The following is a 61,525-nucleotide window of genomic DNA, read 5'->3' as shown; positions in this document are numbered from 1 at the left end:
TCACGTGATCATGGTTTTACAAAACATTGCACCACGCATGATTTGAATATAAAGAACACGGCTAGACGGCGAGATTTGTGAATAGTGTACGTGTAAGCCTATTGAAATCATGTGAGATAAAAACCCAAATTTGGAATACAGAGAAAAAGAAAACAAAACATAACTAGTTTTCAATGTCAGCTAGGCTATAACTTAGGTCACTAAAGTTGACGGTGAGTTCGTGTTGTTTTTGTAAATCATGCATCTACCTATCTTTTTTGTCTTCAATTTTTTTTTAAAGTAAAAAAAAAAAAAAAAATAAGCTTTTCTCTTTTCTTTCGATAACATGCGTGACACTCCAAGAAACACCCCCACCTCACTTTAAGTACCTTATCAAGTGACACTGTGAATAGAATTCTGAATAATAGAATGTGCTAGAAAACTATAGAATATCAGCTTGCGTACAACTTGTATTTCGTACACCCAATGCTGTGACACGATGTGTTCCCAATGTTCTGTTACACAACATGACAGCACGGCTTAAAATATAGGGAACATTAAAAATTTGTAATGAAGCAGGAGGATTTATAACAGTTACAATAACATGGGATTTCACAGTTATTTCGTATTATTGTTGTGAAATTAATTATGTGAAATATTTAACGTCTTGTTATGTTTGGCAACCGTATGTTATTATTATTATTTATATATAAGTTCGTATAGTAATACCAGTATATTTAGATTGCATGATGGTGAAAGTATTTGTATTTAGTTTTTGTATTTTTCATATCATTCAATGACTTAATCGCTGAAGCACAGGTTCTGTCTATATTCGTAGACTGAAATTATAAGGTTTTGATTATCATATGTATACATAGTAGCTATAGATTGGTTAAGATATTTTAATACAGCTTTTTACATTGGCGTTCGAATATATTTAACAAAAAAATCAATGGGTGGTTATTTGAATAAAATATCTATGAACACATGCGAGAATCAACATGATATAAAATGTGTACAAATAGAAATAAATTGCACTTTATGGAGTTAAAGGCCATGTTTTGTGGAGAAAAAGGCAAACTTTTTAGGGCCGTCTGAGGGATTAGTAGCGTCAGTACGTGGGTCGGCTAGGGGTCAGTACGTGGGTCGGCTAGGGGTCAGTACGTGGGTTGGCTAGGGGTCAGTACGCGGGTTGGCTAGGGGTCAGTACGTGGGTCAGGAGGGGTCAGATTATGGGTCGGCTAGGGGTCACTACTTGGGTCGGCTAGGGGTCACTACGTGGGTCAGGTGGGGCCATAACGTGGGTCGGCTGAGGTCAGTACTTGGGTCAGGTGGGGTCAGAACGTGGGTCGGCTAGGGGTCAGTACGTGGGTCGACTGGGTCAGTACGTGGGTCAGGTGGGGCCAGAACGTGGGTCGGCTAGGGGTCAGTACGTGGGTCGGCTAGGGGTCAGTACGTGGGTCGGCTAGGGGTCAATACTTGGGTCGGCTAGGGGTCAATACTTGGGTCGGCTAGGGGTCAATACTTGGATCGGCTAGGGGTCAGTGCGTGGTCAGGTGGGTCAGTATGGAAGAGATGGTATTGGAAGAAGTTTTGATCAAGGGTGGATAAGGATGATCATAGTTTGGGGTAGGCATAATAAGGGAGGTGGGACGCAGGGGGACTGGGAATAGGAATTAGTGCAATAGAGAAAGGCAATACATTACATCACAATGTCATTTCAATGTAGTAAAATAATAAAAGAATTTTAAATTTTAAAATATTGCTGTATTTAAAATGTTACTGGAGTTAAGTTGAGCATGGTGTATTATATTTTCTTACAATATGCAAGTAGTACAATATTTTAGATAATGTAGGACGAACGGTAGAGAAATACTTTTCATTATACTATAAATAACAAGGTTTTGCAAGAATACTTCATCTTGTTACCAATGGTAGTTGATCCAAGTGAACTCGTGTTTTATACTCAATTGAAGATCGAAATAGAATACATTTGTAAACACTAAAGCGAGCTATTAAAACAAACATGACAAAACATTTAAAAACCTTTTTATTTAATATAGGTCTGAGTCGAAATCTTTTTCAAGATGTGCAAATGACAAAATCAAAAATTTCTTTTATAAAGTGACTAACACCGATATTATTGTTCATTCTGTTCATTCGTCAATTCAGAAATAATAAAAAATATAGTTCGATAAACTTAATGGCAACACACTCACCCAATCATCCTACTTGGTTGTAAACACTGCTCTTTACATTTTCTGTTGCTCTGGAAATAAAAGAAAGGTGTTTACAAAAACATTGACAGTAAGGCCTAGCGATGGTTAGCAGGAGGGAAAGTGGAGAAGGGGGTCACTTTAATATTATAGATGGGTGGGGCCAGTTCCACGTCTTTGAAGAGTTGAGGAGTCAGCACAACATTTACGTCAGTTTGTTACGACTCCCTATGCTGCAGAACAAGCTCTATCGAGGACTTACCAGGTCACCCATTGGTTCTCATACTTTAAAGCATGAACATCTCACAAGTATACAACATGCTTCCCATACTTTAAAGCATGACACTCAAGTACTCAAGTACTTACCAGTGGATCCGTTGGTCCCCGTGCTCTGCTCAGTCATGGCAGGGTTCTCAAGGCCCTGCAACTTTTTTTTGGGGAAACTGTCCAGCGGAACCAAGGACTCGTCGAACAGCATCCTGCAGATTATCAGACAGATTATCAGATTGTCAGACAGATTATTAGATTATCAGACAGATTATCAGACAGATTATCAGACAGACTATCAGATTATCAGACAGATTATCAGACAGATTATCAGACAGATTATCAGACAAATTATCAGACAGATTATCAGATTATCAGACAGATTATCAGACAGACCATCAGACAGATTATCAGACAGATTATCAGACAGATTATCAGACAGATTATCAGATTATCACACACATTATCAGACAGATTATCAGACAGATTATCAGACAGATTATCAGACAGATTATCAGACAGATTATCAGACAGATTATCAGACAGATTATCAGACAGATTATCAGGCAGATTATCAGACAGATTATCAGACAGATTATCAGACAGATTATCAGACAGATTATCAGACAGACTATCAGACAGATTATCAGACAGATTATCAGGCAGATAATCAGACAGATTATCAGACAGATTATCAGACAGATTATCAGACAGATTATCAGACAGATTATCAGGCAGATAATCCGACAGATTATCAGGCAGATAAGCAGACAGATTATCAGGCAGATAATCAGATAGATTATCAGACAGTTTATAAGACAGTTTGTCAGACAGGTTATCAGACAGATTACCAGACAGGTTATCAAAATGACTATCAGACAGATTATCAGACAGATTATCAGGCAGATTATCAGACAGATTATCAGACAGATTATCAGACAGATTATCAGACAGATTATCAGACAGATTATCAGACAGATTATCAGACAGATTATCAGACAGACTATCAGACAGATTATCAGACAGATTATCAGGCAGATAATTTGACAGATTATCAGACAGATTATCAGACAGATTATCAGACAGATTATCAGACAGATTATCAGACAGATTATCAGGCAGATAATCAGACAGATTATCAGACAGATTATCAGACAGATTATCAGACAGATTATCAGACAGATTATCAGACAGATTATCAGGCAGATAATCAGACAGATTATCAGGCAGATAATCCGACAGATTATCAGGCAGATAATCAGATAGATTATCAGACAGGTTATCAGACAGATTACCAGACAGATTATCAGACAGATTATCAGACAGATTATAAGACAGGTTATCAGACAGATTATCAGACAGATTATCAGACAGATTATCAGACAGATTATCAGGCAGATTATCAGACAGATTATCAGACAGATTATCAGACAGATTATCAGACAGATTATCAGACAGACTATCAGACAGATTATCAGACAGATTATCAGGCAGATTATCAGGCAGATAATCAGACAGACTATCAGACAGATTATCAGACAGATTATCAGACAGATTAGCAGACAGATTATCAGACAGATTATCAGACAGATTATCAGACAGATTATCAGACAGATTATCAGGCAGATAATCCGACAGATTATCAGGCAGATAATCAGACAGATTATCAGGCAGATAATCAGATAGATTATCAGACAGTTTATCAGACAGTTTGTCAGACAGTTTGTCAGACAGGTTATCAGACAGATTACCAGACAGGTTATCAAAATGACTATCAGACAGATTATCAGACAGATAATCAGACAGATTATCAGACAGATTATCAGACAGATTATAAGACAGGTTATCAGACAGATTATCAGACAGATTATCAGACAGATTAGATGATATTTAACAGATCATGGATTATCGTTTAGGGGACTACTTCATGAGATATATTGAAAAGTTCTTTAAAATGAACACGATATCATATCACGTGATCTTACACGTCATTGAAGTCTGTAGTCTTGACCTTCCTCCTCTGTTTGACGAAGGTGTAGATGAGGGCGGCAATGATGACACACAGGAACCAGTAGAGCAAGAGACCCACAGGGAGGCCGATCAGCAGGCCTTGTTTGTCTGGGGAGAATGGATGTTTACCGTGAGAGGATCACAGTGCTCGGAGTACTCCAGACAGAACAGGCAATAGTGCTCACATTAGTGGTTATATAACTCTGAATGGTGTACACGAATCACAATTTTTAACTAATATTTTAAGATAAATTTGGACAACTTGTAGATTATCAAAATTATTTAACTCTACGATGTTGATATGTAGTGACACTAGTACTATTAATTTCCATTTTCTTATCGAAGAGAAAACTACTAATTAATTTTATAATTAACAAGCACTAATTAGTTAAGACGCCTTACTTTTTGAGTGCGGTTCAGAACTGAAACAAAAAAAGAAGAAAAATTATGATCCAATTTAAATGTGCTATGAGTAGTGAGGGCAGCATACTGTTGTGTGGGGGGGGGGGGGGAAGGGGGGGGGTTCTGATTGATGTTTGTCAATCTTATGTGTCTGGCCTAGAAATTATCGGAACAATAAATACAGACCTCCACATAGAATACCATGGCAAACATCAAACAATATGATAGAAACTCTGTGTTTTAAAAATGGTTTTTTATCATGAAATGCAGTTAAACGCAGATCCTCTTCACGTTCCAATAAACTTCTATCAAGTCCCCAACGGGGTTAGGGGGGGGGGGGTAGGGTCTACCAGGTAAGGGAGCGACCGATTTAGGAGATTTCACTCCTACCACTCCCAAATATAGCAACATGCCCTGACCGATATGTATAAGACTACAACAATATCACACACTTAACTAGAGATTACAACATCCAACCAACAAATCTTAGTTTCATATTCAAACAAAAAACAATTGACTAGTTAGATTTATGTGACTGTGGGTGTGTGTGTGTGGGGGGGGGGGGGTTCTTTCAGTCTACTCAGCTGTGATAGGTACCACCAGACTTACGTGTTAGGGAAGGTAAAGGTTGCTGGGCTTAGTGCTGACCACACCTACCCTTCATATGAAGAAGTAAAAAAAGATATGAACTACTTCGTCAGCCCAATGGATCTCTAGGTCTAAAGAGGAATGTTCTTTTACATAGGTTTATCTCCCCTTCCCACTTGATAGATTCAGACGTGCCATCTACCAGACTACCCCCCCCCCCGCCTGTTCACGTACCCGCATGTGGTGGTGATGTTGTCATCTACCAGACTACAACCACCCCCCCACCTGTTCACCTACCCGCATGTGGTGGTGATGTTGTCATCTACCAGACTACAACCACCCCCCCACCTGTTCACCTACCCGCATGTGGTGGTGATGTTGCCATCTACCAGACTACAACCACCCCACCACCTGTTCACCTACCCGCATGTGGTGGTGATGTTGTCATCTACCAGACTACAACCACCCCACCACCTGTTCACCTACCCGCATGTGGTGGTGATGTTGTCATCTACCAGACTACAACCACCCCCCCACCTGTTCACCTACCCGCATGTGGTGGTGATGTTGCCATCTACCAGACTACAACCACCCCACCACCTGTTCACCTACCCGCATGTGGTGGTGATGTTGTCATCTACCAGACTACAACCACCCCCCCACCTGTTCACCTACCCGCATGTGGTGGTGATGTTGCCATCTACCAGACTACAACCACCCCCCCACCTGTTCACCTACCCGCATGTGGTGGTGATGTTGTCATCTACCAGACTACAACCACCCCCCCACCTGTTCACCTACCCGCATGTGGTGGTGATGTTGTCATCTACCAGACTACAACCACCCCCCCACCTGTTCACCTACCCGCATGTGGTGGTGATGTTGCCATCTACCAGACTACAACCACCCCACCACCTGTTCACCTACCCGCATGTGGTGGTGATGTTGTCATCTACCAGACTACAACCACCCCACCACCTGTTCACCTACCCGCATGTGGTGGTGATGTTGTCATCTACCAGACTACAACCACCCCCCCACCTGTTCACCTACCCGCATGTGGTGGTGATGTTGCCATCTACCAGACTACAACCACCCCCCCACCTGTTCACCTACCCGCATGTGGTGGTGATGTTGTCATCTACCAGACTACAACCACCCCCCCACCTGTTCACCTACCCGCATGTGGTGGTGATGTTGCCATCTACCAGACTACAACCACCCCCACCTGTTCACCTACCCGCATGTGGTGGTGATGTTGCCATCTACCAGACTACAACCCCACCCCACCTGTTCACATACCCGCATGTGGTGGTGATGTTGTCATCTACCAGACTACAACCACCCCCCCACCTGTTCACATACCCGCATGTGGTGGTGATGTTGTCATCTACCAGACTACAACCACCCCCACCCCCGCCTGTTCACCTACCCGCATATAGTGGTGATGTTGCCATCTACCAGACTACAACCACCCCCCCACCTGTTCACCTACCCGCATGTGGTGGTGATGTTGCCATCTACCAGACTACAACCACCCCCACCTGTTCACCTACCCGCATATAGTGGTGATGTTGCCATCTACCAGACTACAACCACCCCCCCCCCCCCCACCTACCCGCATGTGGTGGTGATGTTGTCAGCCAGTACCACACACACCAGTGGGTACTGACACGCTTGAATGAGCGCAGCTTGTACACAGGGGCTGGCCTGGGCATCAACTGATCCGTGGATGATGGGGGGGGGGGGGGGGGGGGCAAAGAGAAACACATGCATCAAAATATGTACGGTAACAAGACTAGGTAAATACATAACACATGTGACAAGACTAGGTACATACATAAAACATGAAGGATCAAAACATGCACGGTACCAAAACTAGGTAAATACATAAAACATGTACGATAACAAGATAAGGTAAATACTAAGTCTTTAACCCTTAAAGCGCTCAGCTGGTATTCAGGAAGTGCATTAAAAAATGGGATCAAAATGGCAATGTTTACAAATTTTGATACCCCCTTTTAATTTTACCATTTTAAAGTGTGATCTATACATTATAGACCTATGAACCCATACATTAATGGAAAGCTTAAATAATAAAGAATATGAAAACACATTAACTATTAACAGAAAAACACAATAGTAAAAATTTAAGAAAAATGAAATACAAACCATTTTTTTTACCTTCGCAAATAATTTTAATTCCTTGAATAAAGTACACATAAATTTTCAAAAACAAACACCACAATCTAAAAAACAAAGTACCAAAACCAGCACATATATATCCTTGATAAGAAATCACACACTAGTAGTAACTATAGGGTCCTATGGTATTTGGCAAAGCATTCCGGACACAGTCCAACATTGCAACCAGAACACTCCCACCCACTTCTGACTCTTGCAGAATGACCTGCAACACACTGTCTTTTTTTGCACACTTGTAGTTTCACTAAGTCATGGCCATCTAGTGGATAACTGTAAGCAGAAGGCACTGGGGACTCAACACCATTTCTGGTGGTTGATATTTCCTCCCTTGTCCGTTTGCGACGAACAATTTTTTCTGGTGTGAATTTAGAGGACAGGCTCTCCAAAACAGAAATGATAAAATTGCACCTAAAAAGCACAGGCTTGTCTGAAGTGTTCAGCTTGTATAAGATATAGCTGTTTAGCACAGCTCTACCTAACAAAGAGAAGAATACTTTATTTGTCCATTTGAGGGTTTGACGTTAAGCCAGGTACATACAGTTTTTTTTAAATGTGCAGGGAACCATGGTGTTTCTTGGCTATGGTGGCAGGAGTCCCAATAAGCATTGGAATTGGGCTTTTGGTTTAAGCCCATGTTCAGGACCACAGCAAGAAAGGCCCTAAATTCAGCTAGGGTGAATGGAGTCAATTTGTGGACTCTTGATCGGGGAATGATGCCATAACTTCTCTTTGTTGCTCTCGATGAACTCGCTAGCGTAGCAGTTGGTCTCAGCTATGATAACATTGGTAAGCTCTGCTGTTAAAAACAGATCCAAGTATTCAACAGGCTTAGCATTAGCAGCTGGTTTATGCTTGGGTCCTGGATTTGCTGTAAACAGGATAGGTCTAGGGCCACAATCCTCTCCAACAATAGGCTGCCAATGTCCATCAGCTGTAAGAGATTCCCTGTCCTCTGAATCTGAAAAATAGATTAAATTTATAATTAGAGCCTATTATTTTATTTTTTAATAATTATATTGACTTCATTTACATTTGTTTACCTAAATAGTTGATATATTTAATATAGAGATCTAGATATTCATTCATAAATTTTTAAACAGTATCTACCTAAAGAGGTGGGCGTGGCACTTCAAGCACCCACACCCTTACAGTAAAAATAAAATAATGTAATAATTTTTCTGACACTAGATCTACTTTCACTTTATTTTTAAAATTCATCACCAAGCTGAAGAGAAAGTATTTGTATTTATTAAATTCGAACACTTACCATACAAATCATCTAAAACGCTGCTATCAAAGTCATCATCAGTCTCAATTATGTTCTTGAGTCACCTTCACTGTCTCTTGAGTCGCTGTCCAATTTTATTTGTAAAAAATTTAGCTTTCACAGTACAAACACTAAACCACGATGTTTGAAATCGGAAATGGCGGAAGTATTCGTGTATTTACGGTTACTGGTCTAATTGCCGAGTATTTACGAAAAATACGGCCGCAAACACACGAAACCACGATCGTGGCCTTACGCGTTATACGTTCTGTTATAGCAAAGCCACGATCGTGGCCATGCGCGCTTTAAGGGTTAAGAACATGTACTAAAACATGATTAGAAAATATATAAACCGTGTATATTTACGATAATAATACTAGCAAAGTAAGTAAACAAATGTAGGCCTTAAACAGCTTAAATACCTTGTTAAATTACTGCACACAGCTAGTTACCTCCATAAAGTTACCCAGATGTTTTTATGGTTAAACTCCACCCCTTCACCCCCCCCCTCACCCCCGACTCCCCCAACTCCACCCAACAGATCGTATCGTCTGTCGCTGGCCACCATTCCCTTCTAGGTGACGCTCCTACTTTCTCCAAATTGTAACAGGAATTCAATTAGCATAAGGTAGATCTGGTCGCAATGGTTGATAAGTATGATAATGTGAATAGATTCAGAGTCTTTTCAGACATTTTTCTCAGGTAGAGGATGGGGGATGGGCACTTGAAACTTCAGGGGAGAGGAGAGGGTGGTATTTAAAATTTCCGGAGTGGGGTGGGGTGGGGGTGGGGTGGGGGAAGAGACACTAGATGTTGTATATATTCTTGTTTAATGTATATTTTTTCTATTTCTTCCATGGGGTGAGGAGGGGGCGGGGGATGTTTGCAAGAAACTAACTAAATTCAAGTGATCATCAGAAAAGAATCCACCGTTAACAAAACGTTACATCACCTTACATTTGACCATAGATAAACGTTACGACATCTTACATTTGGCCCATAGATAAACGTTACGACATCTTACATTTGGCCCCATAGATAAACGTTATGACATCTTACATTTGGCCCCATAGATAAACGTTACGACATCTTACGTTTGGCCCCATAGATAAACGTTACGACATCTTACATTTGGCCCCATAGATAAAAGTTACGACATCTTACATTTGGCCCCATTTGATAAATGTTACGACATCTTACATTTGGCCCATAGATAAACGTTACGACATCTTACATTTGGCCCCATAGATAAACGTTACGACATCTTACATTTGACTCCATAGATAAACGTTACGACATCTTACATTTGGCCCCATTGATAAACGTTACATCTTACATTTGGCCCCATAGATAAATGTTACGACATCTTACATTTGACTCCATTGATAAAGACTTGCGTGGCTGTTGCAGGCAAGTTATCGAATGTCACATTCTGTTGTCCTGTTTGTATCGATCTCGTGAGGGCCGCGATACTATTCTGGTTATCGGAAATTTCCTTTGCTGTACCGGTTATTTTTAGAACTACGGCGAGACTTCCGTTACTGAAAAAAAATTAAACAAGAATTTCAAATACCAATCTGTAGTTGGATTTAACAATCATACGTACATTAACATTAAGTACATGAAACAGATTGTGAATCCAATGATAGGGTGAGTTAATTGACCTTGATTTTTTATTTTTAGGGAGTTCGTGGGGCGCCCTGGGTTCTACACTGCTCTGATGTGTATAGGACCAGTGTTTCTTCCAGACTCTTTTCTCCGGGGGGCACTTGAAATTTTCGGGGGGGGGGGGGGGTAGACTTTCTTCGGGGGGGGGGGGGCGGACACTGTTAAAAGTATATATTTTGTATATAAATTATATAAATTTCAATTCGTTCGGGGGGGGGGGGGTGCGGTAAAAAAATTTCGGGGGTTGGGGGGCGAAGCATCCCCGAAGAGATGCCTAGAAGAAACTCTGTATAGGACTCTAATAAGAAATACATAAAGGCGGCTTGAAATACATCTAGTGCTGACCACACATTTCATTTATATGTAAGAGTCACAAAACAGATATGCTCTACTTCCCCAGCCCTAAGTGGACCATAAGACCTCTCTAAAGATTATAATTCATTGTTCAGAATTCCTTTGTCATTAATTCTAGACTAATAAAAAGTAGACCCTAAATGAAACTGAGCATCAACATTAGCTAGCAAGCCGGAGTAAAACAGTTACTAAAGGTGTGTACACTCAATGAAGTGCACCTATTGTGTATCAGTTCTTGTTTCGCTTGCTCTCATTTAAATCCTGGTACCATAAACTGAGTTACGCAGCAGTTTTAGAATGACAGACATGCGCCTACCTTATTGTTAGATTTGTAATATCCATTGGTAAAGTCAAGTTATAGATGGAGGCAAGCTGGAAAAGAAAGTCACATGGCCAAATTTTATTTTAAAACAAATTTTTCAGAACTTTAATTTTAATACAGCAGAACAGGATTTAAAACCTAAATGCAAGTCAATAACGAGTAGTTCAATTATAATATTTAATGCTTTTTTTTCAGATAGTACGAACTCTATGCTATTGTAATGAAGAAATATTGCTCATAATAAATACCATTATATAAGACTAGTTGTTCAAAATCAGATGTTAAACAGAAGCCTGACAGCCCAACTTAAGAATTACAGACAAACGTCCCAAGGATGAACCAACATTACAAAGATGGACCAACATCAGACAGATGGACCAACATAAGACAAACGGACCAACATCAGACAGATAGACCAACAGATGGACCAACAGATGGACCAACAGATGGACCAACAGATGGACCAACAGATGGACCAACAGATGGACCAACAGATGGACCAACAGATGGACCAACAGATGGACCAACAGATGGACCAACAGATGGACCAACAGATGGACCAACAGATGGACCAACAGATGGACCAACAGATGGACCAACAGATGAGACAGATGGACCCTCATCAGACAAAAGTGCACATAACTTACTGCTTGCAGTGTCCTATTCCTGAACTGCTGGTACTCCACACTGCTAGTGTTGAGACCTTCAACAGCCGAGGTGTTGTAGCTAAACACAAAGGCTAGGCTGATATCTTTCAGAGCTTTAGGGGGAACAACGAAGAAAAAGTTTATTAAGGAGGAGAAAAAGTTTATTAGGGAGAGAAACAAAATGCTCAATTCAACGCGAAGAATACATTTTTAAAGAGGTTTTAGGTGAGAAACCCCACAAAAAGAGGTGCAAATATTTATATATTTTTTACAATGAAGTATTTGTATTAAGAAATTGATTAAAATGTAATCAATACAAACTCGCTAAATGTAAGGGAAACATTGATGGGATAGTCTTAGAGAGTCTAGTTGGGATAACTGATTGTGTGTGTGGGGGGGGGGGGGTGAGGCGGGTGTGGTATGGGGAACATTGATGGGATAGTGTTAGAGAGTCTAGGTGGGATAATTGATTGTGTGTGGGTGGGGTGATGTGAGGGTGGTATGGGGAACATTGATGGGATAGTCTTAGAGAGTCTAGGTGGGATAATTGATTGTGTGTGTGTGGGGGGTGATGTGAGGGTGGTATGGGGAACATTGATGGGATAGTGTTAGAGAGTCTAGGTGGGATAATTGATTGTGTGTGGGTGGGGGGTGATGTGAGGGTGGTATGGGGAACATTGATGGGATAGTCTTAGAGAGTCTAGGTGGGATAATTGATTGTGTGTGTGGGGGGGGGTGATGTGAGGGTGGTATGGGGAACATTGATGGGATAGTGTTAGAGAGTCTAGGTGGGATCATTGATTGTGTGTGTGTGTGGGGGGGTGATGTGAGGGTGGTATGGGGAACATTGATGGGATAGTCTTAGAGAGTCTAGGTGGGATAATTGATTGTGTGTGGGGGGGGTGTGTGAGGGTGGTATGGGGAACATTGGTGTGATAGTCTTAGAGAGTCTAGGTGGGATAATTGATTGTGTGTGGGGGGGGGTGATGTTAGGGTGGTATGGGGAACATTGATGGGATAGTCTTAGAGAGTCTAGGTGGGATAATTGATTGTGTGTGTGGGGTGATGTGGGTTTGGTATGGGGAACATTGATGGGATAGTCTTAGAGAGTCTAGGTGGGATAATTGATTGTGTGTGTGGGGAAGGGATGATGTGAGGGTGGTATGGGGAACATTGATGGGATAGTCTTAGAGAGTCTAGGTGGGATAATTGATTGTGTGTGTGTGTGGGGGGGGGGTGATGTGAGGGTGGTATGGGAAACATTGATGGGATAGTCTTAGAGAGTCTAGGTGGGATAATTGATTGTGTGTGTGTGTGGGGGGGGGGGGTGAGGGTGGTATGGGAAACATTGATGGGATAGTCTTAGCGAGGATCTACGTGGGACAGTTGTGTGTGTGTGTAGAAGGTGTGGTGGGGGGGGGGTGGTAGATCAGAAACACTTTTGGGGCTATAAATGGACAAAGTATTGTTGGAAAGGGAATTCTAGGGCACATAGATGTAAAAAGGGGAATTGTGTAAGAGTAGAAATAGGAGTGAATTGGCTATATAGATTCACAGATGTGGTACCAAACTTACGTGGTGGGGTTGTGGTTGTGGGTGGTGTTGTGGTTGGTGTCGTCACAGTGACGGTGGGCGTGGCTGTTATAATGGGGGTGCTCGTGTCTGTTGTCATGTCTGATGACGCCATGAGCTGGTTCGTGGAGGGCAGTGACATATAACCGGTGGTCGATGACATCTGTGTTGTCATTGGCATGGTCGATGCAAGTTCTGTCCCGTTTATCAATGGCGTCATGGTGGACATTAGGTCACTGTGTGATGATGACGTAGTTGACGTTTGCTCTGAAGAATTGGCGGTTGGTGACGTGGTTGTGGAGCTGAAGGTGCTGCCTGACGATGATGGCGACACAACGTCAGTCGTGGGAGTTACAGATGACGTCATATCTGTAACGCTCACAGCGCCACTGGCTGAGGAGCTTATGCTAGAAGCGCTACTGTATAAAGCGCTACTGGCTGAGGAGCTAATGCTAGAAGCGCCACTGTCTAAAGCGCCACTGGCTGAGGAGCTTATGCTAGAAGCGCTACTGTATAAAGCGCTACTGGCTGAGGAGCTAATGCTAGAAGCGCCACTGTCTAAAGCGCCACTGGCTGAGGAGCTAATGCTAGAAGCGCTACTGTCTAAAGCGCTACTGGCTGAGGAGCTAATGCTAGAAGCGCTACTGTCTAAAGCGCCACTGGCTGAGGAGCTAAAGCTTAAAGAGCTAGAGCTAGAATCTAGCAGACTGGAGCTCGCGGCTGACACCGATGTTGATGAGCTAGGGGAGATCTCTGGGAAGGCACTAGACGATGCCGCTGTGGGAAGGGTGGAGCTGATGTCTGGAGATGGCGTTGCTGTTTGTGACGTCACGGAATCTGGGGAGACAAAACAACAAGAGTTACTGTCCTGTTTTGATCGTGTCTAAGTGGGCTGGTACGTCAAAATGTCTGTTAGGTTTACAAATTGTGAATGTAAATAAATTCCAGACGTACGTGGATATTGTGTCATTAGAAACAGTGCCAGTAGCCTTACAACTCTGGGTTCCATCTTAGATTGAGGCTTGTGTCCAGCTCGAAGAAATCGATATCAGTTGTTTGGTGTGATATTTACCTGCACAGGTACGAGATTATAAATTTCCTGAAAGGTTAGATATCATTTTTAAATTTAGGCTGCAGAGTTTTAGTAAAAACACAATATAACGTGTGTAAGTACAACACAATGTAACATAAGATTGTTAAATCGATATTCGTGCATTGGCATCGAAGACGAATTCGTATGAACAGTGAAAATAACCACTGCGTTAGAAGTGTGTCAAATAGAGTTGCAAGCATTCACCACAAACCCACCAACAGCCATCACAGTGTGAGCCATGTAAAAGCTTGTTGGGACGGAGTTCGAATCCGGGTCTTGAGTCCACCCAGCTCTAATGCGTACCTAACTCGCGTTAGGGCGTTAGGGAGAGTAAAGGCGACTGGGCATAGTGCTGACCACATTATCCCTTCATATGCCGAGGTCACAGAAACTCTACTTCCCTTGCCCCATAGACCGTCAGGTTTAGAAGGGAACTTTACTACTTACTTAAAAGCTTGTCGTGTAGTCCTACACACCTTACACACAATGTGAACAAACACACCATAATGGAAATAAAAAAACCCACTGAGCAATATGTTCTGTGACATGTCACCACAAAAAAAAGGAGCTACGATGTAAATTAAAGAAAAACTATATTAAAAAACTATAGTTCGATTTGAAAACACCACCATGTAACAACAAAAAACCTCGAAATGTAACAAAAAGACCCCATTCAAGTTTTTAAAACAGTGAAAACTAAACTAAGATTTTGAAGTAAAAACACGCCAACTTTATAACAAACACAGTGTAGGCGGATAATAAACACAAGCACACAAACTTGATAAAAAGAACAGTTGAATTTTAAACTAATATTACCTAATAAAAGCACACCAACTATATAAAAACCACAGTTGTATTCTAAACTCAGATTACGTAGTAAAAGCACAACAAAAAACACGCAGGATCTGTTATTAAAAAAATGTACATTAACCCACTGGTATTCAAACACACCTGTACGCCCTGAGAAAGTCGGAGAGAAAACTTACCTGCACGCTGTTGAGGGTGGGGGGGGGGGGGAGAACCTGAGTAGATGTGTCTCCACGGTCGGTAGGCCCGGGCCACACCCGTGTCACACAATACCACCGTCCCGCACATTCCCCACACACTCCCCACACCGTACCACACATTCCCAACCAAAGCCGCCCTACATCAAGCATTCCATTTATTTATTGTCGGGTGGAGTGTAAGCGAGGGCGGGGGGGGGGGGGGGTGTTAGTGGGAGGGGGAAGGGGGTGTAAGCGGGGGTAGGGGAGGGTAGGGTTAGCTGTGTGTTGCTTACCCTTAGCTTGTCAACATTTTAAACCGTGTTAGTATTTTCCATCTCTGTATGAGGAAGTAGGATGGTATAGTCCCGCACTGAGATATGTTTACAGTACCATCTCATAAAAATATTTACAGTCCATATTAAGAAACAATAATAGACCTGCGTCAGCGTAGTGGTAAAAAAATAAAAAACACAATTGCGTTGAATGATAATATTGGTAGATCGAAAGTTTATAAAATCAGATGCATTCGTTCGTTAACACTTTAAGCTTTATAGCCGCATTTATAGGGTTGACGCATTATTCTTAAAGATAATGATTCTCATCAAAGATTGAAACAGGTGTGCCTACCTTTAAGGTTGATATAGTGGCCCCCAATACCACGCATAGTCCTGCACTAACCTAGTTCACGGTATGGTTTAACTAAATAAAAACAATGAGCAGAAACACAACGGGGGCGTGTTGTCGTTTTTTTTTTTACCTGAGTTGTGGGCTGCTAAAAATAAACAAAACACCTATCTAGAAAATCTGTCCAGGTTTAAAGACGAAGCTTAGGTTTGACAGACAGAAGAAATAAATTCTGCCGTTGGATTGAAAATTATAATTCTTTCATGATACCTGGGCATTACGTTTAACTGACAATTTTAGGGATGTGTGTGTGGGGGGGGGGGGGAGTGGGGTATTCTTGATCTACACATTTATTATAAACTTTTTAAAAATTATTATTTCACGCTGGGTGGGGCAAAGACGTGTCAGCCTTGGGCGCTAAAATAACAAATATAGCTATGACTCAGATGATCTGTTATACAATTTCATATTGAGGTACATAACATTACCTTCTATACCTTCTGTACCAGTAAAATAACATTACACACGATACCAGGAACATACCACCAGAGGCGTAGCGAGGGGGGGAGGGCGGGGGGGGGGGGTGCGGTCCGCACCGGGTGACACCGTTTAGGGGGGGGGTGACACCAAGGCAAAAAATAGCAAAATATATAGACAAACTTGAGGGGGGGGGTGCATATCGAAAACTTGAGAGGGGGGGTGCAAATCGAAAGTTTGAGGGGGGGGGGGTGCACATCGAAAATTTGAAAGTTTGTCCCCGGGAAGGGTCGCTACGCCTCTAAGGGGTGACACCATTAAGTGCCGCATCGGGTGACACCCGACCTCGCTACGCCACTGCATACCACTATCCTAGATATTTGATTATGTGCAGGCTCATACAGTCCAACAAAACGAACTTTCAATGATTTATTTTGTTTAAATGAACTAGACGGTGTGGTCTACAGATAAAGAACCAGACAGAAACGATTATTGATTCGTTTGCGATTATTAATTTTAAACCCATGACAAGGATCTGTCACCTTTATTAGTGTCCAATATTTTTTTAAATTATAAATTTATAGTTGCATTTTAAAAGAAATAATTAAAAAGATATTTCTAAATTCAGGTCTACATTATTTTCAAAAGACGCCTGATAGAACTATAGTTACAAATATGAAATGTAAGAGAATTCATTGATTGCATTTTTTTAAAGGGAGACAATGTTTGAAGAATAATAATACAAAACAGTTTGGCTGAACAAGAGAATAACTATTGAACTTTCCTCGTTGTTTTATCTTTTTATTTAGTGTGTTTAAAATGGTGAAATATAATCACAACACAGTAGGCTACACATTTTAAATTTAGGACGTTGGTTTCATGCCGTTAAGGAAGTTTAAATCACCTGTGTTAAAAATAAACTAAAGAAACCAAACAAACCAGAAATGGAGCCTAACACACAGCTTTGACCGTGGCTCGTGTAATAAACAAACATCGTTCTTATCTGTGCATGTAAAAAATAACTTTCTGGTCCATTTGACGACAACAAATTATTGAAGTTGTATGTGAACATGTTTAAGTGGAATAGGCTTATGACTAGAGTATTTATTCCTCATTAAGCAATCCTTGAATGCAATCATTTGATATAAAAACGGGTGTCCGGTAGTAAGACAACATCGGTTCTGAATGTCAGTAGTTAGAACTAGTGCTAGTGTTGATATTAAATCTACTTGTAGGCGACTGTCTACCCCCCCCCCCACCCACCCACCCTACCAATCTATTTTTAGACTAGACTTTTACAATAACATTATTTTAAGAGACGGGTAAGAAAAAAAAATTCAGCTAGGCTAAATGTTTCCCGTTTCTAAGGCAGGTGTTTACTTACATCCGTAAGATCGAGGTTCTGAATGGCCTAGAACTGGCCACAAAACGTGCTACATCGTATCACCCCCCCCCTCCCCTCCCCCACCCCACTCAAGGACACGCCTGGATACGCTCGGCTGGTCAACAGGTATGTGTGTCTGTACGCTAATAAAAAACCTTGGCCGGTCGTATTCAAGTTGTTTTCATCTCCCAACACCCAGAGGGGGTGGGGTGGGGGGGGGGGGAGCCAGCACAACATCAACCACGGGTTGCCTCGCCTTGTTGAAGTTATCGTTCATGTCAAGGTTCTATAACCACTGGAGCAGAACACAGCGTCAGATCCGGGTTGTCGAACCTAGGCCGAGTTATCGTTCATGCCCAGGTATTGTAATCAGTGACGCGGAACGATCAGATGGCAACGTTTCGTAATTCTCTTCTAAGAAACTAAACTGGAAAATGTACATTAATTTTACTTTGATAGTGATAGTAACGAATTATTATAAAATGAAGTTCCCGTTTTTTTGGGTACTGCATAATTATTATTTTAATGAGTATCATTATATATATATATATATATATATATATATATATATATATATATATATATATATGTATATATATAGCAGTACTTCAACCTTTTAGCTACATAGCCTTCATGTACAGAACATATTTTTTTATTTCTATAGATTTTCAAGGCGTTAAACCAACATTACGTTGTTGTTTATTTTCTCACCGTTTGAATTTTTATTGTGATTCATGGTGGTGCATGATTGTTCTATGTTCTGAGGAGGTAACTCTAGCAAAATGTAAAAGTTAAATGCACTTTGACTTTGAGTAGAGTAGTCGGCCTTGTAGGTTTCGAACAGCTTTAAAAAATCTCTTTTGTTGTTTTGATGAGCTCTGCTCTTGCTTCAGTGTTTTGTTGGTTTGTTTTTTCTTCGGTTTCGGTGACGGTTGGAGGGGCTAGGAGGATTATATATATATATATATATATATATATATATATATATATATATATATATATATATATATATATATATATATATATATATATATATATAGGGTAAAGGAGGGCGTTAAGAGCCACACTTTTTAGCACCTGTACATTTTTAAAGATTTCTACTAATCTAAGAATTTTTTAGTATTGAAAATATGGCAAAATTATTCTAACATATCTTACACAATATAAAAATAATAACAAAGTCTATTAAATATACTTTAAATGGGTTTAATTGAACATTTATTGTCATACCCCCGAAATCAGCATTTGGGGTGATAGGAGCCGGGCAATGGGGCAATAAGTATTATCTCCTAGTTTAGACTAACTCCACAATAGAAATAATTAATTTCTAACCCCAAAATAGTTAAAGCTGTGTACACACACTTTAACTGATACTAGCTATCACTCGCCCCAATGGGCCCAGTCTACAATTGATACAATTGCAGGTGTACATAGGGCCTAAAGTCTAGTAGTTTACAGTAGGCACATTAGTATGCCTAGTGTGTAGCTAGTATACTAGTGTGTAGCTGTCCAGAGTTAACATTCTTGTATGTAAAAAGGGGTGGTACTAACTAATCTGCCTTAATGCTTTCCCCTGATAAGCCATGTGTGCTATACATTACATAACATGACATAGAGGTGAGAAATGTTGAGGGGAGAGCAGTGGTACTGGTTTCCCCTTTGTTCTGCTTGCTGGACCCTGAGGGCCATAAATTACATAAGGAGATGCTATCTCTGGTTGGCTGAGATCTAAGAACTTAGTCCATGTTACCTACAAAGAGATGAAGTTTTATGGTGGGTTAGATACAGGTGGGGTCTGGCTATCATGGAGGTGAGAAATTGTGAGGGGAGAGCAGTGGTACTGATTCCTCTTTGGTCTCCACCCTGCTAGACCATGAAGGTCATATATTACATAACATGCCACCCCAGATTGTCTGAGATCTGTAACTGTAATCCATGTTACCTACAAAGAGATGAAGTTTTATGGTGGGCCAGAAACTGGTGGGGGCTGGGTATCATGGGGGTAAGAAATTGTAAGGGGGGAGCAGTGGTATTAATGTGTCTGTTTACTTCCCTGCTGGACCATGAGGGTCATAAATTGCATAACATACCACCCCAGATTGGCTGAGACCTAAGAACATTTATTCCTGTTACCTACAAAGAGATTAGAAGTTTTATGGTTGGTTAGAAACAGGTGGGGGCTGAGTCGGCTGTATTGCCCCTTAGGGGTAATAGGTACCTGTACCATTTTAAAAATTACCTTGCTAACATCAGATGGCTTAATATGTACTTTTTAGCAGGTTAGAATTGTATTTCTATCATTTAGACACAAGTCTGTTTAACAATTAATACATTTTGTGTTAATTATTCCTATACCAGTGTCATATTCAGTGGTCTAATAAATGAGAAACTTGCACTTAAGGTTTCAAGAGCCACATAACAGTATCTGTTATAACTTTTCTAAACAGGCAAGCTAGTGGACAAAATTATTGTATTCATGTAGATTTAGTTATTATCTAACAAATAAAACCATTATGGTAATGATCAGTCAAGTTTTACTCTGATAATGATAAAAACTTTATAGCATGGTAAAATGGGACAAATGTCGGCCATTTTGTTTTGGCACCAATAATCACTGTGCAAAAAAAATTCACCAAAATAAAACTATTCTAGCCATAGCTATAAAAATAGTGTTAAAATGTACAACAACCAATGCTCTAATACAGGAACAAAGAATGGGCTTGAAAAACTCATTTGGTTTATTACAAAGTGAAGTTTCCCAAGTTATGTTGATTTGGAAAAAAAGTTCACAAAATGGTTTTATGGAGATGAGAAATTTTAGGGAAAGAGCAGTGGGATTAAATCCTGTCTCATCCTCTCCCTATTGGACCAAGTGGGTCATAAATTACATAAAATGAATCCTCTGCTTCTCTGTTATCAAAGAACAGCAGTGGTTGTTACCTCAGAAGTAGATTAGCAGTGTTATTGGGGGTTTTGTGGGGGTGGGGTGTTGATTGGGGCTTAATACCACACGGCTCTTAACGCCCTCCTTTACCCTATATATATATATATATATATATATATATATATATATATATATATATATATATATATATATATATATATATATCACTATATGGTCGATTGTCCCAAAAGTCTTGCGTCTGATCTGCCCGATCCACCTCACACCTCACACCATCTAACTCTGAATTAGGTCAACTTCATTTCATCTCTACAGTTCTCGATTAATTTCTGATTAACCCATTAATCTTTGCCAGAAATAGTCACAGTATGACTTATGTACATACAATTCAGTCTTAAGTATTTTTACAGTCATGTCTGAAGTCATCTCCAATGTCTGACTGCAGTTATCAGTTTATTTATTAAATTCATTAGTTTGATATTCAACTTGATACCCGTTTTTTTTTAAAAGATTAAATTCAAAATACGATTTCCTAGACGTCGTATAAAATTATGTTTAAAGTCAACACGACGGGAACAAATACATTTTCCTTGCGCTAAATTTGTTTATATGTTATATGCATATTAGTTGCGTGTGTATGAACATTTTAAAAGTTTGTTGTTTGTAACACGATGACTTTCATTATCTGATTTTCAACTAGGGTTTTTCGATATGAATAGAGCTTTGCTTTGAAAAAGTGTTTTCTGAACTTCTTTTAGTGTTGTGACACGAATATAATCTCTACAAGGGACACAACTCAATAGAAAAAAAAATCTAGTTTGAAATATTTGGTTTGCCACGCTTGGTTTAAAGCTACGGAGCTCTTGTTAATTAAGTGTGTCAGTATCAGGTGCTGACTATATATATATATATATATATATATATATATATATATATATATATATATATATATATATATATATATATATATATATATATATATATATATATATATATATATATATATATATGTGTGTGTGTATGTATGTATGTATGTATGTATGTATGTATGTATGTATGTATGTATGTATGTGTGTGTGTGTATGTGTGTGTGTGTGTCTATTTTCCTCAAGCATTAAAAACAAAATTCCTGGCCGAAGCGGTTGAGTAACAGTTGATGTAGATCTGTTACTTGCAAAATTCTGTGAAATAAAGAAAAACACAGTCTAATGCCTAAAAAATTTTTTTTAACAGAGATATTTTTGAAGAGTTAGAACTAATGGCTGTGCCTTCTTCAGACTTTATGACTGACAAGAATGAAAATTTAGAAACACCATAGGTAAAACAAAAAACAATTAACAGACCCAGGGAATAGAAATTGATGGTAAACAAAAAAAATAAATATTATTTTTGATGAGCAGGATCAAATGATAATATCTTGTATGTGTCCATGAAGGTGTATTACTGTTTGCTATAAATTCCTTTGTATCTATCTCATGGGTCGGCTCACGTTTGAGTTCTGTAAAGTGCAACGTTAAGGAAATGAAATATAGATGAAGTTTTGAGAATAAGATGTAGGTTGGCGATGACGTAGAAAAGGATAGAAAAACCGAAGCCGATGATTTATACCTCAAAACAATTTTTTTTTTCATCCAGACATTGTTTTCAATTATTCATAGAATCAAGACGGAAAACAAAACGAACTATTTACAAAAATATGACTAGTGAACCTATAGTTCCTGCAACAAAAAATTTGAACAGTTGTGGGGTGGGAAGAGGAAAATTATCGGAAGTAGGTCAATTGAGAATGGGTAATGTTCCGCTCCTTAAAATGATTAAGATTGAAATTCGAAAATAGGAAACATTTCTAACTACCTAATTAGAGAATCTCGGGTGGTTTTTTTTATTTTTTTTTAAAGAGTGTTTATGTTATCAAAACTTTAAAAAACAAAACCACTGTTGAAATATTAAAAAGAAACATTCTACCTGTCAACTAGAAACAGAAACCAATCAACCAGAATTGTTTTCATTTTTGTTGTCAAAAACACACAACTAATTAATTTAAAATGCGACCTCACGAAGTTAATTATTGATGATCATATTTCCTGCACTTATTTCAACATTATCAAATATTTAGCGATGGGTTAAATCAACATTGTCCAGCTTTCCAATCAAAAGTTTTCTTCCATAACATAAACTTATTTACTTAAAATGTATAAATCATGAAACCACAAAGTTAATCAGCGGATTAGTACCATTCTATATATAAGCACGTACACAAACAAAAACTCTAAATATTTGTAAACGTTTTTTTTTTTTACTGATTCTTATAAAAAAAAAGAGTGACTTTTCAAATTAAATTCGTTAATTAACGACTGCACTAACAGATATAAAATTTGTAAAATAAAAAATTGTGATTGTAACTATATAGTGCAAGTGTAGTTTATTTTAACACAGGAACAGGTCAATCACTATGTTTAAAGAAATTGATTTAGAAATATATTAATACGGCGTGTTGTTGAAATTCTAATTTAGTAAAAAGTAAAATTAAATAGTAACACGAGTTTGTCAAATTTAACAATCGAATTAACATACAAAAATACTTTACATTGGTGAAAGTTTAATATTAGAACTAGCATACTTTGGTCAAAGTTTAACTCTAAAACTGGCATACTTTAGTAAAAAGTGTATCAATAAAACTAGCATACTTTGCATTCGTTGGTCAAAGTTTCACGAGAACTAGCATACTTTGCCTGAAGAATGAACAAAGTGATGCTTATGTTGCTGTCAATGCTATTGACCACACGTATTGTGGCCAGCAAACAAACATTTAGCTGCAATACTAAATGTGGCCTGGCTTTTAGTAGTGACCCTTGCTACTGTAACAAACAATGTGTGGTCTACAAAACCTGCTGCGAAGATTTCCAGACGGAATGCCCGGATGTGTATAGACAGGGGATGTCAGAATTCAAAGACCTGGTTCCGCTGGCGGTGACGTGTATGACGTATGACGTTCTGATGATCTCATCATGTCAGACGTATGACGCTGGGAATGTTGGGTCTAATGATGTAGAGGTTAGCACTACAGGATATGGGCATTTGGTGTCTAGCGATATAGAGAACAGCACTAACGCATACAGAAATGAGTCCGATGGAAGCCAAGAATCTAAAAATGTAGCGGACGCAAACATACAATCTGGCAACATTGTGAACATGAGCACAGAATCAACGCAGGCGGGTGAAAACACATCAGACGCTAACCTTAAAGGTGATGGAGTAACAGAATCTAACATTTCCACAGATGGCGCCACAGAGAATTCACAAATGGTGGGAGAATTCTCAAAATTCAGACTAATAGAGTCTAAAAACAGTATCGAGCAATTTCCTGAAAATTTTCCCAACCAAAAATCACCAATAACAGAAAAAATTGTGAGTACTTACTACACGTACTTTCTGGCAGCACTGATCAACCCACCGGTTCAAGACCTATTAACTGAATTGGTTTACAAAAACTTATCGATTTATGAATGTAACGTGAAGAATAGTTCAAATTACATAGGAACAACAGCAACACAAACCTTGACCTCTAGGTACCGCCCTTGTTGCTACAACATTACAACATCACCACATTAAACGTTTACTTTTAAATACTGTTGACTCCGTTTCGGCCTGCTTTTCTTTTTGAATTTGCTTCCACGGCCTTTGTTCAACTCAGAACAAACTATAAGGCAGCAGTTGTTTGATTTTGGAGTTGTCTCTCCTAGTAGAGTTGCTGTCTCCAGCTATCGAACCTCATCTGCCCGAGGGTTCGAACTCGAGACTTTTCAGTTTAGCAACCATGAGCTTTATCTGATTCGACCACGCCGACCCCTATCTAGGATAGTTTAAGTCTTTTGTAGTAAGGTGGTTCAATAATCAACCATACGAAAGGGAGTGGGGACATTTGTTTATGTGAATCAGGGGGGATAATTCAACCTGTAGTTAACATTTACACACACACAAACATACATACACGCACACCTAGATTGGATGTCAATTTTTCTTAAGCGTACAGAAAGTAAAATGAAATTAAATCCTACAAAAAAATTCGTCAGCACATCGACTACCAGATAGACTGACATCTGAATAGAATCTGTCACTTTCTCGTCCAAATCTGTTCATCTGATCTGAACCCTAGTCTACCCGGCCTTACATCAGATTTAGGCGGACATGGATTGCTCTTCACCGTGATTTATATACACCAATAAATAACCGACATACATTCAAACCGTCTCTAATTTTGTTACTTCACTATGCACTAAACACGGGGGAAAAAACCCGGCGTATTTCTACAGAAAGTTAAAGTATTTCTAAAGAAATTTGAAGTTTTTCTACGATGTATGAATATTTTTTACGACACCAAAAACGGTAATCGCGGAATGAAAAGAGCGGCTGTCACCTAACACAGAGAAATAGACATAGATATGAAGAATGGGGTACTCGGTTGTCGCCCATTATTGGATTGTTTTCCTTAGCTGGTGTCTGTGACGCTCTCGGCTCACGACTAATATTTCTTGATAGAGGTGGGATTTTATTAGGTCACTTTAGGTCAGACCTTGTGGATTTGTATTAGGTCACTTTAGGGCAGCCATTGTGGATTTGTATTAGGTCACTTTAGGGCACACCTTGTGGATTTGTATTAGGTCACTTTGGGTCAGACCTTGTGGATTTGTATTAGGTCACTTTAGGGCAGCCATTGTGGATTTGCGTTAGGTCACTTTAGGGCAGCCCTAATTATAACCCACAAATGGACATGGATTGGGCATACCCTGAGAAAGAAGTGGATAATATCGCAAAGAATGCGCTAGAATGGAATCACCAGGGGAAGAGGAAAGTAGGCCGGCCAAGGAAATCCTGAAGAAGAACAGTGGAAGAAGCAATGGCTGCCGGGCTTACGTGTGACAAAATAAAGACTAGCTGCCTAAAGCAGAGTCCAGTGGAGAGGTGTGGCTGCAACATTTCGTTCCCCGGGCCAACAAGAATTAAATCAAGTCTACATACATGACGAGGTGGGGTTCTATTCGGTCACGATATGGGCAGCCCTACCTTCAAAATTCATAATTCGGTTTGAGGCTAAGAAAATTCCTCTCTTCATATATCGGGTTTTATTGATTATGCTGTACGAAGTATTTTGGAAAGTCAAAGTTCGATTGAAGGCCGGGTCGGCGTGGTCGAGTCGGTAAAGCTCATGGTTGCTAAACCGAAAAGTCTCGAGTTCGAACCCTCGGGCAGATGAGGCTCGTTAGCTGGGGACAGCCACTCTTGGAGAGACAACTCCAAAATCTGCTGCCTTGTAGTTTGTTCTTGGTTGGACAAAGGCTATGGAAGCAAATCCAAAAAGAAAAGCAGGATGAAATCGGAGTCAATGGCCTCAATGGCGCATAACCAGTTGACACGTAACGCTTAATTGTGATTAAAGCATGGTCGAGTCGGCAAAGCTCATGGTTGATAAATTCGAAAAAAAAAGTTTCGAGTTCAAACCCTCTGGAAGATAAGGCTCGATCCCTTCCTACACTAAAAATTAAGAACGAAGAAGAAGAAGAACTTCTGTTAATTACAAGTGTTATAAATTAAAAGAAGTTTAATGAACTGTCCTTAAAATTGATCACGCGAAACATGAACCTGATTTTAAAATGTTAGATATACCTGCCTGTCTCTGATCAAGACAACACGACTGGCCAGAATGAAAATGTAATAATACCATAGATAATAGTCGAAAAAAGATTTAAGAGAAACAGGGGAAATAGAAATTGATATTAAATATAAAATAATATTTTGATGTATAGAATATTTTTTAAGTGTTGATTTTTTTTTGCTCAATATTACTTATTTTCCAATTATATTTCACTTACAAAATATTATTTTGATTTACGTGATGTGCAAAGAACGATTTAAATTAAATTCAAATTTTGAATAAAAAAAAGGATACAAATTACGTCACTTTGTTCTAATTACATATATGACTTCCAAAAAAAAAAAAACATTAAAGAGGAAAAAAATGTATTTGCGTTTCTTTTTGCGTTTCTGTTTCTGTTTGGTTTGTGTTTGCTTGTCTACGTTTGTGTTTGCGTTTGCATTACGTTTGTGTTTCTGTTTCTGTTTGGTTTGTGTTTGCTTGTCTACGTTTGTGTTTGCGTGGTCATGAAGTCTAGGATTTTTTCTGATGTATGTATCTCTGATTTGAAGTGGAATCTTTATGACATGAAGTATATATCTAAATGTTGTTTTGACTATTTGAAACGTTAGGTTAAGATCATGAAGAATAAAATATGTTTCGACTTTATGATGTAGGTAAACTATCATAGGGATGGAAAATATATAGTATATTGAAACCGATGATTTATTTATAAAACATGATGCGTTTTTATCCGCCTATTTTTCATCTATTTTTTTAAATTTCTACACTGACCACAAAATGTGCTATATAACCAACAATACGGCTAGAACCCAAAGTTCCTAAAAACAAAAGGTACGACTAAAGTCTTAAGTTAATATTATAGATGATCGAGGCAGAAACATATCATAATTATGTTGGTATTTGTAGGAACGTATTTTCTTTTTGAATGAGGTAAACTACTAGCACTCTAAAGTAAGGTAATCTTCTATTACTGAGGTTGCGGTAATTGACAAGGAGTAGTGTTCTGCTATTTACACGTCTTTTTCGACTTTGAAGAATAACTCTCTCTCTCTATACGGAAGCCGGCTCAGAAGGTTGACTTCCATTAGCCAGGCAGGCCTCAATGTAGCAAACTCTGACCACAAGAGTTTCCCACACATCGGTCGCTACTTCCGTCGGCTCTCATCGGGCTTTCCTTCCTCACCCACCAGACGCGGGACGTGGGGACGTCGTCCTACCGCCTGGTACCCGGCTTGATCGTGGGGGGCGTTCGGCCATTCTTTGAACTTAGCGCATACAGCAGTTCTACTCGGCCAGATCAAAAACCTCTAGCTGCTGTTCGCTACCACTAGCCATTCCGCACCCATTAGAGGGGTCATGAGCTTGGTCCGACTAGTGGGACTCTTCCGAAGCCACGTGAAGGCCGCAGCTTAAAGTCAAAATATCTGGTTAGGGTCGAGAGCAAACACTTTTTGGTTACCGGCAGTCTTGCACGTCTCCTCCCCAACGCTATTATGTAGGGGACTTGGGAGTCCGACGTACCAGGCTCTTCGGAATAACTAAAAGTGGGCTATGGTATCAAAAGGGATAAAGATAACCACTATTTGAATTTTAATATAAAACATTACGCCTGTCACAGAGTAGACTGAACCAAATCAGATGATTTTAAAGATGTATTATTTTTCCATTGTAAAAATACAGTTTTATTACTAAGCGTCCGACCATTCGTATTGAATTATCAATGCTGTTAGTCACGATACTCAAAATATCCATAAACAAACATTATCAAATATTTAGCAATGTTTTACAATCCGAAAGTTGACATATAAATTATAGGTTGTGTTCCCCGCCAAGACTCTAATTATTTTCACATTATATATATCCCCACAAGACACCACAAATTAATCAGCTCATTAGTACCATTCTATATATTATAACGTGCATCACGTATATGTGCAATCACTAGAAATATTTTAACCGTTTTTCTACGTTTTATGTAATAAATGTAAAATGGAGTCTTTGTAAAATATTATTCTTTAACTAACTACTACATTAACGTATACAAATGTGTAATAATTATTTGTTTACTTGTACCTTTATATTAAAAGTGTAGTTTATTATCTACAAAAAACTCTCAAAAATATTTAGACTAATTTATTGTTACAAAAAATATTTCTATATGGTTTATATGGAAATAATACCGCAAGAACTTGTCATTAAATACAGGTAACATGTTTTGAGTAAAGACTAACGTCGATATTAAAAACAACAAGATCAACTTTTCAAACAACAGCTTACAAAGCCTCATCTACTATGAGTGAGAAATCGGAACGAAGCATTAATTTAGACAAACCATTGTTACAGAAATAAAGTAACACACATTTTGTTGAAATCCAATCCTAAATTTGAAAAGAAAAATTTTAAAGGATGACACATTAGAGCTGGTTAATTTTAATTCCAGAACTTTTTCAAAGAATGAAACTAATGATTTGTATGTTTATTTTTGTGTTTCTGACCATTGGAAGTGTGACCAGCGCACCTAATGTAACCTGCAAGAACAAATGTGGCCAGAATTCTAACAGTGAACTTTGCTATTGTAACAAACAATGTGTGGTCTACAAAAACTGTTGTGAAGATTTCCAGACGGAATGCCCGGATGTGTATAGACAGGGGATGTCAGAATTCAAAGACCTGGTTCCGCTTGAGGTGACGTGTACGACGTATGACGTTCTGATGATCTCATCGTGTCAAACGTCTGGCATTGGGGATTCTGGTTCTACAGATGTAGAGGTTAGCACTACAGGATATCTACACTTGGCTGGCACAAGCAAGGACTCGAAAGATTTTGAGGATATAAACACACAATCTGACACTATCGAAGAAAGAACAACAAAACTAACGCATATGGATAACACAAGAAGAGCAAACAATTCTTCACATCAGTATACACAAAAAGAGGGAGAATCCATCAAATCTAAACATGTGGAATCTAATAATACTTTCGAGCAATTTACTGGTAACGTTATCAACAAAACAGCGCCGATAAAAGAAAAAGCGAAGGAAATTGTGAGTACTTACTACACGTACTTTCTTGCAGCAATGATGAACACCCCAGTACAGGACCAAGTAACACAGCTGGTTTACAAAAATACCTCGATTTATAAATGTAACGTGAACAATGGTTCAAATTATCTGTCATGGCAAGCATTTGTGCCTGATAACGGAAAAGAAAACAAAAACAATGCACACATTCAATACAGACCGCCATCAGCTAAAAATAAGTTGTATAAGAATTGTATCCACGGTGCAATCGGCAGCTGTAAAGGTGGGCAGTTTTGGGACAAAGAAAATGAGTTAAAGTGTCAAACCTTTACCTCCTATGTCACGTTTAAAAATGATTTTATATACAGGAATCGATACTGTTTGTATTGTAAACATGGAAAAGACAGCCCATATGAACATTTTCATAGAGTTACTTTTCTACAGTTAGGTTTAGCGCTAACATTTCTTCTAAAAGATACACGTACTCTAAAAATTTCTAGTAACTCCAACAATAGACTCTGGCAGGAGATGACGTGTAGTATTGATGATGAGATGAGCACGAACTTAGATGATTTATTTGATGATGATAAAAGATGTAAGGCAGAAAGTTGCATACAAGGTACAATTTTATACTCAAACGGCATATGCCACATCTCTTACTTTCTAAGATTCGCCGTGTACACCTATGATAAAAACTTGGTTATTCCACACAATTTTTTCTCGCGGATTCTTGCGTTTGTTTTAACTGAATACGCCCAATTAGATGTTTCTGCAATTCAGGAGAACATAACTCTGTTCAATCCTAAGCAGAACAAAACATTGTATTCAGGTCTTGTTGTGGTTCGCCTTCCTGATGTTTACAACACGTCCAATTTAGCGATCCGTTACCCCAAAGAGATGATCACTGTTGCGGTGGCTTTCAGCCAGTGCTGGAGAAAATACTCAAGAACTTTACCACGCAGAAATTGGGTTAGAATAGCAGACGCGGTCAAGATGGAGAACATCAACTGGATAACTTTACCAGAAGACGGCAGCACTGAACAAAGTCCTGACGAGCAAGTTCCCTTCTGTATTGCAATGAGTTCAGCTGATCCGATCGACTACTACTGTACAGTAAACACGACCCACCAGCCCAACACTACAACACTACAAAACCTTCTTCACGTCAACTGTCTGACCTCTAGCTGTCACAACGCAATACATAAAGTTTCACGACTGTTTGCTTGCATACAGCTCTTGTCTGTTTGCACTCTCGTCTTGTACATATTTAAATGAACAACTTAAACTCGCGTCAAATCAAATAAAAAAGTCAACATTAATTAGCACTTAGAACAGATTTGTTTATTCAGATGACATTTTTGTGTATTGAGACACAGCAAAGTCGATTTGTAAAATCACAAAATGTTTTATCTTTTTTTATAGCTATCTATTATAACGAATGAGCGAACTAATGCAAACTGAAAAATAAAATGAAAACAAAAAGAACATTCGCTTCTAAATGCATTGAAAGAAAAAAAATAAATAAAAAGAATTTACTATTGTAATAAAATGATTGATTGCCACAATGTGTAGTAGATTTTATAAGCGACCATGGCTTTTATTAAAGAAACCAAATTAGTCTTATTTAATAATTTTAATGCACTTGAAAATGAATTTTTTAGTTCTTTTTTGAATATTTCTTTTATTTTCCCACTGTTTACTAGTTTGCTCTAAATGAAGTTTACACCACATGGCTACGACTAATAAAATTTGATTTAAAATCTAGTCAGCCGTTGACAAGCTATAAAATTCAATTATAAAATACATTTATCTGGTCTTTCTTAGTTTGTGGTCAACTTTTTGGCAAAAAGCCACTCAACCGTGAAAAAAAAGTTCAACTTTGACGTCCAGCTGATCAGGCTACCACTTGTATTTACTCTTGTTATCTCCCAAGTTATTGATGAGCTCTGTCATTTTTTATTAAAACTTTAAAGATTAATCTAATGTCTAATTAGATTAAAACGCTAAATATTTTTTCATTGTCATCAGAGATGCGGTTTGCTGGAAAGGTTGAACGATATCGCTGTATTTGAAGTGGATTGAAATTAAGTTACACAATGCGCCACAAACCCACACACAAATATTGTGAACTAAATAAAGTTTATAAAATGAAATAAAAAATTGCGTTATATACTTTTTTTATAAAATAATTTTAACTTCTTTAGTTTCTCTACACGGATTTTCATTCATCCGAATATGTTTGGTCTGACATAATCATCATCATCATCCTTTTACAATCGTGCTCATGACACATGAAGTAGAGTTTATCTATTTCATTAAACTCGACAAACGTGCACTAAACTAAGTCAGGTACCCATCAGAGTTGGGTGGACTCTATGTCGTCTTATAGGTTTGAGCCCATTGTCCGAACTCTTGACTTTCAGAGTTAGCAGTGACACACTCGTGTAGGTACTCAAAAGATTAATGTATTTTATCAATTACCTGTTTGTCTATGTGTTGTACTAGAAGTGATATTTTGTTCTGAAAGTTATCTCTAATAAATTTCATTGCAATTAACTTCTACATTTTATGATATCATTTGTTGAGCTATACAAGTGGTTGTAAGTAGCTAATATTCACAAACACAAGGTAATGTCCTACTGGGTGGGGGTTAACTAACAGGGGCGAATTACTCGTGTGTGGGGGGGGGGGGGGGGTAATGACTGAAGGGGGTAATGACATGGGGGTAATTGACGGGGGGTATTGCCTTGTTCCCATATTAACCTTTTCTTCATAAAACATTACAAATCTTTGAGAAAATGTGGCGAATTTCCAAAACGTTCTTTAAAGCACTTAAGCTATGTACAACTGGATAATGCATGTACCTTGGTCATATTGGAAAGCTATCAGCCGCCTCTACGAGCTCGCCGAAGAGTAGAAACTGCCGGCGAGTGAACTGCTTCTTACATAATTATGCTATAAATCAAAAACAGTGTCTATGCCAAAACCATTTTGATGGGATTTTATCGTTCACAGGAAACAGTAAGAAAAACAAATTGATTGTTGTGAAAAAAAACAACAAGCCTAACGAAGAATTTGACAATCAAGCTCTATCAAGAAAAAAACCGTCCTACGAGATATAAATCTTTTGACATTATTCCCTTTTGACTATCACCTATAGATATAGGATATTACCATATATACGACTAGGTGCTAGAGATCTAGGATATTACCAGGCTGTGCGACTATGACATATAGATCTAGGGAATTACCCCCTGTAGTACTTCAAGCTAGAAATCTACGATATTACCCTCTGTATTTGTGGATAGAACATTTGACCTAATTATTTCAGAATTGCTTTATTACCACAAAATGGATACTCTTCATTTTTTTGTATTCATATTTCTAAATTATATATATTTTTATATAGTAGAAATACTCTAATTACTTCGTGCAATTTGACAAAAGGTAATTATTTGGGGTATTTAATCTGGGTAGAGGTGGGGGAGAAGGGGGTGATGAGGGAAACTCATAAGTAGGGGAAATAATACGGGATAATGTTCAGCTCCCCCCCAAAGTTTATACATGAATTTTTGGATTCAAAACATGAACTTGTACAGATTTAATGCTTACATTTTAAAATATGTAAACTCAGTCAACCATATATTTTAAGACTCACGAACGAATTTTATTTTAAAAGTGAATTAACTATTTTATACCAAGACAACTAAACAGAAATTAATGAACCACTTTTTTTTAATGTATGGAGTTAAAAGCTGAAGCTATGTATCATGTGTTTCAAGCTTCGTGCCAACATTATCAAATATTTAGCACTTAATTAGTTCCCAGATGTTGAGATTTCAAATAAAACTTGTTATTGCCAAACACCATCATATCCATTTCAAATGTATGCATTATCCAAATGACACGATTTTAATCAGCTAATGCAATAACTTAAAAGTCCAATATATTTTTCACCATTTTATGAGGGATATGTAAAATGAATTGTCATTTTAAAATGTAAAGTTCTTTAACTAAAAGCGTATCTAAAATAATGTTTATTAAACTACTCATTGTTGTTGTAGCTCGTAATGATTTGTTAACCTTGTAGTTTAAAACTAAAACCTTAAAATCTTAAGACAAATGGCTCCAGGAGCGCTATCCGTACCGCATTACATTTCATTCCAGCCTTAAGCTAATCGATAGAATATCGCGGAGTTGCAAATGTTTGGAGATTGTAATATCAATAGAAACCCGCGTCTTATAATTACCTTGTTTCACATCTGTTGCTTTTATCATTCGCAATGAAGAGACCCTATGTAGATTGGTGCGAGGAGTGTGCCGACTAGTTAGGAGCTCTAGTATCTAAAAATCCATGCGAAAGCTTGCTGGTTGAGGTAGATTAGGAATACACAACGGACACAGAAGCCATCAGCATGTAGCTGTCTTTTATTCGTAAACGGAAGAGGAACAATGATAGACAAATACAAGGGACATCACTCAATAACAACATTATAAATATAACTAATACAAGAAGAGTGAGTTCCCCTGACCTCACAAATCCCAATATATTACATCCCTTTACCCTTAGTAAACACAACACATCTCTCAATAGAACAATTGACAGTATCCTAAAATCACCAAATATATTGTAACATGAACATTATGGTAGGTTACACCCTTACAAACAATGCACAATATGCTACAACATAATCAAGATACAAAACAATGATGTCAAAGTCCTTTTGACCTTTAAAATCATAGATCTAACTTATCTGGGACTTTGATTGTCCTGTTTGACCTTCTCAGTGGCTTTTGATTTGGTGACTCAAGATTCTGACCATATGGATTCTCTATCTCAGGAGGTCTAGGATCAAAATAATTAATTCCAGAATTTACATTTCCTGACTCCAGACAACTTGGTTCACTCATATCAACAGAACTTGGTTGTGGAACAAACTGAGTTGGTGTGAACTGTTCAGATTTGGTGGGATTGACAGATTCACACTTATTATCTGCACAAGTTATTTTTAACTGGTCTGCATGTCTACGGACAATAAGTCCATCATTTTTTTTTACTTTATAAGACACAGGTCCTGTACATTGAACAATTTGACCTGGTATCAATTTTTCCTTTCTCCCATAGTTTCTTAGATACACATTCTCATTAACACCAAATTCTCTTTCAATGCATGTTTTGTCATGATTTAATGGAACTATTTTTGAATTGGCATCTGGAAGTATTATGCTGTTATTCAGATCCTTGACTGCCATAGATTTCTTTGATTGATCAATTTTCTCAGGTAATCTGATAGTGCTTTTTACTAACTAAAAATACTGTTTAAAAGTAGTATCCTGGACCATATCACTTTGCAACTGTGATCCAGTATTTGAAGTGGGTGTATTAAATGGCAAAAATCTTTTTTTTTCTTTTGATGTTACCCTTTTAGTTTCTGTAAGTGCTAATGATGTTAGCAAAGTTGTTTGATGATCACATTCCTTCTTACTAATGTATTCTCTTTAAAACATTTGAAATTGCCATATCACCATAATCATTTATTAAGTTACAAATACTTTGTTTAGGCAACTCTGACTGATAATGGACTGCATCTTCTCCATCTTTTATATTATCTTCACAAAGGTTTTTATTTCTTATTTTATATGGCCTTAAGTCATCATTCACAGATTCTTCAGGCCAACCAATCTTACAGTACTCATATACTTTTATTAAGCACTCATCTTTTTGTTTCTCTTTTAATATCATTCACATTTATATTGGAGTTATCCATGATAGTGAAGAGAACAAATACATCTTCTGGTACATAGCTAAGGCTTTGGTTTTTTAAAGGTAATCTACTAAGACTATCTGCACTATTCTCAGATCCAGGTTTGTATTTCAATTCATAATTGTATGCAGTTAGTGTGATAGCCCATCTTTGAATTCTTGGTGAGGCATGCTCAGGTAGGGTTTTGTTTTCTCCAAATAAACCTAGCAATGGTTTATGATCTGTAAAGATGGTGAACTTCCTACCAAACAGAAACTTATGAAATTTCTTAACACCAAAAATGATGCCTAAGCCTTCCCTATCTAACTGACAATAATTTTTCTCAGCCTGGTTCAAAGATCTACTGGCAAAAGCAATGGGTCTGTCACCCTTTTCATCCATGTGGGACAAGACTGCTCCTACACCATCTGGTGAAGCATCACATGTTAAGATAAGTCTTTTCCCTGGGTCATAGTGAGTTAGTAAGGTGTCAGAAGACAAAGCTTCTTTTGCTGTATTAAAAGCAGCATCTTGTTGTTTACCCCAGTGCCAAGTTGCATTTTTCTGTAGCAGCTTGTACAGTGGTGATAGTTTACCAGACAGATTCCCTATGAACTTTGCATAGTAATTTATCAAGCCCAAAAAAGCTCTTAGTTGTTGGGTATTTTCAGGTTTGGGTGCTTCTTTAATGGCTTTTGTTTTCTCAGGTTGAGGTCTGATACCTTGCTTGCTTAATATATAACCAAGAAAACTAATTTCTGTCAGCATGAATTGACATTTATCTTTGTTTATCTTTAAACCTTTTTCACCAACTATTTTCAAGACTTTATCAAGTGTTTTAAGATGTTCAGTGTCATTCTTACCAGTTATGTACACATTGTCAAAGTAAACACAAACATTTGGAATATCCTTAAAAATACTGTCCATGACAGCTTGGAAAATTCCAGGGCTGGATGATATACCAAAACATAGTCTTTCATATTGGTAGAGTCCTTTATGTGTGTTTATTGTCGTATAGACTTTTGAATCTGGATGCAGTTCTAGTTGAGTGTAAGCATGACTAAAGTCTAATTCAGTGAATTTGTCTCCTCCTGCCAAATTCAAAGAGATTTCCTCAATGTTAGGAATAGGGTACCTATTTAGCTCTATTTGCTTATTCAATGTAGCTTTATAGTCTCCACAAATTCTTACAGAACCATCCTTCTTTAACACTGGCACAATGGGCGTTGCCCAATCGGAATAGTCTACCTTCTTTATGATGCCATTAGATTCCAATCTACTTAGCTCATTTTCAATTTTATTCCTCATTGCATAAGGTGGAACTCTAGCTTTGCAGTATCTTGGATTTGTGTCTTTAATGCTTATCTTCACTGTTCTATCATTTAGTAATCCAGGATTACCAAAAACACATTTATTTTCAGATATAACTTTATCTATTGAAGTAAGACTAGATTCTCTTGCATTGTTCAATGAACATATACTCTCCCAATTTAACTTAAGATCACTTAACCAGTTCCTACCTAGTAATGGTGGTCCATTTCCTTCAACCACAAGAAGAGGAAGTTTAACACTTTGACCATTATAACTTACATGAACCATACACTCTCCTATTACCGGAACATTGTCACCAGTGTATGTTGTTAGACACTTGTGACATGGTTGTAGAGGCACTGATCCTCCTGTGACAGCGTCAAAGTCCTTCTTTGTGATGACTGTTAGAGATGCTCCAGTGTCAAGTTGGAAGCTGATGCTCTTACTGTTGATATTAACTAGTACATTGATGGGAGCATGACTTTTTGATTTCACAGAGAACAGGTTGAAATCCGGCTGCGAATCAGTTTGAGCATTTTCACAGGTAGAGTGGTTCATTGGTTGGGTTAGGTAGTCTTGGTGAGAGTTAACATAGTGCTGCCTTTGGTTGCGGTACTGTCTTGACTGGCTAGATTTAGCAACAGACGAAGACTTTGCAAAGCAGGCCTTGGCAATGTGACCTTGCTTACTGCACTTATAACAAGTTGCTGATTTGAACTTGCACCGATGAGATGCATGGAGACCTTTGCATCGATGACATTTTTGATAATTATTACTAGATTTAGATCTAGGCTTTAAACGTGCAGGCTGTTTAGCATAAGTTGGAATGCTCTGATGGGGTTGGTGTTTGCTGACTAACCTGCTGTTTACTGCATGGATCTCTGAAGGCGTTAGAGATTTTGCCGCCTCGGATGACTGCTGGAATGAAGTTGCTAGTTGTATTGCTTTTTCTAATGTTAGATCTGACTCGAGAAGCAACTTTCTTTGAATATCAGGGCTGTTTACACCTGTCACAAACTTTTCACATAGTCTGTCAGACAGCGTGTCTCCGAATTCACAAAATTCACTTAAATGACGTAAAGCAGCAACATATTCTGATATTGACTCGTTTGGTTGACGAGTCCTACCGTCAAATCTAGCTCTACATAGAAACTTTGATGGGGTAGGCGCATGGTGGTCTGTTAGCAATTTGCTCAGCTCGTTAAAGCTCTTGGTAGTTAGGCTAGCTGGTGCGCATAAGTCCTTTAGTAGCCTAAATTGTTGAGGCCCTATGACTGTTAACAAAACAGCTCTCTTTTTGGCTTCTATCGTCACGTTGTTTGCTTCAAGGTAAAAGCTTAACCTATCTAGATAATCATGAATGATTTCATCATTCGAATCAAATTCTTTTATTTGGCCATACAGCGCCATTATTCTAGAAATACTTAGCCAATATGCTCTAGCAAACCTCTTTTTGAGTAAGTAGGTGCTCTGTCTAGTGGATTATTTATCCTCGTCGCCAATTGAAGTAGATTAGGAATACACAGCGGACACAGAAGCCATCAGCATGTAGCTGTCTTTTATTCGTAAACGGAAGAGGAACAATGATAGATAAATACAAGGGACATCACTCAATAACAACATTATAAATATAACTAATACAAGAAGAGTGAGTTCCCCTGACCTCACAAATCCCAATATATTACACTGGTTAAATAGTTATAACTGCCTTTTTCAATAAATAACGTTGAATTTTAAGTTTATTAACTAGTTAAACAAATAAAGCATTATAATTTTATAAATGTGCAGACTTCGTGGAAGTGTTCATATTCTTTTTTTTACAGCCCGTCACCCCTGTTGGGGTATCAACCATCGAAGTTTTCCAATGCTCAGCAATTTATTTCAGGTATAACTAAAACTCTTTGATTTCTGCTCTAGTTTACCTTACAATTTTGTTCTTTGGCAGCCTTTTTTTTTGCTTGCATTGTGTATTCCACTTTAGAGTTTGTCTGATAATGTGGTCCTGATCTTTTGAGAAAAGAGTGCCCTAACAGCACCATCTTCACATTATTATGTCGTCCTCTACTGTACATTGGCAGTTGTTGATGAATGCCTGCATATCTCCTGAGGTAGTTTTGGTTGTTCTCTAAATTTCCCCTTCATATAAAAAACAGGCGAACATTGAATCTGATTATGCCTAACTTGAAGATCTTTACAGGTCCTATCTTGTTAAAGATATATTTCATCCCGTACCATTTGTTTGACATCCGTGTTCCTAGCCCTCATTCATTTATATTGCTACTGATGCAACACTGTAATTGACTTCACCTCCTACAAAAGACCGGACTTCCATATTAAATGACGACTGGTTCCTTACTAGAGAGGTTTGTTACCATGACCTTCGTCTTCTGCATGACTGTGGTTTTCTAGGCCGACTTTTGATGACATAGTAGCCACCACATTTTGCTTATGCTGTTCGCTGTGTGAGAGAAGTAAAATGTAATCCACATTTTCGGGTCAATTTGTATAAGATTCGCTGGAGTCCATTGTACTCAATTGTGGTTTGTCTTCATAATCAAAGGACAGTGATGTATGCTGACGATGATGCAGATGTAAAGGAACAGAATGAAGCCCATTAATAAACTTTAAAACATGATGTGCGTTTATCTGGATATTGTTCCATCTATTTATAAAATCTACATAGTATATTAAACGTGCTATTTACAAACGTAGTGACATGTCGACCCAAAATACCTGCAACACAAAGATATGAAGAACGTCGGAAGTGGGAAATTAGTGGATGTCTGGCATCTAACTGGGGGTCCTATTCCGATACTTAAATCGATGAACACGTCATTTGGATTTTTTTTTTAATCAACATTTACAGATTTCAAAGTTTAAATAATGCAAATAAAGTAAACATTGCTAGCCATATAATTAAGGTATTATGTGATTTTTCTATAAAAGTGATTTATTTTATTAAAACAAGAGAAATATAACCAACGTTCAATTATTAAAGCCTTGATTCTGTCGGCTAGTAACAGAAACCAATCAACCAGATTTGTTTTAATTTTTATGGTCACAAAAATACTTCTCATTTACAAAGCGTCAGACCCTAAGAAGTTAATTATTGATGCTGTAATTTTCAATTCTGACACACATAGATAAACCAACATTTTTTTAATATTCAGCTATGAGTTACTTCCCAACTTTCGTGATTTCAAATAAAACTTTTTATTTCCGGCTATCATTGTAGATATTATAAATATTTTTTCCATCAACACGACACAAAAAAATCAATCAGCTAATTAGTACCCAACGATATATAAGCAGGAACACATGCAATATTATTAAATTCTTTTTAACGTTGAATGTGATATATGTAAAATATAGCTTCCGTTTCAAACTAAATAATTCAAACAATTATTTCATTATCTCATACAGTTTAACCCTAAAGTTAGCATACAGGAATACCTTGGACAAAGAATGAAGCAAGTGATGCTTGTATTGCTGTCAATACTACTGACTACTTGTAATATGACCAGCGAACAAACATTTAGCTGCAAAACTAAATGTGGACTGGCTTTTAGTATTGACCCTTGCTATTGTAACAAACAATGTGTGGTCTACAAAAACTGTTGTGAAGATTTCCAGACGGAATGCCCGGATGTGTATAGGCAGGGGATGTCAGAATTCAAAGACCTGGTTCCGCTGGACGTGACGTGTACGCCGTATGACGTTCTGATGATCTCATCATGTCAGACGTCTAACATTGGGGATTCTGGTTCTGAAGATGTAGACGGTAACACTACAGGATATGGGCATTTTGCCGGTGAAAGAAAGAAATATGAACATATCGTGGATACAAACACACATTCTGACACCATTGGGGATAGAACAACACAATTAAAACATGTGGATGACGACACAACAGAACCTAATCTAATATACAACGGAACAACAGAATATATCAATACTTTACATAGCAGCACAGAGTATTCACCAATGGTGGGAGAATTCGCAACATCCGAGCACTTGGGAGCTAAACATACAGCCAAACAATTTACTGACAAGGCTACCAACCAAACAGTGACATTAACAGAACAGGATTCAAAAGAAAATATGAGTACCTACTACGCGTATTTTCTTGCAGCAATAATCAACCCACATGTTCAAGATCTAGAAACCCAGTTGGTTTACACAAATTTCTCGATTTATAAATGCAATGTGAAGAATAGTTCAAATTATCTGTCATGGCAAGCAATTGTGCCTGAAAACGGCAATGAAAATAAAAACAATACACAAATTCAATACAAGCCGCCTTCAGCTAAAAATAAGTTGTATAAGAACTGTATACACGGTGCAATCAGCAGCTGTAAAGGTGGACAGTTCTGGGACAAAACAACTGAATTAAAGTGTCAAGGCTATTCGTCGTATGTCAAGTTTGATAAAGAGTTTATTTACAAGAATCGATACTGTTTGTACTGTCACTATGGATGGGAAAGTCGATATGAAAATGATCTTCGAATTAATAATTTGCAGTTAGGATTTGAGTTAACATTCATTCTGAAAGATATCCATACGCTAAAAATTTCCAGTAATTCCCAAATCAGACTCTGGCAGGAGATGACGTGTAGTATTGATGATGAGATGAGCCTTGATCTGAATGCTTTATTTGATGATAATAACAGATGTAAAGTAGAGAGATGTATGCCGCGTACATTTTTACACACAAACGGTAAATGCCACATCTCTTACTTTCTAAGATTCGCCGTGTACACCTATGAGAAAAACTTGGTTATTCCAAACAGATTTTTCTCGCGGATTCTTGCGTTTGTTTTAACTGAATACGCCCAATTAGATGTTTCTGCAATTCAGGAGAACATAACTCTGTTCAATCCTAAGCAGAACAAAACGTTGTATTCAGGTCTTGTTATGGTTCACTTTCCTGGATATTATTACAACAATTTAGCGATCAGTTACCCCAGAGAGATGACCACTGTTGCGGTGGCTTTCAGCCAGTGCTGGAGAAAGTACTCGAGAACTTTAGCACGTAGAACTCGGGTCAGTGTAGCTGACGCTGTCAAGATGGAGAACATCAACTGGATAACTTTACCAGACGACAACAGCAGTCAACAAAGTCCTGACGATCGTGTTTCCTTCTGTATTGCAATGAGTTTAGCTGATCCGATCGACTACTACTGCACAGTAAACACGACCCACCAGCCCAACACTACAACACTACAAAACCTTCTTCACGTCAACTGTCTGACTTCAAGCAGTCAGCATATATTTCTTACAGTATCACACCTGTTTGTTTACATACATTTTATTTTCGCTCGCGCTTTCTTGTATGTTATTGAATAAACATTTTAAAAAATGGTTGCTACTCAAGTTCAAATTTTGATGCAATGCCATGCACAATTGTCGGTTTGTAAAATTAAATATAGTTTATTATTTACGTTTCTACATGTTAGAATGTGTTTTGTACGACGTTGAAAAAGAAAAAAATTAACAAGATTGCGATTTAATTTAGGCTACTATTAATTGAAGAAAATAGCTTTATGTTCATTGTCATATCCATATTTATTTACACACACATACACCATCATCATCATCCACACATTCCCTTCATATGCCAATGTCATAAAGCATATCAACTCTATTTAATTTGTTATCATCATCATCATCATCATCATCAACAACAACATCTTCATCATCATCATCATCATCAACAACATCATCATCATCATCCTTATCATCATTACCACCACCACCATTATCTACATCATCATCATCATCAACAACATCATCATCATCATCAACAACATCATCATCATCATCCTTATCATGATTACCACCACCACCATTATCTACATCATCATCATCATCATCATCATCATCATCATCATCATCATTATCATCATCATCATCATCATCATTATCATCATCACAGCCCGTCACACTTGCTGGGGTATGGGACGCAAATACAATATCTCCAGAGCCATTTGTCGTGTGACATTTTCTCATTCTGACGCCAGTTGTTGTGTAAGCTTCAATGTATCGCCGCCAGCTATTTCTTGGTCGACCTCTTGCGCTTTTTTCCTTCTGGGTACCAACTTATTTTATTACTGATTGCCTGATGAATATTTACAAACACTAAAAGATTACAATTGTTTTGCCACCTTTATGTATTATATGCACCTATCACTGGTATATCTAATTTAAACATAAATGTATGTCTAGTTAATTGTGTAAAAGTTTTATTAAAGTAATTGCAAATTATCATTTTACTGATATCCTTTGTTGAGCTATAAAGTAGTAGTCGTGAACACATATTTTTAAACACAGTCACAAACTAATTGATAATTAAGCACTAACATACTCCTAGGTTTGTAAAAATAATGTAGAGTATTGTATGGAGATAAAACTTAGCTGTTAAGTTCAATCTCTCTCTCTCTCTCTGCGTACACACCCACACACACAAGCACGCACTACGCACGCACGCACACGCGCGCACACAAAACGGGTTCAAGACAGTAGAGTGTCACTGAGTCAATCCAGCTATGATGCGTACCCAACTCATCTTAGGGAAAGTATAGGTGGCTGTGTTTTGACCACACCTTTTCTTCATATGCCGAGGTCAAAAACCGTATGAACTCTTCTTCATATGCCGAATGGACGCTAGGACTAAATTGATTTTTTTAACATATACTGCCAGTCTCTAAAGAAGACAACGCAACTGACCAGAATGAAAATGTAATAACATTACAGATAAAGTATATTGTAAATATTTATTACAAACCCGGAAAAAGAAATTTAAATTAAATACTAAAATAATATTTTGATGTATAGGATCTAAAATATTTTTCATGTGGCCAAGAAGATCTAGGATTGTTGTATAAATTATATTTTGATAGTGATAATGACAACGACATAAATGAAAAAAATTATGTAGCTGATTATTCGTCTCTATTGTTTTATTTTCTTATTTTCAGTGCATTTAAAAGCTTGCTATTTGAAAGTTTTTTTTTGTATTAGTTGTATTTACTACTTTTTAGTAATTCATTATCTATATCTATCAATGCTGCAACTAAAAATATTTCCTTTAAAACACAATCCGTAGGTCGTGAAAGATGATTATCCCCCCCCCCCCCCCCGCGAAAGCACCCTTCCATGACGAAAGTTTACAGACGACAGCAACCAGATCAAGTAGAATCAACTAGATCAAGTAAATCTGGTTACTTCCCCTTAGTATAAAATAGTTTAAAAACTGTATTATCTGGCCCTAATAGCTGACTTGACAACCAGGGTGATCGAGTCTAGCTGACTATCTCCCCTTCTTTTATTGAATATAGTAATGTATTGAGTTATTTAAGTTTGTTATCTCCCCTTAGTTTCGAACCCGTTTAATTAATTTTACTGATTAATGAAACATCTAATTAAAATAAAAAAAATAGATAGGCTTGTCTTTTGATCAAAATGGAACGTATCTGGAAAGTTTGAACGAAATTAAACAAAATTAAAGGAAATATATCATCCTTCACAAAAATTCTAATTGTCTGAAAATTGTTTACTCATTACGCCCCTTGACAAATTAAGAACACACAATTACTTCCCTTTAAAAAAAAAACATTACATCAGGGGAAACTATTTACTTTTTATTACATTGTTTTGGTGTTGGGAAAAAAATAACATTATTAGCATGGATTGATCAAGTGAAATGTGGTAGGTATTTTAAATACTGGCTTTCATTTACTTTATACACTAAACATACTGTTTACTAAATATTATTGGGATCCAGTTTACAGTTTACAAGCCGCAACTAAATGTCCTCTATGTTTACTTCTATCTTTACGTTTGTGGATAAGCTTGGGTTATTATAGTCCTTCACTTAGTTGAATCAGGCGGTTCCGTAGTTGCCCCAGCATGGTGCGATTTCGCGCGGCGGACTAGACTGTGAGCACTTTTAGTTGATTTTTGTTTATGTTTTTGTTTTCTTTGCGTTTTTGGTTGGGTTTGTGTTTGCATGCGTTTGTGTCTTCCCTTGTTTTTGTATTTGTGTTTGCGTTTGTGTTGTTTGCGTTTTTTGTGTTTTTGTTTTTGGTTGGTTTAGGTTAGGGTTAATTCGAAAATTAATACTTTTCTTAAACCCGGGCAATGCCGGGTATATGCATATTACTAAACACACAAGTCATGGTCCTTTACAGATACGTTTTTCACATAGGCCAGTGCAGGGTCTGACTAGGAAGGCTAGTATTATATGTAAATACATATTATATGTAAATAGATATTATACAGATAGTATACAGATAGTAGGCCTATACCGATATTTCGTGAAATAATCTACTTATTATATATTAATATTCTAATATTATATTGTTTAAAATGATTAAACGATTTCTATATTGAATATCAGCAGGTGAGATAAGTTTCTATTTAGTAGCAATCTTTTAACTAGTTAGGCGAGCTGGTCTTCGCGAACTTTCCATTTGACCAAGTGCAGATAAGGGTGAACTAAAGTAAACTCTCATTAATATTTAAATTGCTACTTTAAAAATAATTTGATTGAAAATTAGATATCCTTACGCTGTAGTCGGAAATTTAGTTATGTGTAACGAAAGTGGGTCAAAAAGAATTAGATCTACACAAGTTGACCACAAACCCTATGTTTTTTTCTATCTTTCCGTTTGCGAATAAGCTTGGGGTACTATAGTCGTTTAATAAATTGAATCAGGCTCCAGCATGGTGCGATGTGGCGCCACGGTCTTGACTGTGAGCACTTTGCGTTTATGTCTGCATTTACGTTTGTGTTTATGTTTGCGTTTATTTGCATTATTTTGAGTTACTTTGTGCGTTTAGGGTTGCGTTTGTGTTTCTATTTGTATTTGCGTTTGTGTTTGCTTTTTTGTACATTTGTGTTTTCTTTGTGTTTGAGTTTGGGTTTGCGCTTGTGTTTTCGTTTTGTTTCGGTTTGGGTTTACGTTTGTGGTTGGATTTGGGTTTCCGTTTTGATTTGGGTTTGTTTTTCGTTTGCGTTTTTGTTTTCGTTTTTGTTTGCGTTTGTGTTTTTATTTTCTTTGTGTTTGTGTTTGCTTTTGTGGTAGGGTTTGCTCGTGATTTTGTTTATGTATTTGTATTTGTTGTATACGTTTGTGTTTGCGTTTGTGTGTATGTGTTTTGGTTTTTGTTTGTTGTGGTTAGGGTTAATTCGAAAAGTAATATATTTCCTAAACCCGGGCAATGCCGGGTATATGGTGATTACTAAACACACAAGTCACGATCCGACCATACGATTGAATTATTAATACTGATACTCACGATATTCGAAGCAGTCATAAACAAATGTAATCAAATATTTACTGATGTCGGCATTTTAAATAAAAGGTGATATTCCTCGATCAGACTGTAGCCATTTAAAATTTATATACCGCAAACAAGACTCCACAAGTTAATCAGCTAATTGCTACCATACTATATATAAAAACGTTAACTACAAGTGAAATATTTAGACTTATTTTTAACAATTTTTCATCGTTTATGGGATATATTTAAACGGGGTCTTTTAAAAATAAAATTCTTTTATAACTACAACATTAAATATAAAAAATTGTGAAATGATTCTCATCTTTAACGTGTAACGATATATTAACAGTGCAATTTATTATTTTAAAAAAACAATTTACAAGTTTTTTCGGATATGATAATGTAAAGGAGGTAATATCACAATAATTTGACATCCATTAGAGGTTAAATGTTTTGCGTAAAGACCTATAATAAAACAACATAATTAACTTTCCATAAAATTTAGTACTTTACAAAGTGTCAACGCGAAAGTTATGATTACTAAAATCTTTGGAAAACTTATTGTTACAGAAATAAAATAACAAGACGTATTGTTGTAATACTAATTATTAAGGATTACACTAGAGATTTCGTAACGTTGAAAGCTCGATAAAGTATTGAGGAACAGTTTCTGCAAAACATGGACCTAGTGATGATTATGCTTTATATATTAATGACAAGTAAAATTGTGTCCAGCGGAAAAATATTTAGTTGTAAAAATAAATGTGGCCAGTATTTTTACAGGGACCCATGCTATTGTAACAACATTTGTTTGGTCTACAAAAACTGCTGTGAAAATTTCCAGACTGAATGCCCGGATGTGTATAGACAGGGGATGTCTGAATTCGAGGAAATGATTCCGTTGGAGGTGACGTGTACGGCGTATGACGTACTGATGATCTCATCATGTCAGACGTCTGATGCTAAGGATACTGAGTCTAACGGTTTCGCAGGTAGCACTTTAGGATATGGACAAGTATGGTCTGACGATGTAGAGAGTAGCACTACAGAAAATGGACATTTGTATGACAGATGTACAGAATGTAAACACTCTGTGGATACAAACACAGAATCTGTTACCTTCGGGGATAGAACAACACAACTTAAACACGTGGGTGACGACAGAACAGATGCCAGTCTCATGGATCATGGAACAACAGAATCTGACAACTTTGTTCATCGCAAAAAACAGTATGCACGGAAGGGAGTAGAATCAGAATCTGAACGTGTAAAATTTAATAGGAATTTCAAACAGCTTCCTGACAACATTCGCAACCAAACAGCACCATTAACAGATCAAGAAACTGTGAGTACTAATTACTACTCATACCTTCTTGCAGCAATGATCAACCCACCAGTTCAAAACATTCAAACTCAGTTGGTTTACAAAAATTTATCGATGTATAAATGTAATGTAAAGAATTTAGCAAATTACATTTCGTGGGAGGCATTTGTGTCCGATAACGGCAAAGGAAACATAAACAATGCACGCATTCAATACAAGCCGCCTTCCTCTAAAAACGACTTTTATAAGAACTGTATCCACAGTGCAATCAGCAGCTGTAAAGGTGGACAGTTCTGGGACAAAGAAACTGAGTTAAAGTGTCAAGCCTTTACCTCCTATGTCACGTTTGATATAGATTTTATTTACAGGAATCGATACTGTTTGTACTGTCACCATGGATGGGAAAGTCGATATGAAAACTACATTCGAGAGAGAGTTCTTCAATTGGGTTTCGCGCTAACATTTCTTCTTACAGATACATATACTCTAAAAATTTCTAGTAACTCCAACATTAGACTCTGGCAGGAGATGACGTGTAGTATTGATGATGAGTTGAGTACGAACTTAGATGATTTATTTGATGATGCTAAAAGATGTAAAGTAGAAAGTTGTATACCAGGTACATTTATACATTCAAACGGTAAATGCCAAATTTCCTATTATCTAAGATTTGCTGTCTATCTAGATGATAAAAACTTGGTTATTCCAAACATTTTTTTCTCGCGGATTCTTGCGTTTGTTTTAACTGAATACGCCCAACTAGATGTTTCTGCAATTCAGGAGAACATAACTCTGTTCAATGCTAAGCAGAACAAAACGTTGTATTCAGGTCTGGTTATGGTTCACCTTCCTGGATATTATTACAACAATTTAGCGATCCGTTACCCCAGAGAGATGACAACAGTTGCGGTGGCTTTCAGCCAGTGCTGGAGAAAGTACTCGAGAACTTTAGCACGTAGAACTCGGGTCAGTGTAGCTGACGCTGTCAAGATGGAGAACATCAACTGGATAACTTTACCAGACGACAACAGCAGTCAACAAAGTCCTGACGATCGTGTTTCCTTCTGTATTGCAATGAGTTCAGCTGATCCGATCGACTACTACTGCACAGTAAACACGACCCACCAGCCCAACACTACAACACTACAAAACCTTCTTCACGTCAACTGTCTGACTTCAAACAGTCATAGCACATTTCATAAAATATCACAGTTTGTTTACATACTGTTTATTTTCTTTTGCATGTATTTAAATTAAAATTGTAAAACCTTTCCATCAATCAAGAGAAAGCTGTATCTGAACATTGTTAAGACAACTACTACATGTTTTGATTATCTAGTTATTGTTATTATTAAAGTTGGATTGTAAAAAAAAAATCATTTACTGTTTGCTTTGCAACATATTATGTAGCGTGCTGATTTGTACAAAATTGGACAAAATAAATCACCAAGATGGCTTTAAATAATGTGATCTCATAAAATATGTTTTTCGAACAGATGTATGTTACACGATTACCTTTCTTCTGGCACATTCAAATACGTTCTTAAATGATTCATTATCCCGTTAATGACGTATGTGTCAAGGTTTCGTACTGATGTCAGATGTGCATTTAGTTACAAGTGTTATTTCATTCTAAAAGATATTTGTTCACAATAAATACATTGCAATCTTCACACACATTTTATGATTTCCTTTGTTGCCTTAAAAAAGTGTTAGTTATGTGGTATTGTTTGCATTAAACCTAAATAGAAGTTCAAATGTTGCCGGAATTCTGTTTTCCCGAATGGACTATTATCCAAATGCGAAAAACGCCAGAAAACCACTTGACTGAAGACCGTTTGCAGGAAAAAAAAAATGTTATGTAGGCCTATATATAGTTCGTTGCAGACATTTTTCATCGGAGGGTCTCCAAAAAAATTCGAGGTGTGGGTGGGGTTACACTTAAACCAATAAATGTATTTGTTTACTTGGTCTTTTTGTCGGAGTCGATGTATCGGGGTCGATTTGTTACAGGTTATTTTGTTGGTGCACATAATCTTCCCATTGGTACAGCACATTAGTTATTACAAGACATCATCACCAGTGAACCGCGGAATAAAAGCAAAATGATACGTTTATGATAAGATTTATCTTTTAAAAAAGCACTAAGAATTTTGCAAATTACTGTTGACTAAGTTTTTATTGTGAGTCCATCCTTACACGAACCAGACATATCACCAGGTTAATCACCCTCTGCAAAGGTGAGGTACAACACCCTTTGTCGACCGCCCAGGTGTAAGGAGTGTCGCGTGGTAATGCTTTTGCTTTGTAAAAGATTATAGTAGCCCACCGAATCTCTCATGTAGCGTACTCTTTAAAAGTATCGATGTCAAAGTGATTGCGCAAATTGCTGAGGACATTGCTGTTTTTTGTTTTATGCATGAAATATTGATGGACAAAAGATAGAAAAAAACATATATATATATATACATATATATATATATATATAGATATATATATATATATATATATATATATATATATATATATATATATATATATATATATATATATATATATAGGCAAGCAGCATGTCATGTATTGCATTCACATGTATATTTCCTGTTGTAATTTGAACCAGTAGTAATAATTCCAAAAATCAGTTATACTCGATCTTAAATAATGAGAAACATGGAACGTTTGCAAACACTTTTGATCATACATAAAACCCCCTAAAAATATGCATGTTGAATAAAATGTTTAATCTTATCTTGTAAAGGAAATGTGTTACAAAGTCTGTGAGTGGAGCAGGAGTATCTTGATGATCTTCTACTATGGCGGGCTAAGCTCACAGAGAAACCTGTGCATTGCGGCACAGTCATAATCACTGAAGGGATACCACTGGTAGTCATAGCGTACACAGTTCTGGCCCCTGCCTCCATTGGGCTGACCTGAAACATATTGACTGTATATCTAGGCTTATCTAAATATATTTTTCAGTTCTATTTTGTATTACGTTTTTAAAACGTGTATCACTTATTTCGGCTTTTAGTGACCCTGTTTAATTTACCTGGATAAAACAGCATGTTTCTCATAGCAACTGAGATCTCCATTCCATCTTCCTCCGACACAAAGTGATCCTCTAGATCGATGTCGTTCAGACCCACCCAGTAGTCCTCAGCTCTACCGTTTATAAAGTTTTTAATGATGGTCAACTTTTCTATAGTGTTAACACTGTAAAGATGTGTTCCCATAGCTGCAAGTATAAGACGTTTTGTCACAAACTACAATTATGGCAACATTCCATTGCTGCGAAATTTTATCACGTGTATTCAAGTTCCTTATTTATAATTTTAATCTATATATTTAGTAGAGGTAAATTAGAAATATAATTTAAGCTATGTTATAATTAAGACCAGATTATAATCAGAGACCTTCGCAGAACGACTTGGCATCTAAATAATTAAGTGCTTGTGGTGACATCCAAAGACAGGCATAGGTTGTTCCTGAATTCAACATCTTAAAATTTTGGGTCGTGTCACAAATTGTAGCACCGTATGTATAGAGGGACTCGTTGGTTTTCAGCACAGGCGTAGAATACAGAGTCGGCCAATAATCTAAAACATGTGTTAAATAATGAAATAAAGAATGTTTGAGGTGTCTTCATTTGATAGACATAAGGATAGGAACTAGATCATTCACTTACTCACTCGCTCACACTGTCACTCATGCTTTCACTGTCTTTCCCATAATTAAATGAACTGCTAAGGATCGATACATAACAAATACAAAATTGTTCATTAGTTTGTGTGCCCTTACTGTACCCAAGTTGACATGTTCTGGTGAACTTGTTGTACAGAAAACCCTGGCACAAATCTGAGAACTTGTTGCATGTTGCAGCACATGTGGACAATGAGAGTTTCCCTGGCTGTGTACTTGATACAATTATGCCTATCTTTGACGACACAAGACGTTTGAACGATCTAGACGTGGTCAGCTTGTTTGAAGACACTGAATTAAAACAATTATATATATATATATATATATATATATATATATATATATATATATATATATATATATATGTATATAGATTATTATTACATAACTCTACCACTGGTAAATATTACGCAATACCCGGATTCGTTTGGGATGGTCCTAGACTGATGAATTATGAAACTAAAAAGACTACCAGAAAAAAAAACTCTTTGTGGACTCGATTCTAATGTCTAGGGTAAAAACCAATACAAAGACCTTCTGCAAACAATAAACTTTTAATCAATCTAAATTCTAAAACCTTCTAAAATGTAAACAAGACGAAATAAATAAAATACTATGTACTAAAATATGCAATGATGAAAAAACCCAACTTACAATTTCTGGAATAACACACTGAAACTATTAACGCTTTATAAGGTACCTCAGTTATCACCACAAACTACACGTTATTAAAATAAGACACAGAAAATTACTGAATACACTGGAACTTACAGATAATTACCGCTTAATCTAAAAAATACAACATGGCGTGTGGCTCTCTCTCTTTGTGGGTGTCTAGTGGGCTCCTCGTGATATATATATATATATATATATATATATATATATATATATATATATATATATATATATATATATTTATTTATTTATTTATTTATTTATTACTAACATATACTCACACTAAAACATACATGTTTGTGTTTATGTTTACTTATCTAATCAAGAATATTCTTGACTTAAAGTAATAAAATATTTTACCGGATTCTTATATTTCAACACTTGAAAACAAAATTTACCTGTATTTAAATCATGTAGTAGTATAAGAATATACAAGTTAATCTCTAAAATAATTTTCATTTTGTTCGCCCAGATGAACTGAATACCTCAAAACCTTTCCCATACACTCAAATGTAGTTTCAAGTGTTGCTTGCTGTTCAGGCTTAGGAGCAACAATGGAATTGTTGTTGTCTCTAACCATTTTAATTGATTTGAAATCGTTATGTTTTTTATATCAGTTCTTGGTACAATTCACCTTGAACATTCTGTATGTGACATACCTGATATATTGATCTTTCCGGACAGACCAATGGTTTCCTTAATGGCGTTTATGTCTGAAGATTCATGCATGAGAACAGAAACATAATACAATATTTTTTTTACATAACTGTAAAACATTTTCCAGCACAAAGATTTCAAGTATATTATTTTGCATACGGCATTGAAAATCAATGGTTTCAATATACAGCTTTTGTGCATACAATTGCTTCACACAAAATAATATTAATTTTATAGTAGCCTATATATATCCACACAAGTACGATATACGTAACATAAGCAATAAATAGATATGACATATGTGCCAAACCTTTCCTTCAATTAAGGACAAGTAACAAAATGGCAAGAAAATGTTACGAGGATTGTATAGAAATTAAATAACATAAAATGACATAAACTGAAATAAAATGACGCGAATTTGGCATGAATCTATACTTTCTCAACACGTTCTACTCAATGAGCCATGTATTGATTCGCTGTGTACATCTTTCACAAAGCCACTAGTTCATACCTCACGCTCTAATGAATTTCGCTGAATGATTCAAAGCTCGGTTGACATTTTGATGCCCGAACATTACACTACAAAAGATGTATACACTGGTGTCTTCAAGGCTAGAGAGTAAACTTCGACACCGTGGTCAACAGGATGGCATGCGTGTGTTTACCAACGTGTGTAGGTGTTTATTTTTGTTTGTAAGCAAATGTAGTTTTTTGAAAAGTAACCGCAATTGTTTTTAATGTAAAACATTTAAAATCAAAATTGAAAATGTTCGCGACTGTTGAAGTAAACGCAATCCATTAAAAGAATGAAAACATTAGCACGGGCGATTTGTATTTAGTTTTTATGGTTATGTCGAGAGACGTCCCAGAATCCTCCCTGCTCTGATGTATCTCGGCACGGTGGTGGGACGTCTAGAGCCAAAGTTCCCATTTTAAGACTATCGATACATAAGACTTCTGAAGTAGAGTTTACATGTTACTTGACATCGGCTTATGAATGTATGGTGTGGTCAGCACTATGGCCAGCCGTCTAAGGGTCTTCCATTAGTCACAAGTCCGGATCTACCACTCGAATACGCCGTCCCCGTCTGTAGTTCAACGTGATATAAACAGTGATGCCTTTAGTGTAAAGTGAATCAGAGTACACCTAGGTCTGATAGGAACCAGTTACAACTATTGTCGGTCTACGCATCAACAAAGTGTTCGACTGTACACAAAGAGTGTATTCTTTCAACAAACCTGATGATTTCATGGAAATCAAACTTAAAGCATGAAACATGTAGTATTATATACTGATGCTGTAAAGATTCGTAACGGAAAACTGCGCTAATACCAACTAATTATACTAATACACAAAGGGTAACTACATACATTGTATAATAAAACAAATGTCCACGAAATATGACACAATTAAAATGTGTTAATATAATTAGCTTGTATTTGCGCATTTTTCTGTTTGCACAACTTTCGATTGCACAGTTTTCTGTTTTAGAATTTTTTTGGGAACACGATAGGGCCTATACCATATGCGGAGAACACAGAAATGTATAAACTCTACTTCACCTGCATCAGATGAAGCCTGTCAGTTTTATCTGAGCGCACCCATCCCTAATGGGTGCTAGGCATGCATCTGTCGGCTTATCAATGTGCGCATAACTATAACGGGTAGCAGTTACAACTGTTGACGTTTCATAAAAGAACTCAGTTTTCGAGAGTAAGCGAAAACTTGGGGACATAACAAGCTGCCACACGCATCACTCAAAACCCTAGATAGATAGCACAAATAGTACTTTAATAAATAAATAAATAATACTTTATTAAATACGAGCCGACCCGCAGCGTATCATACGCCGCTATTTAGTTGTTTAATTTTGTACTTTTCAGTAATTCATAATTTGTGAATTCGACAGCACCACCAATGCTGCCACTGAAAATATTTGCTTTAAAACACTAACCCCACCCCCTTTCCCCTAACCCCGACCCTACACCCCCCCCCCCCCCCGTGAAAGCAGCCTCCTCTTAGTTATTTCTTAGTTACCTCCTGTAAGTTTAAAATCGAACTAAATTATCTGCCCCTAATAGAAACCCGGCTCTACGGCTCTACGATTTGTAAACATTTAGCTTTGTAAACATTTAGCGTGACCACAGCTCACCAGACAATGTGGGGGTGGGGTGGGGGTGGTAGTGATAGTGATAGAGAGAAAGAGAGGGGACTGCAAGGGGGCGCTTGCAGCTTGTTTTCTAACGGCTCCCAGAAGAGAATTATATATATATAGATTTGCTTCTGTAGGATGTAAGTCAGCGTTTCCTGAGCTTAATTTTTAAAGAACGTTCAATGGAGTGGGTGGAGTTCGGACGAGTCCAGGACCGAAGGATGCGAAATGTACTCACAACTTCTACAAACTTCAAGACGGTTCCCAAGTTCTTGTATATATATATACACACACACATATATATATATATATATATATATATATATATATATATATATATATATATATATATATATATATATATATATATATATATATACATATATATACATATAAAACTGTTATTTAAAAAACAAAAAGACTACTTAGTACCACTATACACATGCTTACACATATTGATTAAAACATTATCCCTTGCCTGACGGTGTTTTGTTTCTCAAAACTTTAAAGAAATGGTGTATAGATTTTCGATCTTGTAATTATGTTTCATTATGTTTCACTGCATCCGTTGTTTTAGTACATAAGGTATTGATCCCTAGCCCGTCGCTTGATTGCTTTTCTGGCTTTAGCTGGGGAAGGAAGTACAGGGAACGTTGAACATTTTGTTTTAATATTTCGTTCATTAAGTGAAAGCAATACAATATTATAAAACGGTTTATTAAAGAAACGGTTAAATCAATAATTAAAGCGGCATTAGTTGTTTTATGAATCACCAGCGTATAACACTGAGCATTAAACTTATTGGGTATTGTAGATCTCATAGTCCATTAATAATCGATACATTGATCAGTTTATAATTGATGGTTAGCTAGTTAAATTTTAGTCATCAGTTAGATCACAGGTTTGAGATTTACAATTGACATTCATAAAAGAAATTCAAACAAAAATGGTGTTCCAATTTTCTTCTGAAGTTTGTATGACGTTTATATTGATCCAGCTATCAAATGCAGGCATGTACTTTTTATCTCCATCATTATAATCATTTTTGTTTTCTTTTCGTACCCAAGACACATGGGGCAGATGAAGTAGAGTTCATCTGTTTCAGAGACCTCGGCATATGAAGGGATAGTGTGGTCAACACTATGCCCAACGGCCTTTTATTTTAGGTACACATCAGATCTGGGTGAACTCAGGGACGTTCTACCGACTTGAACCAGGATTTGAACTCGAGACTTAGTGGTTAGTAGTCTTCCTCTCTACCTTTTACGGTATTTCTGAAACAAAACACTATTTTTAAGTTTTAATGTAAGTGATCTTTTTAGCTAGTTTATATTAGCTGATTGTTCATGACTGTGCGCGATGCTTTGACCACAGGTAATTTGACTATATGATGTTTATAAATAGGTTTGTCCACTGACGCTTTGGTCATTTAAAAATGGCAGCCATAAGGGCTTTTAAACAGACGTTATGTGTGGCCCACATTACAGGCCGTTAATTAATCAAAGTGTAACACAAATTGTACTCAGGTCAGGTCTAATACTGAATGGGATATGCCCAACACAATTTAGTTCTACGTCTCAACATGCTATAGGCAATAAGTGCCCGTTTTCTGTGGTTGTCGTGTTGGTTTTTCTATGACAGGTACCACAGTCTTCAGGTGTGTTTGTTTACTTCAGGTGTGTTTGTTTACCTCAAGTTTTCAAGTGTTTCTCTATACCAGGTAACACAATCTTCAGGTGTGTTTGTTTACTTCAGGTGTGTTTGTTTACCTCAAGTTTTCAAGTGTTTCTCTATACCAGGTAACACAATCTTCAGGTGTGTTTGTTTACTTCAGGTGTGTTTGTTTACTTCAGGTGTGTTTGTTTACCTCATGTTCTCATGTGTTTCTTTATACCAGGTAACACAGTCGTACAGGTGTGTTTGTTTACTTCAGGTGTGTTTGTTTACTTCAGGTGTGTTTGTTTACCTCAGGTTCTCATGTGTTTCTCTATACCAGGTAACACAGTCTTACAGGTAAGGTCCTACTCACAGGTTAGCTCGTACTACATGTCGCCCTTGAACTTGACTATCAGTAACCTGACCTTGACCCGATGTGCAGCACACTGTGACCGAAGCGCCGAGGCGTGTAACAGCTTTACCTACAATAAACAAACACAGGTGTGTCAACTAGGTAAGGCTTTAGTTTGAAGATTTTAGTTGAGTTAACCTGCTCTCATTTTGGTCGATATTTTTACATAGGTAACTTTAATTCATAACATTGTACACATTTTACTTAGGTCACATAATCTGTCCGTTGGTGAGTGGGTATGTGGTAAAATCTTCTAACTCAATTCTAACTCACTTCCACACAAATGTATTTTCAATGACGAAGTAGCTATAACTAATATTCTATCTAATGTGATATTAAATTAATCATTAAAATTATTTTAAAGATTACCCTAATTAATAGCTAAATTGGATACAACATGATTAAGTACTGCTGATCGTTAAATTGTATATAACAGGATTCAATATTATCGATCTGTTGATTAGCCATGTAAATGAGTTGAATAGCGTTCACAATATATTTTCTTACTTACAGCCCGTCATAAGGGCATATAACTCTACTTGAAAGCGAAAACTTAAAGCTAGTCAAATGAGTTTGAAGCAAATGCGTATTGTCGTGTACAAAGTCGACTTCAGAACAAAATAAATTGGAAACAAAATTTTATTGTACTGATTAATTTTCAAACTAATAAATCAACAATTTTTTTTTAATATTTAAAATGATTAAAAGATAGAGAAAACCTTTTTTAAACTAAAGTTTAGAAAAATTTATCAAAGTGGCTAAACTTGGTCAGACATTATAAGAACTGGTAGGCGAAGTTGCTAATTATATAGGCCTACAATTTGCTGTACATATTAAAGAAGTCTTTACACAAAAAAAAATTAAAAAAAATAGAAAAAAAAAATAGGCCTACAATTTGCTGTACATATTAAAGAAGTCTTTACACACAAAAAAAAAAAAAAAAAAAAAAAAATAGGCCTACAATTTTGTCTGTTCGGTTATGAACTTGCTGTTATGTTTTTTTTTATTTCTTTACTTTATAAATTCTGAGTTAACCATACATTTTGTGCGTCTATTTTCAACAAGGCTGTACCTACACAATCAGGCTGGGGAAAGGTTATTGTTCAGGTTTTTGGGGGGGTAACTGTATCCTTTTATGGTAGACCTGCCAGTTTTAGGAATAACCTACCAGCTTTAAGGAATAGATAGGAGTGGCTTACACATTACTATTACCAAAATGTTAGAAGAAGACGCATTAATTTACATACCATAGAGAGAATAGCATATGGATCTTTTTGTAGAAAAGTGTGAAACAGTTTATTATCAATATATTTCTATACTCTAATTGTAAATCGATTTGGATTTTAAAAGTATGTTATGTGGGTTTAAAAACAATTTTATTGTACGCCATGATTGGTTAACACGAGGCTAAATGCCAGAGACTGTTCACTCACATGTTTGTACGTAGTTCACAACACAACTCCGTCTACACGTTCATCAAACTAAAGGCCATACACCGCTTGCTTCTATTTATCACATCATCACTGCGGGTAAAAGTTTACACTAGATCATTGTTTAGAGGTTTTATCCCTGGTACCACCACAGGTGCCTGGGCAGAACAGACGCCATCACCAACGTCTAACGCCGACAACAAAGTCTACACGGCACAAGCCTTCTGCACCACATCTGCCAACTTCACCCTCGCCAGCAATGGATCCGTGTCGACATGTCTTTATTTATCTCAAGAAAATCTGAATTATTCTGACGCTTCGTTGGCATGCAAGGGTAAGTATAAAATACTAGTTTCGTTGACCGTAGGTCGTTTGACCACAGCGGGTAAGTATAACACTTAAGATTAATTTTATGCAATGATAAGTATATCATTTCAGATTAATTTTTCGCAAGAGTAAAAATAATATTTTTGATTAATTTTATGCAAAGATAAGTATAACATTCTAGATTATATTTTTGCAAAAGTAAGAAAAATAGTCTGGAGTAATTTTTGATTATGTATTTTAATGGATAAAATTGGCCAAATCAACTGCAAAATTGACACCTATTGTCAGAGGCGTAGCGAGGGGGGGGGTGCGAACCGCACCGGGTGACACCATTTAGGGGGTTGACACCAAGGCAAAAAAGAGCAAAATATATAGAGAAAAACTTGAGGGGGGGTGCAAATCGAAAGTTTGAGGGGGGTGCAAATCGAAAATATGAAAGCTTGTCCCCGGGAAGGGTCGCAACACCTCTGGGGGGTGACACCATAAAGTGCCGCACCGGGTGACACCGACATCGCTACGCCACTGCCTATTGTGCCCCTCCCCCGTCTCGAAACACCAGGATACAAGAGTAAAAGGATACTTAAATTTTAAAAGATTTAGTCTTGAAATATTTATTTTAAAGCCGATTGTTTTAATAGTACAGGCTGTAAATAATTGCTCAACAGCTTGTTAAATTATAGCAAAAAGCATCACTTTCAGATTTTCAGTGGCGTAGGCAGGGGGGGGGGGTTAGGGGGGTCATAACCCCCCATAGACCCCTCGGTATATATATATATATATATATATATATATATATATATATATATATATATATATATATATATATATATATATATATATATATATATATATATATAAAGTATGAGGGGGGGTGTAAATAGAAAGTTTGAAGGGGGGTGCAAATCGAAAGTTTGTCCCCGGGTAAAAATTGGAACCCCCCTTGAGACGATCCTGGCTACGCCACTGCAGATTTTTAAACATTTTTGTGAATCAATCCGTTATTTCTTGTTTTCAGCGTTAGGTGCACAAATGTACACGATTAGAGAGATGGAAAAGTTCCACATCATTATCAAAGCTCTAAGCAAAAGTAAGGAAAACTACTGGATAGGTCTGAGTGATGTGGTGAGCGAGGGCCACTACGTATGGGAGGACGACGGCACGGAGATTACGTCAGAGATGAAGTCAGCCATATTTGCTTCAGGTAAATCAACAAACCGTACACTGCTGAACTGGCTCTCATTATACTATCTTTAGTTAGAAGAATATGAAAACGTAAATATGCATTGAATTGAGTTAAATACTTTGTTGATTAGTAAACTAAAATACTTAAACTGGATTTAATTCAACTACTTAAACATTTGTAATTAGAAAAATATGAGTACCTGCATGTGGTTTCAATTTAACTCTATAAATAAATTAATCAGAAAACTATGTTGTTTTATTTTGGCTAAATGTTAAGTAATAAACTATAAATAGGTAAAAAAAATTGTTTAATTTAACCAATTACATATTTAGAATAGAAAATTATAAACAGTTGCCATGTTTAATACAACTATTAACAAATATATTTCATTCATTTACCTATATGTAACGCAGGTACAGATCAATTATTTTATTACTTTTACTAAGGCGTTTTAAATTGTTTTTTTTTATTTCTGTTTTAACAATAATGATAACTAATTTCTCTAAGTAGCAGCTAGGGTTAAAAGCAGGTCAAGCAGAAGGTATCTTGTTTGGTTGTCTCGTTAGCGGAAAAGATGGGTTGTCATCACCTTCGGTACTCATCTGGGTGAATACCAACATATGGGAACTAAGCACACGACGTTTTTCTTATTTCTTAAATGCTCTAACACTGAACTACTTCGTTATAATACTTTTCAGAAAACGCAACAAGCATTGATATAAGTTGCTACTGAAACAGACACAACTGAAAACATGTTTACATAATCCTCAACCGCATGACCGTGTGAGGCGGTTTATTAAAATTACTAAATAAATATGTTGTCTCTTTTCAATATTTCAGGAATGCCTTATGGATATTCTTTCTATGACTGCATACGTTACGTCTATACCTGGTTCATGTTTGGTGACCACAACTGTGCTAATATGTACAAGTTTGTTTGTGAAAAGACTCCAACACGACATATGTAGTGCATATTTCTACACACCACATCTATACTTGATTCATGTTCGGTGACTATAACTGTGCTAATATGTACAAGTTTGTATGTGAAAAGACTCCAACACGACATATGTAGTGCATATTTCTACACACTACATCTATACCTGATTCGTGTTCTGTGCTGTCAACTGTGCTAATATGTACAAGTTTGTATGTGTGAAGACTCCAACACGACAAATGTAGTGCATATTTGTACACACTACATCTATACGTGGTTCATGTTCCATGGTGTTCGGTTATGTCAGGTGTGCTAATATGTACAAGTTTGTGAGAAGACTCCAACACGACATTAGTGTATGTTTGTATACACTACATCTATGCGTGGCTCATGTTACATGGTGTTCGGTTAGGTCAAGTGTGCTAATATGTACAAGTTTGCTTGGCATGGACAGAACAGCCCCCTAAAATACTTGAAGAAGTTTATCAACGTGAAATTAAATATTTGTATAAGGTGAAATCGCCGTAAGACATCTTGTCTGGCATACTTTGCTTATTAGTTATCAAAAGCCAGAATGTTATATTTCTTTTTTTTTTTACTTTTAATGGCAATAAAAGTTCAATTAATATATTTATAGTATATTTTCAATTGGTATATTTATAGTATATTTATCAATTAGTATATTTATAGTATATTTTCAATTTGTATATTTATAAATCTTTATTTTCTAATGCATGCCGCTCTAATTAAACTAATGGTAAACTAAAGATTAACTGAAAGTATAAATATCGATACTATAGAAAAGTGTTAAACTAAATCTACCAGAAATCGAAATATATATATATATATATTTGTTTTTCAAATTAAACTAGCTATAACCTAAACAATGTACTAAAATTCAAACTATCAGTTAAAATTTCAGCATTACTACACGGATTCGAACTCACGACTTTCGGGTTAGTAGACTAGCTCTCTACCAGTAGACCCTCCCTTTTTAATTATATATGACTTAGTAACATTCTACTTTATAAACATAACCTGTCATTAGTTGCCTGGTACCTCTGTAAGTAACCTCACGACTGTAACAATAAT

At 37.0% G+C, this 61,525-nt stretch overlaps 4 protein-coding genes across 4 annotated transcripts; 1 reads left to right on the top strand and 3 right to left on the bottom strand.

Annotated features, from left to right (window-relative positions):
• Positions 1-2,192: 2,192 nt before the first annotated feature.
• LOC131948463 (uncharacterized) lies at positions 2,193-12,041 on the bottom strand. Its single transcript, XM_059310072.1, has 8 exons — positions 11,926-12,041; positions 11,273-11,328; positions 10,306-10,475; positions 7,081-7,183; positions 4,875-4,894; positions 4,448-4,580; positions 2,562-2,674; positions 2,193-2,248 (listed from the first exon to the last, which is right to left on the bottom strand). Exons 2-8 carry the CDS (start codon positions 11,296-11,298, stop codon positions 2,232-2,234), a joined length of 582 nt encoding a protein of 193 aa, XP_059166055.1. The 5' UTR covers positions 11,299-11,328; positions 11,926-12,041; the 3' UTR covers positions 2,193-2,231.
• A 1,331-nt stretch (positions 12,042-13,372) lies between these two features.
• LOC131948453 (uncharacterized protein DDB_G0271670-like) lies at positions 13,373-15,442 on the bottom strand. Its single transcript, XM_059310062.1, has 4 exons — positions 15,407-15,442; positions 14,452-14,596; positions 13,501-14,334; positions 13,373-13,407 (listed from the first exon to the last, which is right to left on the bottom strand). The coding sequence occupies exons 2-4, from the start codon at positions 14,504-14,506 to the stop codon at positions 13,373-13,375; spliced, it is 924 nt and encodes a 307-aa protein (XP_059166045.1). The 5' UTR covers positions 14,507-14,596; positions 15,407-15,442.
• A 34,673-nt stretch (positions 15,443-50,115) lies between these two features.
• On the bottom strand, positions 50,116-50,537 carry LOC131948451 (C-type lectin domain family 3 member A). The gene is made up of 2 exons (XM_059310061.1): positions 50,354-50,537; positions 50,116-50,234 (listed from the first exon to the last, which is right to left on the bottom strand). Exons 1-2 carry the CDS (start codon positions 50,535-50,537, stop codon positions 50,116-50,118), a joined length of 303 nt encoding a protein of 100 aa, XP_059166044.1.
• Positions 50,538-56,526: 5,989 nt separating this feature from the next.
• LOC131948468 (lectin BRA-3-like) lies at positions 56,527-60,464 on the top strand. The gene is made up of 4 exons (XM_059310079.1): positions 56,527-56,658; positions 58,141-58,320; positions 59,329-59,514; positions 60,337-60,464. Exons 1-4 carry the CDS (start codon positions 56,535-56,537, stop codon positions 60,462-60,464), a joined length of 618 nt encoding a protein of 205 aa, XP_059166062.1. The 5' UTR covers positions 56,527-56,534.
• The last annotated feature ends 1,061 nt before the right edge of the window (positions 60,465-61,525 follow it).

The sequence above is a fragment of the Physella acuta genome, unplaced genomic scaffold (assembly GCF_028476545.2).
Source record: "Physella acuta isolate Inbredline_101_S28 unplaced genomic scaffold, ASM2847654v3 ptg000647l, whole genome shotgun sequence".
NCBI classification, from domain to species: domain Eukaryota; kingdom Metazoa; phylum Mollusca; class Gastropoda; family Physidae; genus Physella; species Physella acuta.
The sequence above is the reverse complement of the archived record's forward strand: the minus strand, read 5'-3'. Positions and strand labels throughout refer to the sequence as shown.

Excerpts from the sequence above, each read along its gene's own strand:
- LOC131948463 (XM_059310072.1), bottom strand. The coding sequence starts at position 11,298 with ATGGATATTACAAATCTAACAATAAG. Across the intron at positions 10,476-11,272 it reads ATTACAAATCTAACAATAAG|TAACGGAAGTCTCGCCGTAG; the intron begins GTAGGCGCATGT and ends ATTTTTTTTCAG. Across the intron at positions 7,184-10,305 it reads CTTTATCAATGGAGTCAAAT|TTGATGCCCAGGCCAGCCCC; the intron begins GTAAGATGTCGT and ends TCCACGGATCAG.
- LOC131948453 (XM_059310062.1), bottom strand. The coding sequence starts at position 14,506 with ATGGAACCCAGAGTTGTAAGGCTACTGGCACTGTTTCTAATGACACAA. Across the intron at positions 14,335-14,451 it reads TCTAATGACACAATATCCAC|ATTCCGTGACGTCACAAACA; the intron begins GTACGTCTGGAA and ends TTGTCTCCCCAG. Across the intron at positions 13,408-13,500 it reads CACAACCACAACCCCACCAC|AATTCCCTTTCCAACAATAC; the intron begins GTAAGTTTGGTA and ends TATGTGCCCTAG.
- LOC131948451 (XM_059310061.1), bottom strand. The coding sequence starts at position 50,537 with ATGGGAACACATCTTTACAGTGTTAACACTATAGAAAAGTTGACCATC. Across the intron at positions 50,235-50,353 it reads AAACATGCTGTTTTATCCAG|GTCAGCCCAATGGAGGCAGG; the intron begins GTAAATTAAACA and ends AATATGTTTCAG.
- LOC131948468 (XM_059310079.1), top strand. The coding sequence starts at position 56,535 with ATGTCGCCCTTGAACTTGACTATCAGTAACCTGACCTTGACCCGATGT. Across the intron at positions 58,321-59,328 it reads CGCTTCGTTGGCATGCAAGG|CGTTAGGTGCACAAATGTAC; the intron begins GTAAGTATAAAA and ends TCTTGTTTTCAG. Across the intron at positions 59,515-60,336 it reads GTCAGCCATATTTGCTTCAG|GAATGCCTTATGGATATTCT; the intron begins GTAAATCAACAA and ends TCAATATTTCAG.